We start from the raw sequence: 71,881 nt of genomic DNA, 5'->3' as shown, positions 1-71,881 counted from the left end.
TCCTTTTCCATGCAGAATCCCAGACCTCATGGAGAGCCCTCTGTAGGGTTCCAGCAATGGAGCTGTGGTAATTACTGACAACCCGCTTCTTTGTGAGCTCAGAGACTCTGTGTGTGTGCGTGCGTGCGTGCGTGCGTGCGCGCGCACTGAAGGTCCCCTCCAGGCATGGAGGGAGAGAGAGGGAGAGAGAGAGAGTGTGTGTGTGTGTGTTCATTCCCCTCTATGCATGGAGAAGCAGAGTGTTGTCAGACACTACCGGTGTGTTGCTCTGCTCTGTTCAATGTTGATATCAGGTGGCTGCGTGCATGTGTTCCCTCTGTGCTGCCCCAGCTCTGCAGATCGCTGATGCAGCAAACCCCGAGAGAACCCCCAAAGACCACAGACTCTAATAAGGTACGAAGGCACCCGGGCCAGGTTTATTGTCAAATGAAGCACAGTAATAGTTTCCTATAGACTCTACAGGACATACTACAAATTTGTGCCCCCTAGCAACGGACACAGCTCAGTCAGTGGTGGGACTTTCCACTGCCCCCTAGGCCGGACAAAAACATCCACTTAGGGATGTATGTTTATACACAGGTACAAACAGGCTACACATCATTGAATGTACTAAGGTACAGCCCCTCCATTAGGGGATTTCCTTTCTCTTGACACAGGTTGGTTTGAACAAACTAACCATCCATCATACTGTGTATCCATCATATTGTTCTTTCATATTGTCTATTCATCATATTGTCTCTACCTTATTGTCCTTTCATATTGTCTATACATCATATTGTCTAACCATCATAATGTCCTTTCATACTGTCTTTAGGCTAAGTATACCTGTTCTTTATCTGTGTGGGATGTGTTCATACCCAGCTGTTCTGGTCCCGTCTTGGCCCATGTTCATTTTATTAGTGATTAATATGTACTTTTAGCGTCCCTCTTCTTGCCAACTTCTGTAAGCAGGGACCTGCCTCTGGCTCACAGCCCAGCTTTGCTTAACAACGTCTTGACTATTACTCTAGTTCAGGCCTCAGGCCTCATACAGGGCCTCTGATACAAGATTTTATGTTTCAAGGTCTCATCTTACTACACAGAGAACCCTCCAAACAGCCCTCCTCTCATTCTCTTCCCTTTATGTTCTGCACCCCTTCCCCACATTCTCATTCTGTCTCTTTCAGGGTTATGGTGGATTTTCCATCACTGATAATTTTTAAATCAAGATTCATGTTTTTCTAAAACTAGTTTGACACCTAGTATAACACAGGCCAAAACAATCCTAGAGCAGATCTTTAGGAAAAATATCCGATCTTGATTTAAAAATTGTCAGTGATGGAAAATCCACCATAACGCTGAGTAAATTGTTCCAATGGTTAACGCACATCTTATTTCCATTCTGAATTTGTCTATCTTCAACTTCCAGCCATTGGATTGTGTTATGTCTTTCTCCGCTAGACTGAAGAGACCATGATCAAATATTTGTTCCCCATGTACATACTTATAGCCTGTAATCGAATCACTCCTTAACATTCTCTTTGTTAAGCTAAATACATTGAGGTTTTGAGTCTATCACTATAAGCCTTATTTTCTTATCCTGTGATCATTCTCACAATTCTTCTCTGAACCCTCTCCAATTCATCAACATTCTTACCAAAACTGGACACAGTATTCCAGCAGCAGTCACACCAGTGCCAAATACTTAGATAAACTAACCTCTTTACTCCTATTTGAGATTCCTCTGTTTATGTATTTGATGATCACATTAGCTCTTTTGACCACAGCATCACACTGGGAGCTCCTACTCAACTGATTATTCATCATGACCTCCAAATCTTGTCCCAGTACAGGATAGAGGAATAGGCCCTGGGAAGCAGTGTGAGTATGACCTATGTTATTTGTTCCTAGATGTCTACATTTACCTATATTAAAAACACATACTGTTTGCTTGCACACAGTTTACCAAACGATCCAGATCAGTCTGAATCAGTGACCTGTCCTCTTAATTATTTACCATTCCCCTAATTTTTGTCTTATCTGCAAACTTTTGTCAGTGATGATTTTATTTCTTACAGTCATTGATAAAAATATTACCGAGCATATGACCAAGGATTGATCACTGTGGGACCCCACTGGAAACACCTGCTTGATAATTCCCTGTTTACAGTTACATTGAGACCTGTCAGTTGGCCAGTTTTTAATCCATTTAATGTGTGCCATGTTAATTTTATATCCTTCTAGGTTTTTTTTAAATGAAAATGTTGTATGATACCAAGACAAATGTCTTATAGAAGTCTAAGTATAGTATGTCAATACTACTACCGTTATCAAACAAACTTGCAATCTCATTAAAAAAAGAAGTTAATTTTCCATAAACCCATGTTTATTTGCATTAATTACATTACCATCCTTTAATTCTTTATTAAAGGAGTCCCATATCAGCTGGTCCATTATTTTGCCCAGGATCAATGTCAGACTGACAGGCCTATAATTGCCCAAGTCATCCCACTTGGCCTTTTAAAAACTATACATTAGCTTTCTTTCAGTCTTCTGCAACTTCCCCAGTGCTCCAACACTTACTGAAAAATCAACATTTGTCCAGCAAGCTTCTCAGCCAGTTCTTTTAAAATACTTAGTTGCAAGTGATCTGGACCTACTGATTTTCAAAATGTTTACCTTTAGTAGCTGCTGTTTAACATCCTCCAGAGATACCAGTGGAATGCAAAGAGTGTTATCATCTGATGAGACTATGTCATGGTGAATACTTGTGCCTTTTCTGCATTATTATTGATAATTGTACCATTTCCATCTAGTACTGAACCTATAACATTGTCAGGATTCATTTTTACCCTACTATATTTTAAAATATCCTTGTTGTCCACAACTCTGTGGCCATACATTTCTCCTTGTATGCCTTTGCTTCCTTTATCAATTTTCTACAATTCCTAACTTCTGATGTATATTCATTACTATCCATTTCCCCTTTCTTCTATTTAGTATATATAATTTTTTATAACTACCTCCACTTTCTCTCTAAACCAGGTCCGTTTTTTAAACTGTACACCCTTCTTCCTCAATTGTGGCTTTTTTGGCATCTTGTAAAGTGTTCTTAAATGATTCCCAATTATCATTCACATTTTTCTGATTAAAATCTTCCTTCCAGCTGATCTGGCTCATGTTTCCATCCTTCTCACCCTCCAACCCCAGCCATTGCTCAGCTCACGTCTCCACAGCTAATATACTCTGAAGTACTCTGCTCTTCATGCATTCTTCAAGATCCCCCAACTCTAAAGCAGCAGCAGACAGAGCTTCAGGGATCTGGACTCGCTTTCACTTCATTGTCTACTCATTCACAGAACAGCACATCTGATAAAAGAGCTAATCCAGGGGTTCTCAAACTGGGGGTCGGGACCCCTCAGGGCATCATGAGGTTATTATATAGGGGGTTGTGAGCTGTCAACCTCCATCCCAAATCCTGCATTCCCTCCAGCATTTATAATAGTATTAAATATATAAAAAAGTGTTTTTAACTTATAAGGGAGGGGCGCACTCAGAGGCTTGCTATGTGAAAGAGGTCACCAGTTAAAAAGTTTGAGAGTCACTGAGCTAATCGAAAGGGGGGAAAAATACAGTGTGGCAGCTAACTTTAAATACACAGGAAAAGAAAAGAGCCAGCAAGTGGGATTGCCATGAATATTTACTTTTGCTGCTGAGTTACAGTGAGGAGACAGTGGAAGACACAGTGTGCCTTACTCATTCCTGAAAGGGAATATCTGAAACCGCGCAATAAGTCTTAAGCAACCATACAGTGAACAGCAAATGCCGATTGCTTAAGGAATAGCTTCATACACCACAGTAAACGTGGATACAAGGGTTCACCCAGAAGCACTGAGGAAACAAACACTCTAATTGTCAATGAGTCCTTCTCTACCCTGTCTCAGAAAAAAAGTCTAGACTCTGAACATCCTGGCATATTATACTTTGCTCAGCCACCCTTTGTACAAGCTCAGGAACCTGCCATGATGATGATCCACTAAGACCTGCATCACCAGTGAGTCCTGTTAATATAGTCCCGAATTTCTTGAAGGAACACACAACAAGCACATAGATTCCATCAGTAGCTTCTGCGCAGCTCAAGAATACAAACCTTCCCTGGTCTCTGGCAAATTTTCCCTTTTGATAACATACCTCTGTGCAGCACACTAGGTATTTCCATGCACGTCTCCACCGCAGCAGCTCCCATTGTGGCTTTCCCTACCCTCAACTGATGCCTTATTCATCCATAGCTATCTGAGGCAGGCAGTTTCCACAGGCCAATAACCACTATTTCCCATGCGGATGGGAGCTTTCTTCCTTGTAAGCCTGGTAGTACAATGACAAGGTTCATTCACTTGGAGAAGGACAGAAAAAAAAGTCTCCTTACGTGTACTGAAGTTACGCAGCAGCTACCACTCAGCTGACACCTCCATGACAACTCAGGCCTATCAGCTGATGCTTGTAATTTAGACCCAGAGGCGATGCTCCATCCGGTGAATATAATCCTTGATCAACACACCTTGTTTGGTAGTGAGAGTGAGGAAGAAGGGTACCTGATCGTTGCAGCAATAACTAGGATTTGCTGGCATTGATTGCTGCCAGAACATCCTCCATCACCTTGCTGCAGCCACCTAGATGGCTCACAACTTTTTGAAATCCCCAGCACAAACTTTTATTGCTGACCAAGAACATTCATCCAGGTCTCTCTTTTAAGAAAATGAGTAGGAAACAGCATGACCACCAAGGTGCTCCTGCAAGTTTCCTAGGCTATATGGAGCTTTTGAAATCTCCCATAGGTCACTGTGTTAGGAAGCTGTAACAAGACCTATGGGATAGGTAGTACTGGGCAGCACAACTGCTATAATGTAGCAGAGTTAGGATGGCTGCTTGGAAAACCTGGAACCAAAAGAACATAGCAAGGATAGACAGTGCACCAGTGATGCTCTCCCACTGGTTCAACCCTAGTGCAGACAGCTTGAAAGTCAAAGTTGTAGAGGAAATCTTGGGGACAATTTACAGTAGTCATTTGAGAAAGAGACATGCCTATTGCAGGTAGTTCTTGGGGCATGTTTCACCGTAACCATAAACCACCATCAGTGCAGCTGGGGTTAGACAAGATGGTGGCATAAACACTTAATGCCTGAGTACACTATGTCACATCTGGGTCATGGGCAGCTAGACCTAACAGTCAGAGCCAAAATCCACTGTCACAAGACAGGAGTCAGCTGGGTCAGGATACCAGCATGTCAGAAGCAGGAGACAAATTGGAGGTTAGAACCATGAATCACATGCCAGGAGTCATGCAGGGTCATGAAATCAAGCCAGGAAAGGACAAAATCCAGAACAATGTGGATCCCAATTGTTCAGACAGCTTCCTGTTCCTGCTGCTGGCTTAAGTAGGGCTAACAGGCCAATCAGCTACTCTAGAGCTCTGCCATAGGATTGCAGGGGTGGAGCCTAAAACTGGGGCTAGGCTTGATGGGTCCTAGATAAGCAAGCAGCAGCAGACGGCCAGATGGAGGGTTGAAGCATGGCTGCTCCTACAGACCCAGGTTTGAGACCCACGAGTTATGACACACTATATACTTCCAGCATTTCTATGACTGGTAGAGAATCATGGTTATGCAGTTTGGTAGTGCAGACATGGTCTAGCCTAGGGTTTAAAGGTGTTTTGATCACAGAAATGTAGGACTGGAATAGACCTTAATACATCATCTAGTTCAGTCCCCAGCTCTGAGGCAGGACTAAGTATCATTTAGACCATCCCTGACAGGTGTTTATCTAACTTGTTTTTACAAACCTCCCATGACAGAGATTCCACAACCTCCCTAAGTAATTTATTCCAGTGCTTAACCATCCTTATAGTTAGGAAGTTTTTCCTAATGTCTGACTGAAATCTCCATTGTTGCAATTTAAGCCTATTACTTGTCCCGTCCTCAGGGGTTAAGGAGAACAAATGATCACCCTCTTCTTTATAACAACCTTTTACATACTAGAAGACTGTTATCCTGTCCCCACTCAGTTTGTTTAGTCTCTTCTCCAGACTAAACAAACCCATTTTTTCAATCTTTCCTTGTAGATCATGTTTTCCAGGTCTTTAATAATTTTTATTGCTCTCCTATGGACTTTCTCGTTTGTCAACATCTTTCCTGAAATGTGGTGGCCAGAACTGGACACAATAATCCATTGCTGAGTAGAGTGGAAGAATTATGTTCCAACCTCTCCCTTTTTTTGTTGTGAGAGTATTATATCGTTGGCTTATATTTAGTTTGTGATCCACTATAACCCCTAGATCCTTTTTTTCAGTACTCCTTCCTAGGCAGTAATTTCTCATTTAGTATTTGTGCCACTGAGGCCTGGTCTACACTATGAGTCTATATTGAATTTAGCAGCGTTAAATCGCTTTAACCCTGCACCCATCCACACAACGAAGCCCTTTATATCGATATAAAGGGCTCTTAATACCGATAACTGTACTCCTCCCCGAGAGGGGAGTAGCACTGACATTGGTATTGCCATTTCAGATTAGGGTTAGTGTGGCCGCAATTCGATGGTATTGGCCTCCGGGCGCTATCCCACAGTGTACCATTGTGACCACTCTGGACAGCAGTCTGAACTCGGATGCACTGGCCAGGTAGACAGGAAAAGCCCTGCAAACTTTTGAATTTCATTTCCTGTTTGCCCAGCATGGAGCGCAGGTCAACAGAGGTGACCATGCAGAATCAAAAGAGAGCTCCAGCATGAACCGTATGGGAGATACTGAAGCTGATCTCTGTATGGGGAGATGAATCTGTTCTATCAGAACTCCATTCCAAAAGACGAAATGCCAAAGCACTTGAAAAAATCTCCAGGCTATGATAGAGGCCACAGCAGGGACTCAACACAGTGCTGTGTGACAAGCGTAACGGAAAGCCAAAGAATCAAATGGACACTCACAGAGTGAGGGAGGGGGGACTGAGGACCCTAGCCATCCCACAGTTCCTGCACTCTCCGAAAACCATTTGCATTCTTGGCTGAGCTCCAGATGCCTGAAGGGTCAAGAACATTGTCGTGGGTGGTTCAGGGTATATGTCGTCACTGCACCCCTGGGAAAGAAAAGGGAAAAAAATCATTTCTCACTTTTTTTCAATGTCACCGTATGTCTACTGATGCTGCTCGCAGACGCGGTGCTGCAGCGCTACCCAGCACCATTCCCTTCCTGATGGCAGACGGTACAATATGACTGGTATCCGTCATCATCATCCCGTGAGTGCTCTTGGTCATTCCCTTCTTTAAACGTTGTCTCCTGGATATTCAGTCCTGCCTGGAATATCATAGCAGCTGGAGGCTGCCTCCCCCTGTTTTATCTCTGCTTGCAGAGGCAATGAAGTCAGTGTTGTTTCTTCATGCATTCTTTATTACTTCATCACACAAATGGGGGGATAACTGCCATGGTAGCCCAGGAGGGGTGGGGGGATGGAAGCAATGGGTAGGGTTGTTGCAGGGGCACCCCCTAGAATGGCATTGAGCTCATCATTTCTGCGGGATGTCTGGGGCTTTGACCTGGAGCGGCTGTTTGCCTCTCTGGTTCTTTAGTAGACTTGCTTGATATTCTAGGCAGAACTGACTCTCCCTTTAGACAAAACTTAAAGAAGGGAATGACCTTGGGAGTCATTCCCATTTTTGTCCATGCGCCCCCGGCCAACCTCACCGAGGCCAGTCAGGAGCCTCCATGACAGCAGCAGATGGTACAATATGACTGGTAACCATCTCTGCTAACTTGCAAAGGCAAGGGGATGCTGCTGTGTAACACTGCAGTACCGTGTCTGTCAGCAGCATCCAGTACACATACGGTGGCTGGGGAAAAAGTCTAAATGGGCTCCATGGCTGCCATGCTATGGCATCTGCCAGGGCAATCCAAGGAAAAGGGTGCGAAATGATTGTCTGCTGTTGCTTTCACAGAGGGAGGATTGACTGGTGACACTTACCCAGAATCACCTGCGACACTGTTTTTGCCCCATCATGCATTGGGATCTCAACCCAGAATTCCAATGGGCGGGGGAGACTGCGGGAACTATGGGAGAGCTATGGGATAGCTACCCACAGTGCAACGCTCCGGAAATCAACGCTAGCCTCAGTACATGCACTCACACCACCGAATTAATGTGCTTAGTGTGGCCGCATACACTTGACTTTATACAATCTGTTTCCAAATTCTGTAAAATTGGAATAATCCCGTAGTGTAGACATACCCTGAGTATTCTTCCTTAAGTGTAGTACTTTGCATTTGTCCTTATTGAATTTCATCCTATTTATTTCAGACCATTTTCTCCAGTTTGTCAAGATAATTTTCAATTCTAATCCTGACCTTCAAAATCCTTGGAACCCCTCCCAACTTGGTATTATCCACAGACTTTAAGTGTATTATCTATGACATTATCTGAATCACTTATGAAGATATTAAATAGAACTGGACCCAGGGCAGATCCTTGTGGGACCCCTCTCAATATGGCCTTCCAGCTCGATTATAAACCATTGATAATTACTCCATGAGTACAGCTTTCCAGCCAGTTGTACACTCACCTAACAGTAGGTTTGTCTAGGCTACATTTTTCTCTAGTTTGCTAGCTTGATCTAACATCTTCTAAACTCTAGTCAAGACAAGCTCATTGCCCTTTAGCATGTGCTACGCTAGTTAAAACCAAGGGGAGCCCAAGTTACAACTTGATCAACTTAGCATGTATTAAAATCAACATTGCCTGGTTACACTAGGCTTTTAAAATATATTTAGTTTACGTGATCTAGCAATGCACCTTTAAATCCTGGTCAAGCCAAGACCAAACATGTCTTTTGGAATGTGCATAGCTGACTATCCATTTGGATAGCACAATGCCTGTTGCCAAGGTGGCATGCCATTTTAAAAGCTAGCCAACTGCAGATGGATTCAGATGGGCAATCTTGCTAACACTGCAAGTGCCATCTTCTCTGCAGGTGCTCTGCTCTCCAACAGCAATGCCATCTGAGTTTTTACAATTAGACACATTGACATTTGCGTGTCAAATGACATCCCAACCCCCTCCCCCCGCCACCTGGACAGCAGATGAAAGGAAGAGGAAAGCACTTGTGGCTGCCAAAGAAACAGATTGCACTGTATTGGTCACCTGTGAAGCCTAGGAGCAGCACCTTGGACCTCACATGTGCTAGAAGCACATTCCTGCCAACCCTCTGTTTGAAGACAAGCTCATAGGAGAGCTCAGTTGCAAAGGAGGTGCAGTCATGACATCCACAATGGGCATTCCATCCAAGCAACCAGCCAGCATGTGTTCATTTTGCATATGAAGTTACTTAACTATTTAGGGAACCATCACACTTCAGTGTTTCCAGCTTGACCCTCAATTATTTTCACAGGTTTCCCATAACGTGAATCTAAAAATTCAAAACCATTTCCCAGTGGAACCAGAAGAACAGCGTTACATGCTGATATTGTCAACAAAAGGATACTGAGTCACAGGTGAAGGTAAGGGCTGCCTATGATGCTCACTGGGTATTCATCAGTTAGGATTATTTTTAAACCAGCTGCATGGACGATTCATTTGTTCCCTACGTTCATACTAATGCAGACTAATTCCAATCAGAAGAAATCATGTACAGAAAAAGGAAATAACACAATCCGGCTTCTTTTTTCTGGAACTTGAATAAAACAATTCTTTAAATGCAAACAAGTGACCAGATCAATTTAAATGCTCTCCTTTGTTGAGACAGAAGTACCATTTCTCTCTGATGCATACATAGACCTTTCTGTTGTAGTGTCCCTCCTACCCCCCTTATTTGACTTGCCACATTTGTGTGTATATTGTTGCAGTCTTATAGTTATACTGCAACGTCTCTCCCACTTTCCTCTATTTTCTTTTCTCTTTATCTAGTTCCTGAAAAGTAGATACATTTTTTAGATGCACCTAACACCACTATTGGCTTCAGTGGGAGCAGAGTTAGGCCATTGGTGAATGCTTCCGAAATTCCTAACCTTTTATCTATCTGCCTTTTAAGTTCTGCCCATTATTAAAGAAGGAAGCCTAACGTCATCTTTTGTCACCACAACAAGTGATTAGGAGCAGCTGCTGCAATCCAGGGGCTGCAGGAGACACAAGCAGTATCCCAGGCCTGGTTTGTCAGCACTTTGAGATAATCAGAAATGCAATACATTGGATTTGTGAAACATCCACACAACTTGCTGTTACCATCCCTGGACTACAGTCTTCCAGTACTGGTGCTCCCAGCGCAGCAATAGCAGAATCAGTCTTTTTTTTTTTTTTTTTTTTAAACAAATGGCCTGATATTTCAGAGCCCCTGTAGCTCCTACTGACATCAAAGGGGAGCTTCACATGCACAGCCCCTGTGAAAACCAGCCTGGTGGTGTCTAGTTATCATATTCCATCTCCTCCCAAAAGAAGCCTTGCATGATCCCGAGGAGAAGAATGCTCCTTGAAGATGGCAGATGAGCATTGCTTGCTGCGGGCAATTTTGCTGGCAGGGGAAGAATATTTACTCTAACTTTGTGCTGCCCTGTCTCTTCAAGGCAGTTAAATGGCTTTTTATGATCATATTGTCTACAGCAGAGAAATTAAAAGCTAACTTGCACTTACGTGATAACAGCTAGGCAAGTGATGAGCTGTGATCGCTGTGCCTGACTGGCTAAGAATTGCACAGTGGGGTCCTGCTCTATGACTGACATTACCATTATTATACCAAAATAATAATAACAGCAGTGCCCATGCTGTTACATTTGTTACCCCATATGCCCCAAGCTACCCCGTCACATTTGTTCATCTCATCAACTTGATACTTCCCATCTCCTAGACTGGGAGCTTTTTAGGACAGGACTGTCATTGTACATTTGCATAGCACCCAGCCTAATGGAGACCAAGCTAGTTGTGGCTGTTAGGTGCTACTGCAATACAAAAGTTCAACAATAATAACTGAAGTATCACCTCTGACAATCAGCACACAAAGTGCAGGTGCCGCTAACGCCCACCTGAACTGGTCAGAATTGAGGGGAGGGAAACAAGGAATGAACACACATTTTGTTTTAGACAGAAGACTAAAAATTGATTCAAAATGGACATCAAAGCCTCAGCGTGTGGGACATAAACCAGTCAGATTTACCCAGAATGTGAGGCTGGACACAGGTTTGTGAGGCTGGATATAGCTTTGGCAGCATGGAGTGTTAAAAGAAATTTATAATGAGGGGGATCATAAGGGTGTTTAAATTAGGGATGTTCCTCGCTGCACAGTGAATATCCAGTTACACAGCCCCTTATCAGTGGAAGCGATGCTGAATTCTCTCTACTTCCTTTAGCAAAAAGACACCAGGAAGGGATATGGGGCTGGACCTGGCTTTCCAAGAGTTAATATGGTTGGTATCTGAAACACAAAGGCCTTTTACCATTAGAGCACCTTAAAGGTAGAGAAGGTCATTCTCCTCCACTAGAGTATTTGCTCTTCTTCAATATGGGATCAAATCAATGTTCTGTGAACTCAATGTCAAGACTATGGTTGACTTCAAGGGGCTTTGGATCAGGATATAACAGAGCCAAGCTTGGTTGTCACTCTGTCAGGGCCTTCAGTATTTCCATTTCAAGTCTGCTTGGGGGACTGAAACTTGGCTTTTTCCTTTTTTTGTTCTAACTTAAATGTTAAGTCATTAAAAATGTCTGTATCAAAGAAATAATTTAGATCTTAGAATCCCATTCTTAACTCACCCAGGTATTTCAGCACACGTGGAATGTAAACCTTGTCACTGTTCAGAGACCCAGCACTACCTATGCTCAACAAAGTAGGGTTAAGGACAGGCTTGCAGTATTAACCTGGCATTTCTCTGTTTTTTTCTGGTTTGAGTTAGGTCCTGAGCAGTACTTCAATAGCTCTGTGTGTATACACCCACACACACACACACACACTCTCTCTCTCTCTAACTACATATCTAAACAAATGGTATAGCAACCCACCTACTGCTTCCTCCAAGGCCATTAACATCCATAGGGAATAGAGCTATATCATTTCAGGAGGAAAGCTACATCTGTAGAACTTCTTATATAACAGATTGAATTCAACAGAATTGCTTTCTGCCTTTAATCTGCTCAACAGTTTATCTGTGCTGTCCTGGTTGGTTGAGCTTTCTTTAAACCATTACAGATTAGTGTTCTGCTGTGACTTGTTAAAAGCTTAGCTTTGTTTATTTTTGTCAAGAACAGGGAGAAACCGGGTTCAAATTTTCATACAGCAATTCGCAATATTAAAAAAACGTGCCCAGCATGAATCAATATATTTTGTTTTGCACAAAATACAACATACAGAGAAGCAATGAGCAGAGAGATATTACCAGTGGCTGGGAAGAACATAATAGAGACTTTATTAAAAAAAAGGAAAGAGACATTTAGAGCTTCAGAAATATGTACAATAATTTTAATCCGTAAATACAAAATTTAATCTGATGTTCAAAATAGATCAACCACGCCAACTAGCTTTATATAAGAGACCAAATAATAAGCGGTCTAGTAAATTACTGCTAAAGAAGATTTATAATTTTACTAAGTTTACATCACTGTTACAATTTATTAAGAGAGAAATCCTGCCAATAGTGATTTTTTCCATCATTCAGTTGCAGCAGGATCAAATAACATAACACTTATTAAAAAAAAAAATAGAACTCAGATACATTGCTTACAAAGCAGTGTTTAGGTAACATTAAAACACTTTGTGGTAAATTCTCACAATTGACTTACGAAAAGTGAAACCAACTGATCTATCATAAGATTTTGGTATGAATGAGCCATCATGGCTGAAGCCTCTATAATGATGTTCCCAATATATTCTTATGGACCAGATCCAACAGCTGCCATGCTTGTGTGACTTTAGTATAATCTATCTGATTACTAGATGCCAGTTTGGGATGCGAGAGAGAGACCATGTTCTTGAACATATTGCAAATAATCTTCTGTGCAGCCAAATACTGTTCCAGGGAAACACCCATTCTGTGACCGCTCAATGTGATTGCTGTATGAGCTCACAACTTCAGCATCTAAAATGAGTAAATGAGGATCTTTCCAAAGATCCAAAGAATGACATAAATACTAAATAACTTAAGCAAAACCCAATCAGCCAAACAACCCCCGCCCCAGAGTCTGATGGGGGTGGGGAAATCAAAGAAGGATTCCAAAAAGTAAAAAGAAAATGCTGATAAGTTTTGTTTAAAATCAGCTAAGCGGCTTTATTTTGCAAATTCCAATGAATTGCCATTAGCTATTAATTTATCTTTCCTCTCTGGCAGAAACAGCGTGCTGTTCCAGACCTTCAACTTTCTGACTATGCAGCGCTGGTTAGTGCTCATGTGTTATTTAAACAAAGCATATTCCAAATGGATCTGACTATATATGGAATTCCCTGACGAGTAAAAGTTTGGATGACCTTAAAAAACAAACAAACCCAAAGTATGCTAAAATAGACTTTTAGTAGCAAAGGTCAGATATCCAGTATGACCCACCATTTCCTTGAGTGGCACACCACTTTTAAACTGGGCAGTTCCCTGCTGCAGAATACCAAATAAGCTACCTTGATTTGATTGGTTGCTGCTGTCAAACCCAGTGCTAGAATTATCCTCGGCTGCTTTTCCAAGGTCAGGGATTTGCAAGCTAATTGTCCTAACATTGTATACTCGAAGCAGAATTTCCAAAGTGTTAATCTCAGTAAAACCATGTTCTTCCATAGCCAGGCAGGTTCTTTGAACTTGTTCAATGCAAGGGGAGAAGGAGCAGATGCGTCCACCTACAAAATAAGACAGGCAGTGGGGGAGAGAGGAAAACAACTTAATTAATCTTCGCCAAATTCTCTCAGCACAACTCTTCGTACAGTTCACATACATAATTAAAAGACCTAATATGCCTAAGAAATAAAGATCTCCAAGGAGATAACTATGCGTTTATAGAGTCAACATAAAAATGGTGACGATTTTACAAGCTGTTTCAGCCCACTTTATAAGTACAAATATGAGCACAGATTAATCCATTTTTGGAATACACACTTGTCCATGATTTTACTTCATGGTTCGGCTGTAGAGCTGATCGCATTAGACTGCTGAATTTTTTTTGGAATCAACACATACGACCCCTGGACTGATGCAGTAAACTGAAGTTGACTCATGCACTAAGATGAGTGTTAGTTTTTAACTCTGCTCCACATTGCAGCATTGCCTTTAATAAAAGCGCTCGCGCACACACACACACACACACACACACACACACACACACACACACACACACACACACACAAAAAACTGGCTGTGTTTATTTGAGACAGAGATGGTATGTGTAGACAGAATAAAGTAATCTCTAGTCCATAGATGGAGCGTTATTAAAGCTTCACTCTTTTAGTCAAGCAAGCTCTTCTCACGTCTCCTGAATATTAAATTAAAAAAGGCAAACTTGTGTGGGTTTACTGATTGTTAGATCAGGCAGCTTCATGGCATATGCATCAAAACCTCTGCACCACCAGACAAGACTTTAAATTGTATACTGTTACTTTCCTTCCCACTGAAGCACCCCCCAGCCTTTTGCCTTTAATTACTGAGTATTTTTAGCGCCACCCCCTTCATTAGCCCCAATGTCACCTTTAGAGCTGGGAAAAGAACGATTCAGATTTACTCTAAAAAGCCACAGCCAAATCAGATCAAGGAATTATAGAGACACTGTCTACCATAAATCCAGGTCATGTGGTCTCACTCATGATGTAATGTCCCATGATGCAACTGCCCTTACTGAAAACATATACGGGGGAGGGGAATGATGGAAGAACACAAAAGCTGAAGCTATAATATTTTCAGATGAAAATGTGTATCAATCTGCTTTGCATTCCTTCCCATCGCTCTCTCATGCTCCAGGTCTACTAATCCAGGCAAACCTCCTAAGCACAGTTATGTAAGCAGTTAAAGAACCCATGTATTTGACAGCAAAGCATCCTGCTAAAGATAAAGGCTAAACTGGTCCCACACGAGGACTGGTTTATGTCAATTTTTTTTGGTTTTTAAAGCTACAGATCTAAAAAAGGACGGTGTCAGGTTTGAATCCAAGTGCTGCTGTAATGCCTCAGTTACAGTGCAGCAATGATGTGCTGGATGGTGATTGGGGGAGAATTCTTTCTGTGACCATTAATCCATTCTGCAGTAAATAGGTTTCAGATTGGATTTTATTTTAGTCTTCTAATAGAGTCTTCCGTGCACACATCTTCAAAGCAGCCTTTTGTCAAGCAATTCCCTGAAGTCACAATTAAAAAAACAAATCAAGTAATCACCTGCAAAAGTGACTTTGGGTTACTGCGTATTCCACCAAGCCTGATGATTGCAATTTAGTTGCACATCCATACAGCTAGTACCAATGAAACAAGACGTTATATGGATTAACCTGCATGGCTACCAAAATTACTCTGAAGCTGACAGGATTTTTTTGGGGGGGGTGGGGAGGGAGAAGGAGGGCGACTAGTACATTTTTCTACTACAGTTTTTGTAGACATAACTGCATAGAGGAGAAGCTGGGAGGGGAATTTCTGTTATATAATTAGAAAGCTAGTATGATATATGCATGTTGTAAAGAAAGACATTACATTCTCATTGTGTAGGAAACCAAACAAGTGTCTAACTTAGTTAAATGTCATTTCACAATAAACTCTTTGTCTTCAGAGAAAGAAGTTGCAGAGAAATCAGTGTTCTGCTAGTGCTTCATTCAGTCTTTTCTTTTTTGGTGGTTTAAGCAACAAAGCAAAAGTGCTTTACATTTATAGTAAGTAGATTCTGCTGATTTGTTTGGACTCCGAAGATGGTTTTAGATATACAAATCTGCATTACTTGCCAAAACCATGAAGCCTGCACGCAGCTGTTGTAATATTGGCCATCGGCAGTTCTTATCAAGCCTCGAAACCACAACATCGTGCATTTTTGTTTCATGGGGTGGTTAGCTGACCACAGAGTGTCTATACCAAATTTGGGGATGATTAGCAAAACAAACACTGACCGCCCACATACTAGACTGTTCAGAGAGCCAGGCGGATTACACAAATCGGGTGTTCAAACCACCTGGTGGTAAAGGAAGAGCTTGTTTGAAATAACTACGATAACATGCAGAAGGAAGTGCAGAACAAGGGTCACATTGCTTAATGCACTATGAGAAGGCGCTCAGATGTTACAGTCATGAAGGCGGTATAAGAACCTGTATGTTGTTTTCAGTTTTTCTACTTATTTTGGATTACCTGTTTCCTCTTGTTATTAAATAGAAGGGGTACCCCATAACACACCTAAAAATAAGCCTAGGTGCAGTAACTACCAAGCATCCTGCTTTAAGGCTTCCACTAGTTGGGAGAAGGGTCCCACATACTTTTTCCTGTACAGACCAGCCAGCAGGACAGATTTGATGGTTATGATGTTGGACTTGCTTAGGGGGCGTTCAGCCGATGTTAGTGAAAGGCTGGAAGGGATTCAGGCTACCATTCTGCAAGCAAATAAGAGATTTGAGGGGTGGGGGGAAACAATATGAAAGACTGAGTAGCTCTGACTGACGTGGTATTTCTGGAGTAGGGCAAACACTGGTGCTTGAGACACATAACTGCTCGTCTGAAAACTGGCTCAGCCTCAGAAAGGATGTGAGGCTTGTTGATAGGACAGAGGTCGAAAGGCTTCCCCTGCCACATCAAGCTATGGAAATGCTGGAGATGGATAGTATTGAATTTCCCCGACAGTGGGTTGCATTGTGCGTCATACTCTTTGGATTATCAGCCATGCAACACTGGTTACAGTCGTCACAGAGATGTAAATCTAGTTTCCAGCATTCACAGTTCACTAAATGAGCCCTGTTGTCCTTTAGACAGCAAGAGGCATTTAGAGTTTAAGAGACTGCACGTTGCGTTGCTTTGTTCTGCCACGCTGAGGAGTCCTTCATGAATGGAGTAAAGACACGTGCTCCCCATTCGCTTGCATGCGCACTGCTCTGTTTCTGGACAACCAGGGGTGGACTGGACCCACCAGTAGTAAAAACAGCTCAAAAGCTGAAACTTCTTAACTGAGTTTGGCTCATTTGAGTGCTTTCCTTTGAGAAAATCTACTGCTACTAAATTTGTTTAATGAGATCCGTGTGTCATCATAAAACAATAGAGTAATTATCTGAGATTAATCCTGCTCACATTGAGAAGCTGTGTGAGCTTTTTAATCTGAGGCGCTGTCTAAAAATGTATGTTTATTCATGGATAATGCATCTGACAAGTACTACAGTTGAGGGGAAAAGAATAATGAGTCTGTATGAAAGCGCCTCCCTCCCCCTTCATGTTATAGGCAGCGAATTTGTTGGAAATGTTTAACGCAGAGGTTAAATCTCACCAAGCTGTAGGCTGGGGATGAGCCCATAGAGTGTCTGGCAGCCATTATAAATAAGTAGGGGATTGAGAGTTTCCAACCTGAGCTTTGACTTCTGTAAAGATTAGAGAGAGAGAGAGAAAAATGGGGGTGAGGGTAAGAGATAATACCTGGCACCTGCATAGAGCTTTGTATGTTCAAAGCACTGGACAGACATCTAATTAATAATGAAGGGACACCTGACATCCTTAGTAAGGGCCAGTGTCTGTTCTGGGTCACTTAAGTGAAAACTGAGAATAACTCTGCTTACTTCAAGAGTAATTCCAAATTTACACCGGTGTAGAGCAGAGCAGAATTTGGCTCTTGATTATTTGCCTGAGCAATAATGAACATCTCCTTGCAGTCAAGAGGAATTTTGCTTAGCTAAAAACTGAGCTGGTACTTCTAGATATGACCCCAGTTAAAGAAAAACTGGCAATGCTCTCCCTTTCACAAGAATTCTAATGCACACTTAATGTTCCAAAGGATACATAATATAAACACCAATTATACACTCTTGCTTTTGCAAGTTGTCTCTTCTAGATATAGGTGCTCTGCTAGGTTGATTTGTCACTGGTGTGTTCTGAAAGACTATGAGTACAGAATCTGGAGTTACCAAAGCACCATTAAGTTCCACATGAAGGGGCCCAATTATTCTGAACTTTGAAAGTGATTCTGTGATGTAGGCGATACAATACGTAATTTTATTTTTCTTAGGAAAAAAGAACATAATTCACAGTGTTTTGGGATTTCAGTGCAGCGTCACAATAAGAACGCTAAATTACAAGGATCCCAGGAAAAAACATAGGCACTAATAGTTTGTGGGGGCGAGGCAGCAGTGTCACAGAAAAGCATCACTACGGCATTTACTCTGTGCTAGTAAAACACTAAAAATATTGCATTTCCAATGGAGGACAGGATGTCCTTTAAGCAAGTGTACACGTGGGTGATGCAATGAAATTAGAGGATCCAGTTGTCAGAGAAAATGACAGATCTCTTGATTCAGAAAATATTCACTGAATCATTTGCCAGATTGTTAACAAGAATTGTATGTACAATTTTTTTTGGGGGGTGGGTGCATTCCAAGGCATTGGATAAGAGTCAGCTGTTATTGCACCACTGTGTGCAAGGCTGGCCTCAGGAGTTGTGTGGGGAGTATTTCAGGTTTGTTCCATCCCTGTTTCTTGCTGTGGGAGCAACATAGCTCAACTGCTGGGGCCTTTGGTTCATACATAGTTACTTGTGTCTTATGAAATGTCCACAGCTGTGGGATTGGCACTGCTGTGAGGCTCCTACCTAGTTGGGGGCTGTATGTGGTATCTGCTGAATCTGAGCACTTATGTAGGGCTTCACAATCACTAAGTGTCACAACATCCCTGTGAAGTGTGTAGAATACCTGTTTTACAAATGGGGTAACTAAGGCTGGAAGGCTATAGGACTTGACCAGGGCCAAAGAAGGAGGCTGTGTCACAGCTAGGAGTAGAATGAAGGAGACTCTTGTTCTCCATCCTGTGCTTGACCAATTAAACCACATGGCCTCTCACGCTACAGCCTCCCCTCTGTGGCTTTGTTTATAATGGTTTTTTTTTTTTCAACCTCAAGTGAATAGATTGCTATTTAATTCAAGGCAGCAAACACATATACAAAGGCTAGCTCTGACACTCGACCAAGGTTTATTCCAGGGTGCAAATGTTTGTAGTTGATCCTGGAACAAACTTACATGGCAACAAGAGCGTCATCAAAAGTTTGAGTATTGTGTGTCCTGTGGGAGGACGGTCTTCCACTTAGGGCACCTGCCTGCTAGATTTAATTCCCTGCCTTGCTGTAGGCTACCTGTGTGACCATGGGCAAGTCTTTTAGTCACTCTGTGCCTCAGTTCCCCATCTGTATAATGGGGATAACAGCATTTCCCTACTTCACAGGGGTGCTATGATTACAAACCCATTGAAGACTGCAAGGTGCTCAGATACCACAATGACAAAGTCTTCAGTTTTTATAACAGCCAAGAGTGTCTGTACTAACCTGTAAAAATCTGTTAGCGACCTCTAGGTAACTGGCAAGTGATTAACTTGAGTCATAGAGGATTTGTCTACACTGGTTAACCTCAAGTTCACAATGACTGGTCAGAAGAGGAATCAGCCCAATTGCAGGTGATCAGCTGGGAGGGAGCTTGAAGCAAATCCTACCATTATTAGCATCAGTCCTTATGTCACTGACTTCTTTTCCCCACGACAGTCTGGTCAGGAGTCTTCCCCACCAACCCCCAAACTGGGAAAAACCTGTGGCATGGTTTTCACTTCTCCCTGGGCCAGCCCTGGCTGGCTATAGGCAGGGGACCATAAATAACCTATGAGGCTCAGGAAAGAAAGTCAGTGAAATCTTTTGCATAGTGGAAACTATGTACACTGAAGGTTTTTTAAAACTGAAAGCGGAGGTTAGCCCAGTGCAAATAATTCCTTACCCTCCTCACAGGGCTGGGGCGGGGGGGAAGGGATTATGTAATATTTTTATAGACACTGTCTGAGAAAATAATGAGGCCTAACAGATAATGATTACAACACAACATTCTATATTGTTGTGCTGGGGAAAAATAGGAGCAAAAAGGCCTGTTTTAAACCTATTTTGAACAAAGAAAACCAAGTTCTTGGAAGAAAAAGAAAGAACATTCTGAATAAGTGCAGAGCGACGGAGTTGTACTGTACTGTAGGTAGACGAACAGACACAAGCCCTCAGAGGAAGCTTTTAGAGGAACCTTTCACTGACAAGGCATAACCTCAGTGGACCAATTATCTGCCCTGGCCAAGCACCACAATATGCTAACCTGCCAACAGTGTGTCATCTGCCTCAATCGATATCTTAAGAGTAACTGTGCAAGTTTCTCTCTTTTAATTAATGGGTGTACGACACTTAAGTTGAAATGGGAAGTCTGGATAAAAGGGTTAACGCTGCACACACAAAAACCAAGGGATTGTTTCTATAAGTTCAGTATTCAGACTGTTGATCTAAGCAGCAAAAAAAATTGGTTTATGAGACAAGGGTCTTGAGTAAAACCCACTGAACATACAGCTGTACTTCACCCGCATAGTTACAAGAAAATTTAAAAGCCTGCATGAACACAATTATAGAAGCAAGCTTCTGCCTAGTCTTCCTGAGCCTTGAAAGCACTGGATAACATTTACGATGGAGGGAAAGGAGGTTGGGAAATTAATATTAGAAAGCTTTGGTTCAACACTATTCAGCTATGAGATTTCTGTAAGTACCTATAGTTCCCAGATATTCTGGAACTCTACACAGGTTATTTTTGTTAAATTATGGAGCTATAGCTCCATATTCTAGCTTTGTTTTTTTGATTCAGCCTGAAGGGGTTAATAAGATCTTAGCCAAAAATCAAGGTCAGACACTGTGAAAAGCAGCCATTACTGTGAAAATCATCAATCAGCAGATGCTGCCGAGGAAAGAGCATAGGTCTGGGAATGGAAGCAAGACAGGCAGTGACGCACTGCCGAGTCACTGAGATATTGGAAGGAAAGGTTTTTTGCTGAAAGTATGAAAAGTGAAATCAGCAGAGAGGGATGCAGCTACGGTGCAGAGGAGTCTGAATGGGCACAGAGCACATACTGGTAATTAACAACAAATAAGGGCCTTCGAGCCACAAACCCACTGGCCATTTTAGTCTCCGAGCTCTCCACAATTTAACAATCCTTTAAACAGGAGGCCAGGACAATCTGAGGCAGGAACATGAGTAATAAATGTATCCTTTGAACATGGCTATTAACCTTCAGCCTATGAAAATAATGAACTATAGCTATTTAGAGCTTGGGACTGAGTAGAGGAGGAAAAATAAATACTTATCTTAAGGCTTTGTTGACCATGTGCTCTGAAAGTTAGCTCTTAATATCCTCCTAGGTGATGTTTTTATTACAAATCCTGTTTTTGTTGTGTTTTGTTTTTTAAGGAAGAGACAAGAGAATGGTGTACGTTGAATCTGCTTATTCCAGTCTTAAATTTTAAGCATATGTCCTTAAGACTTTAAGAAATAAAATGACTACTATCCAACAGCAATGTAGTCATTTTTGTATTATGCATGGCGGCCACCTTACTTAGAATAAAATCCCCTGTATGAATAGCTTATATGCGACTGTACACAGAGAGGGATGTGTGGGAACGCATTTTCTCCAATGATAGTTACCACTCAACTCATCACTAAGAGTTTTGGTGAATAAAGACTAAGTGTACTAAGTATTCCCACTGCAAAATAGCTTTTGATTATGTGAAATCAGCCAAACAAAAGGCACATTCAAATATTCTGTTGGGGGTTTTAAGTCACCTTGCTAGCACTTCTCAGTTTTCCAAAATATATAAACAATCAGCATTGTTTCTAGTTATACTATACCCACAAAAGGAATCGATTTTCATCACTGATAATGGAAAAGCTACTTCGTATTGCAGCATAAATCAGTCTTCAGCACAAGAAGTTAGCACAAAACCCAAATAAGGAGTCAGGGCATGTCCACACTGCACGCTAAGCCTGGGCTCTGACTCAGGTTTGAGTCCAAGCCCCCATTCCATCTGACTCATGTTAGCAAGCACTCAGGACCTGGCTCCTGGCTTGGGGATGGGGAGGGAGGTGTCAGAGAAAGGGTGTCAGAGCCTAAATACTGCTGTGTGCCTCAAATCCTTGCCCTGCTAGAGTGGACATAGCACAAGCTACAGATCCACGTCAGAATGTCTGCATAGTGCAGTATGCAAACATTAGCATGGCTGTGAATCCCACATCCAATAAGTTTACAATGCTGTCTGGACACTCAAGTGCTGGCTTAGAAATACCAAGTCCACAAGCCCAGATGCCACTGATCCAGGCTTAGTGTGCCATATAGACATACCTTTAGAGCACTGTCAGTTCTCAGGTACTGTGGTTTGTTTACAATGATCCTAACTACAAAAGGTGATTGACAATTTTGCCTTTCTACTGCTATGTAATACAGGGCAACCTATAAGCAACCATGTGACATTTGTTCTACTTTGCACTGGGTAAGTGGACGCTACATTACAGCACACAGTTAAGGTATAGCTCCAGATCTACGTAAATAAATCAGCTTTCCAGGATCTCAACCACTGGAATGTTCCAAGGATTCTAAGCCTAGAGAGGCTCAAGCATGGCTACTTAGCAGTCTCAACATATACTGGCTAAATAATTCAAGTTGTACTGTGCAATGCAGCTCCTTCATCTGAACAGATCAGTCAGCTGAGCATTACGCTCACTGGATTAGATAATTTGAGCATGGGAAGGGCACTACACAGCGCAGTATGAATTAGTTTCTCTCTCAGCAGACACTGGAAGCAGCTATGATTGCAGCTGTAACCCTTGCAAGCACAGACCATTTATTGTGGGATTGTTTGTTTGTCATTTTAAAGTATATGTTGCTTCTGGCAAAGTGTTAAGAAATTTTTCAGTGGCAGCCGAGGGAACTCCACACATAGGCCCTGATTCAGCCAAGTTCTTAACATGTGCTGAACTTTAAGTATATGCTAAAGTCCCTTGTCTTAAATGTGACCTAAGAATGTACTTAAAATTAGGCACAATCTTCCATGCCTTAATGAACAGAAATGGACTTCAGCATGTGATCAACTAAGTCCCTTGCTGAATCAGGGCTCTAGCAAGGGGTGCTCTGCATCGTGCAGGAACAGCCTCTTGATTAAGAGAATTCTCTTTATGGCTAAACTAGAGTATTTGGTAAGGATGTCACAACTCATCCAAGGCCTTGTTTACACAGGAACACAGGGCTGCCCAGAGGATTTAGGGGGCCTGGGGTAAGGCAATTTCAGATGCTCCTTCCATAAAAAAAAGTTGCAATACTATAGACTACTATATTCTTGTGGGGGCCCCTGTGGGGCCCGGGGCAAACTGCCCCTCCCCCTTTCTGGGCAGCCCTGCAGGAACATTTTTTTTTTTGTTAGAAGCTAAGGTGTGACTGTAAACCAGTGGTTCTCAACCTATTTGCCATTGTGGGCTGCACATGCAGCTCTCTATCTGTTATGTGGGCCACAACCACACAATATATATATACACACACTACGTGTATGGCCCTGAGGATGTCACATGGGCTGCAGCTGTCCGCAGATTGGGCCACAAGCGGCTCACAGGTTGAGAACTGCTGCTGTAAACCAACAAAGACTGGTATAACACACTTATTCCAGTATAACAGTGGCTTTATTCAGCTTAAGTTATGTTGCTTATAACAGAAGAAGAGTGTTCATGCAAGGGCTTACATCAGTGTAACTGTACCAGGTAACAGGTAAAACTTTCCCATGAAGAAAAGTCTTAGAGTCCCACTCTCATTCAAGTTAATGACAACATTCCCACCAACTTTAAAGGGCTAGGATAGAGAAAGAAAGAGAGTGTGCTTAAGTAAAATCACTTCTCTCCAGGGATTATATACGTGGTGTTTATCGAATCTCTCCTGCCCAAAACCTGCAATGATTAACAGGAAGTGTTGTTTAAGATCTATTACAGACACTTTTCCAGTGAAACGTCAGAGATTTGCTTTCGTCAGTTATGTTACTAGTTCTTCCCACACACTCTTGGAGCTGTTAAAAATATGCTTGACAGGGGTTCAAAAGCTTTTTATATGTGGCATATGACAACTGCAGCAGCTGTCACAGAAACCTGTGGGAGAAAGTTGTTTTTCTTCTTCTAAGTCTTTCTCTGTAAACGTGAAGACTTTTTTGTAGTCTGAGAAAAAAAGACACCAGAATGGAGATCACACAACAGAATGGGGATACCCCTAACGTATAGGCTCAAAGACAGAAACCATGCACCCACACCCAAGCAAATACAGATCGATGTACAGAAGAGAAGATACCTTCAATTTTTAATGCTGATTTTGCATGTCCTATAGCTTCCCACGGTGACGGAATGTCTAGGAACACTGCATCTGCAACATTCGAGACCCCAAACCCGTTTTTACAGACATCCTGATTCTTCACTGTAACCAGGTGTTCTACTTTATGCTCCTGGAACTCCTCCTTCGCTTTCTCTGCCCTCTGTTGGTGGAACTCCACTGTGTACAGATGCCCTGTTGGAGCCACTGTCCTGATGATAGCATGAGAAAGGGAACCACTTCCGGTACCTGAACAAAAAAAACCAACAGTTTTGAAACACTTCTTGACATGAAGCTCTAAGTGACTGTGGAACTCTCTTCCGAGGGAATCAGCATAAATAGGACCCTACCAAAATCACAGCTGTGAAAAACACGTCATGGACCATGAAATCTGGTCTTCTGTGTGCTTTTACCCTACACTATACAGATTTCGGGGCGGGGGGGGAGGGGGAAAGTTTCCCAGATTGGGGGTCCTGACCCAAAAAGGAGTTGCAAAGGGTTCACAAGGCTATTTTAGGGGTGTTGTGGTATTGCCACCCTTACTTCTCTGCTGCTTTCAGAGCTGGATGGCTAGAGAGCCGCAGTTGTTGGCTGGACACCCAGCTCTGAAGGAAGAGCCACTGGCAACAGCAGCACCGAAGTAAGGACGGCATGGTATGGCATTACCACCTTGACTTCTGCGCTGCTACCTTCAGAGAGTGGCAGCTGCTGACTGAGGATCTGGCTCTGCAGGCAGCAGTGCAGAAGGAAGGGTGGCAATACCATACCATGCTGTCCTTAGTTCTGCGCTGCTGCAGGTGGTGGCTCTGCCTTCACAGCTGGGCTCCCGGCTAGCAGCTGCTGTTCTCCAGCTGCTCTCCAGCTGCCCAGCTCTGAAGGCTGCACTGCCGCAGTAAGGGTACTGCAACCTCCCTACAATAACCTTGCGACACTCCGCTCCCCCCAACTCCTTTTGGGGTCAGGACCCCATCACTTACAACACCATGAACTTTCAGATTTATATAGCTGAAATAATAAAATGTATGATTTTTTTAATCCTATAACCATGAAATTGACCAAAGTGGATCATGAATTTGGCAGGCCCTATGCATAAGCCCAAATTCTTGGAATATTTTAAAAACCAGAATGAATAAATCAGTTAGTAAAATTTATAACAGCACACAGCCTTACGTCAGCGGGAAGATGGATTAGATGTTTAGATTCTATGAACACTGATCAAAACTCACGTGGGATTTGAATATTTCCCTTTAACCTTTTTTCTTTTTAATGAATTTCCCCCCATCTTTCTGGTTCATTGTTTACAGAAGGCAACTTCCCCAGGGGACCCCAAATCACTTGTTGAGCCAACAAGTAAGTTCAGAAAGAAAACTAGATTGTATGGAAAGCACCAATCTATAACTGTGATGGAAGATATTGAAATAAATGGGTAAATAAAACAAATACTACGGGCACATGAATCACAGGTTCTCCAACCATTATCCAACATTTCTTTTTTAGAGAAAATTAAAAAAAAAAATCAAGAACAAATTTTTAAATCTCACTTAAGACTTGATTAAAACAAAAGGTGAAATTTTGCTGACAAGTATCAATATTTGAAAGCCCTATTTATGTCCATACATGCAAAGCCCTTTGGGACAAAACCGCTATCACTTACTGTCATTCCTCCTTAGTATTCAGTGGTATGTATTCTCAATGTGCTATAGGCCAAATCCCTGTGAGGTGCTGTGCGCCCTCATTTCCCACTGAAATCAATGAGAGTTAAGGGTCCTCGGCACCTTGCAGTATGGTGACTTACAAGACCCTGATTGAGCTAGGTACACAAGTACATGCCTGACTTTAAGCATGTGAATAATCTCAGTGAAGTGAAATAAGACTACCCACACGCTTGGAGTCAGGTACTGGCTTGAGTACTATGCTGAACTGGGGTCTATATCAATAAACCAAAGGATTTTGTGCCTTACTGATTTAGGGAAGGTTTTAAAAAATGACTCTCTGCCCTCTTAAATAAACAGATGAATGACTAATCAGCAATGCTTTAATAAACCCAAAACTACTAAACCTCTTCACACTACAGACTACCCACCTACATTTTAATTTAAAAAACAAAACAAAAAACCTACCACCTCACACTTGTTTTTTCATTTTAATTTGATAAGAGTACAGTACTCCAAGTTGTACTTTGATTTGTAGTCCTGTAATCAGAAAACATTTATCCCGCAGAAATTAAAGAAAATTCATACCCAGCCCAGCCACCTAATGGGAATAAGTTTTTGACTGCCATGCAGCAAACCAGAGTTGAACGGTTGGTCCAGGGCTCTTGCTCCCTGGCCAGAGAGGGGTGGGAATGTTGTGGTGGTATTACACTCTCTTGACAGGTGCAGAAAGTGAGACATTAGGACTTTAAATGTAGAGCCCAGGGGCCAAATTCATCACTAGAGTAAGCAACTCCATTGCAGGTTCAAAGCTGCATCCCTGTTTATGCCAGCAAGGAATCTAGCCCCAGGTTTCTGCACTGTGACATAGAGCTCTATCAACAGGCTTAAGGAGCATCACTGTGCAACCCCTGTCTCAATCCTGGTGGTTGTGATAAGGGGGTGAGGCAAGGAGAGAAGGAATGGGTGATCCCTGGCATTCTGATACAGACCCAGGCCACTGCCAAGGGAATAATAATACTTAGTTCTTATACAGCACTTTTTGTTAGTAGATCTCAAAGCACTTTACAAAAAGGTGGTGTCATTATACCGATTTTACAGATGGCAAAACTGAGGCAAAGAGGAAGTGATTTGCCTGAGGTCACCCTGCAGGTCAGCAGCAGAGCCAGAAATAGAATCTAGGTCTCCTGAGTCCCAATTCAGTACTCTATCCATTAAGTCACACTGCACCCCAAGGAAAGTGTTTGGTGTCTGATGTTCTTCCCTGCAGACATTTATTCAAAGGAAAAATCAGCACATCCATGTCAACATTAAAAACACACCAGGCAAGAGCCAATTAACATGTGCACCCAAGAAACAGTACACAGGTATTTTATCTATGAGTTGTAGATGCACACACAAGCATTCCCACCTCTTAAAATGGATTCTCATATGGTAAGCAGGATACTGTTAGAACCGCCTAACATATGTGCACAGTAGTGTAATACTATCTTCTGACTGATTTTGACGACAATAGCAGTGAGCTATTGATCATGAGATGCTAAAGTGACTGAAATCCTGTCCTAATGTCTCCAGCCAGAAGGCTAGATTGTGTGACAGAACTTTTGCAGCCCCTGGGAATGTAATTATTTTACCTTCCAACTGGCTAATGTTGCACCTTCTCTGGGTCTATCCCCAATTTATCTAAAGAAGCAAACAGAAGGACTGTCAGCACAGCTGTGACATAAGCAGAAAGGGAGACAGCTTGTGTGTATCTCGTTTCCTTCTTCATATTCTTTTACATTTTTAATGATCTTCCTTTTAAATCTGCTCTTAAACCACCACAGAAGATGTTGTTTTTCTCCTTTCTCGAATCCCCCACAAATGATCCAAGCCAAGACCAGAAAAAAACCAGGATGTCGGATGTTGAATTTAAAGGGAGGCATTCTGAGCAGGGCAATTCCTTAAGTGAAGTTACTAGGAATCACTCTGTCATCACTTGAGTACTATGAGCATAAGAAGAAGAATATATGTAACCACAATTCTATTATACTCATGTCATCAATGCTCTCATCTCTAAAGATGCTCACAGGCAGCCCTTTCTGCCAACATTCTCGGTTTCCCATTGTTATGGGAACAAAGTGTTTATGAGTCACAAAACCTTGTAGAAATTAGCTTTCCTAAAGGGAGTGAACATTATGGACCCAATCCTGTGAAGAGCTGAGCGCCCGCCCCGCTCTGACTTCAGTCGGAGTTCAGGGCACTCAACACCACACAGAATAGGGCCCTTCACAGATTAGCATTTCCTTCCCCCCCTCTGCATTCACAGCAGTTCACTGCATTCAGCATCTGTCCACAGGGCAATCAAACCCAGCCACCGCTACCCAATCTGCAGTTTCTTCAGAATGCAGGGCATTAATTGTACGTTTCTCTGGTGTAGTGCAGGGGGAAGAAGAGGTTTTACTTCAAAAGGTTATTTCCTCCTCGGCTACTGATCTGTAACAGTTACATTCCTTGATAGTTTCCTCCTCTCGTTTCCTCAATTTGTTCTTCAATTTCTTCCTGCATCTCTCTAATCAGCAACTGAAGAGTAGAACTCAGCAAAATGCTGCCTACAATGGTTTCAAACAGCAGCACTCCAAAATGGGGCTTTTGCTAGGAGCAGGAAACTGGATCTAATCAGCTCAGGCTGCTGTCCCTGGGATACAGGACCATTTAAGCAAGCAGCAAAATGCAGGGGAGCACTGAATTGCTGCAATCTATTGCACAAATTGTGCTATGATACTATCACATTGCAAGAATGTCTCCAAAATAATATCTGCTCCCCTCCCAAAAAAGAAAAACAAACAAACCCCTCAACACCAGGAATATTTAAAATCAGAAGAGCACTTGACTTCAATAGGATTTCATTCCCAAACAGTAGCAGCTAATTTGTCCCAGAAGTGTGTACGCTGGATATGTGCTGAAAGCAGAACAATTTCTGGGACAAATACAGTTTGTAAGTTTTACACCAAATTGTTTGAGTTTTTGATAGGTTGTATTATAAATAGTCTTAAAAATTAAGTTAGCTCTCTAGCAGAGAACAATGCCCATTTGGCTAGAGCACATTACCATGTATGTATCAAGAGTACAAAGACAGCAAAATCTAGGTTACTTTACCCTCATTAAAAAGCTGTTCTAATTGTAGCTACTGCTTTAGAAATCAGGTATGCATACAAAATATCATCTGTGAATCCCACTCAAGCTGCTGCAGGTCCAGACTAAGCCTATGGTCATTATTAATGAGCTTTGCAAACCTGATGTTTCTCTCTATTGACTAAATATTTTATGATTTAAAAGTTCAGCCACAGAGTTACATTACTGCAGTGTGTGCACATAATGGCATCAGGCAGATTCCTATTACAGATCTCTCTCACTGTGGGTGAAATTCAAAACCGCAGATGCAGATATTTTATGAGGGGGATCAACCTAAGGCTCAAGGAACCAGAGGCAGGGATTAAGCTCCTGTGCCCAAACCTCACGGGCTTTCTGGCTAGTGACTCTGCAGACCAATGGGCCATGCTCCACCAGCTCACTCATAATCCCTTCTTCTCCCCGATGAGCCTCAAGCTCTGGGGAGCTACGTTTGTGCTACTCCCAGCCTCCTCTGCTGCAGGGCACTGCAATGGTTCAGCCTTCCATGGCTAGAAGGATTTGTGCCAAAATACACCATGCAGTATTTCTGCATCTTTCAACTGCTGCCCTCTCTGTGTAGGAAACACAGCAAATTACTTATTAAATCACCACACAGACCTTATTTGCTGTTCAGGCATAACTGTTCTTTTCACTCTCTCCTTATTGCAATAATAAGATTTTCAGAGCAAAACCTCTGCACAGACCCCAGCCCTATAGGGGCAGGTCTACATTAGGCCAGGGATCTATGCTGAGATTGATCCACTAGCGGTTGATTTAGTGGGTCTAGTAAAGATCTGCCAAATTGACTGCAGATTGCTCTCCAGTTGACCCCTGTCCTTTACCCCCGACGAGAAGAGTAAGGTAAGTCAACGGGAGATTTTCAGCCCCACGGTGTAGACCCTGCGATAACTCGATCTAAGGTACCAGCTACGTTATTCATGTAGCTGGAGTTGCATAGCGTAGGTTGATTTACCGCGGTAGTGTAGATGTAGCCTTGGTTTGCATGTTTATTTTGTTCCCCACCTGTGGCAGAAGGGTACATTTGGTCCCTTACAAAAATAGTTTATGATATTTCAAAACTACGTAGACACACATCACACCGCTGTCCGAAGACACGCTCACTTGACTGCACCATCACCAGACACTCCAACATTATGTTACCTGACAACTCACTGAAAACAAGTGATTGCTAACCATTTATAAATCATGTTAGCTTGGTTTTCACCTTGCAAGAGACATTTAAATGGGACAACCTGGAAACCCACCAACTCTTGTATGTAGGAAGCCAGATTTCCAGTTGCATTAGCTTTCATTGCCACAGACCATGTGCACAGGCAGGGATGCTGGAACAATTTCTATAGTGGGAGTGCTGAGAGCCATTGAACCAAATTGTAAACTCTGCATATAATGGAATCCACTTCAAGCCGGGGGTGCGGCAGCAACTCCTGCAATTCTAGTTCCAGCAGCTCCTATGTGCACAGGATCTTCCCCAGAGTCTCTAATCACCGGATTCTGCTTTTTTTTTTTTTTAAATAAACAAAACATTTAATTTAAAAAAATATAGATGTGTGGGGCTGTGCAGATGTGAGTATATTTGACTGATAGTCTACACTGTCATCCCAGTAATTCAGGGGTTACGGTTAGAGAAGCTCAGAAACCCACAGGCACTCTCGGATTGCCCCAAGGTAAGAAAAGTTAAAAATAGAAAAAGCATTATCAAATACCATATCAGTATAATATCAAACAAGCCATCAGTAGAACTGTGGTGCTGACTGCAAGATTTGGCCACGTGTATCATACTTTTGGGCACAGTAAATACAATAAAATAACAAAGTGCAGTCACATTTGTCTGTCTCCTAGCTACAACTCTCAAAGCTACCAAATAATAATAAGGTAGTGGCAGGCCATCAGTCAGCAGTGGGAACTAATGGAGCCTCAAAGGGCAGGAAAGAAACAGTCTCTAGGCAGTACTAATGCCTCTACAGATTAATGTTTGCCAAGAGGCAGGAAAACAAGAATAAGCACAATAAATGCAGGGAACAGGAGAATTATTATTCATTATTTTCAACACCCAAAGGCATGCTATGGACTTCACAGAAATAATTCAAGCCACAGTTCCTGTCCTAAAAAGCTTACTGTCCAAAGTTAGGCACATGCAGTGGGGATAATACAAAACAAAAAGAGGGGGAAGAGAGAGGTTACAATAATACTGTCTCAGGGTTACTTCAGTAAGGTAAACATGCATCTCAGAGGGTTCCTTTAGAGAAGAATAGCTCTCTCCCACACTCTCTCTTCTCTCATGGAGGACACAACTGATGTGAGTTTTTAGAAAGGGAGATGAATGAGGAGAGGGTTATTGCTTGGTGAACAGGTTTAGAAAGTGCAATCCCATGCATAAGGTCATACGTAGGGCCCTACCAAATTCACAGTCCATTTTGGTCAGTTTCACAGTCATAGGATTTTTTAAAATTGTAAATTTCATGATTTCAGTTATTTAAATCTGAAATTTCACAGTGTTGTAATTGTAGGGGTCCTGCCCCCAAAAAAGAGGGGTTTTTTTGGGGGGGGTCACAAGGTTATGGAGGAGGGGGGTGCAGTACTGCTGCCCTAACTTCTGCGCTGCTGCTGGCAGTGGCAGAGCTGGGCAGCTGGAGAGCAGCGGCTGCTGGCCGGGAGCCCAGCTCTGAAGGCAGAGCCACCGCCGGCAGCAGCAAAGAGGTAAGGATGGCATGGTGTGGTATTGCCACCCTTACCTCTGCTCTGCTGCCTTCAGAGCTGAACCCTTGGTCAGCGGCCACCACTCTCTGGCCACCCAGCTCTGAAGGCAGCGCAGAAGTAAGGGCCACCCCCCTGCAACTCCCATTTGGGTCAGAACCCCCAATTTGAGAAATGCTCGTCTCCCCTGTGAAATCTGTACAGTATAGGGTAAAAGCACAAAAAACCCTCAGATTTCATGGTGGGAGACCAGATTTCATGTCTCGTGACCCATTTTTCACAGCTGTAAATTTGGTAGGGCCCTAGTCATACGGGAAGGAAGTGGGAGAAGGTGAAGAAGGTATCAAGGCTGGCGTCATGAGCAGACAGGATGGGGAACATGAAGACTGAGGTTTCCTTTTTAGAGAAGAGAAAGTCAGATTCCCACTGGAAGTCACCTTCTGCCAAAATGGAGATGTTCACACAGTTCTTAAGCTATACAGTAATATCCCTCTTGGGCTACAGTACTGTCAGCAGGGGTAGCTTCATTAACTACAGTTGCCAAACACTCTGGAGATCAAGGGCCTTTCCACTACTGTCAATGCAAAGACTCCCTTGACTTCCATGGACTTTGGTTAGTCCTACTTGTACATCAGCAGAGTGCCACATTCTCTCATGTATTGACAGATGAGGCCAGGCTTATACTGCAGATGTTTTTAAACAGAGATCAGCTTCTCACTTTCTTTTGCTCATGCAGTCGCCAAAGGATATACATGGCAGAAGTTATAAGCTTAGGCTTAGTGTTAATATGTTCCCAAGTTGAACGAATCATTACAGAGCTTTGGGTCACGCCTTATATTAGAAGCACATTTATAAAGTTTATATATGATTAACAGATGTTATAATCATGTTACAGACATGCTAGTATGTGTGAAAAGCATTTATAAGCAAATTAGTAGAAGGTGTTATTGAAAGTTTAAGCAGCCAGTTGACTTGCTGGACTCTGAAACCACAAATTAATCTTGTATTAACCCTTTATTAAACTACATATAGATGTATCCTTTATATAAAGGGTGACCAGAATGAATTTAAACATTTGGATAACTGATTTACAGCACCTCTAGAAGAGGCTCAGGAATACCTTGGTGGTATTCTGAGGATCTCCACAGTCAGTTCCGGCCAGCTCTACCAATGATAATGTCACAGTCAGCAGTCCTAGGACAAACTCAAACCTACTTGAGCCAAACACTCACTGGAATATCTATGTTTCTCTCTGGCTAAATCCTGCATTCAGAATTGCTAAATCTTCCTTTGGTGCCACATGAAAATAGATTTTGGATCTTCAAAAGCTGCTGCAAAACCGAATTGTTCTTGGGGCAACTCTGGTCACTGAACAGAAAATAGCCATGTCTGGGATGCTGATGTCAAGAGTAGTTTTGGAGAGAGTAGTGACATGAAAGAAGATTCAGTTGTATCCCTTAATCTAGACAGAGCCTACAACATGCAATTGCCAAGTGTAGAGATTGACTGAGATTAAAGCTACCTGACAGATGGAAGTCTGAGAGCAACAGACCGCTTTCAACAGACAGGTATTTTAACCCTCTCAGGGTTATCTTGAGTCTTTCTTCTCTGCAAAGCTCAGGCTGTGTATCCTGTATCTGCCTTTTTGCAGGTTCTCTCATTGTGAAGTTGCCCAGTTCTGGGAGCAGTACTCTAAAAAAGTACAGTACAACCTCAGAATTACAAACAGACCAGTCAAACACACATCACATTTGGAACCGGAAGTATGCAATCAGGCAGCAGCAGACAAAAACAAGAAAAAGAAAAGTAAATACACTACAGTACTGTGTTAAATATAAACTACTACAAATAAAGGGAAAGCAGCATTTTTCTTCTGCATAGTGAAGTTTCAAAGCTGTATTAAGTCAATGTTCACTTGTGAACTTTTGAAAGAACAACCACAATGTTTTGTTCAGAATTACAAAGATTTCAGGAGGTAGGGACAACCTCTATTCCTGAGGTGTCTGTAACTCTGAGGTTCTACTGTAACCTTAATTCTAAAAGACAGCGCTGGCTATAGTTAAAACAACATAATTTTTTAAAATTTAGATAGCAGCAGGAAATGGGGAAGAGAAAAGGTTCACCCACTAAGTATCACAGATGAGACATTAGCCAGATTCCTAGATTCTTCAAAACCTGAAAAGAGTGCATTTGTATCATTTTAATAGTCGGGCATATATCTGAAGACACTGGCAGCAAGCCATTCTTTAAAAATAAAGTAGGTAGAAAAATAAGCTGTAGTAATACTTTTATATCATGACTACTTTTTTAAATATCTAAACCCATTTCCAAAACTCAGTGGTACAAAATAAAAGATTCTAGTCATCTTATTTTTTTCCCTAAAAGGAAAAAAAAAAAAACCTTTTACTTAAATTGCTAGAGATATAGTATTATGCAGAATTTACTCCATTTCATTTCAGACCAAAAACATTTTATTTTTCTCTCCTTACTTCAGTCTTATGGGTATGACACAAGAAATGAGGAAATTCAACACCAGCTGTTAATATAAACATTAAGCTAAATTCTACTCTGTTTCACTGATGTAAATGCAGAGCAATTTGCTGCAGTCTGTGAAGTTACTCTTGATTTACAGCAATGTAAAAGAGCAAAATTTGACCCATTCATTGCTATCACGCCAGCAGTATACAAGGAAGTAAAATCAAAGTCCAATGCTAGTTAATGCTCTGGATGCATATAATACCAGCACCAATAGGAAGCTGACTCAGAATGTCATTCATCGCTAGACTAGATTTCCTGGCTTGTTTCAGTTAAGCACTGCAGGCGTGTTCCCTGTTAGGCCACACAAGGTTAATCTAGAACTAATTATTTAGGATTGCTGGAATATAGTCTGATTTAGGATCGCACCAAAGCATGTTACATCATACCAGCCTCGGCCTTAATTGTCAACGCTTGTAACATTTTTATTCAAATTGTCATTTCTGGTCACTTGCATTGTGCTTCTAAATAAATTCACTTATTTCAAGGAGTAACCAGATTAATCCAGAGCAATGCCTTTTCTTTTATTAAAAGTCAACACTTTTAATAAAAGCATTACAGGCCACAGGTACAGTAGTTAGTTGTTATTAGAAAGGTCAAAATGTAATACTTTGTCTATAATAATATAGCCACTAAAACAGATCAGTGGAGAACTTGCCACAAACTATCCTTGAGTGAAACATTTCTGGTGTACCAGAGCTAAGTGTATTCATTTATTAGATGTACATAAATACTTAAAAGTGCCCATCTCTTTTCTTTCTAGGCAGCTTTGACATTACTTAAAATTCTGAGTGATAGGCAGGGCCGGCTCCAGCTCAGCAAGCAGGTGCTTGGAGTGGTCAAGGGGAAGGGGCAGCATGTTGGCCTCTTAGGTGGCAATTTGGCGGCAGGTCCCTCGGTCCCTCTCAGAGGGAAGGACCTGCCACCGAAGAATAAAGCAGTGCGGTGGAGCTGCCGCCGATTGCAGCTTTTTTTTTTTCCCCACCCGCTGCTTGGGGTGGCAAAAACCCTGGAGCCTGGCCTGGTGATAGGCAAGTGTAGGATCCACGGATCTTGAAAGGTGTGTTGTGGGAGGTATTGATCATCATAGCAGTAGATAGATCTCTGTGGGTTTTGCATCTGTTGTTTTGGCAAGGTTTGGTGCTACTTTGAGTTAGTGGGTCAGGAGCTTGCTTCTGATGACGATCTTGGTCAGGTTGGCGGGAGGGAAGGGATTGTCTGAAGGCCAGAAAAGGGGGTTTGGAAAGGATTTATTTCAGGCTGTAGTCCTCATCGGGTATAAGTATGGGTATATGAGTATGGGTTGTAATTGTTTAATAATACCCTGTATGGGTTCTGGTGTGGTGGTGATAAATAGGGATCTACAGTCGGAGATTCTTCCCCTCTGTATTGAAGCAAGTTCTCTCAGGATATATGGGTGGCCTATTCCATGATACGATCTACTTCTTTGGTGGAGTGTCTTTGTTAGATGAAGGCGGTTTTAAGTGTGTTAAAGTGTGTATCCCAAACTTTCTCCTCTGAGAATATTCTGTGGTATGTGAGTGCCTGGCTGTAGAGAACAGATTTCTTGGTGTGTTTGGGATGGTTACTGGATCTGTGAAGATAGGTGCGGTGATCCGTGGATTTCTTGCACAGTTGTCTGTAGCACTGTTGAAGCTGACTGTGGTGTTCAGGAAGGTGATGCTGGTGTGGGAATATTCTAGAGAAAGTTTGATGGATGGGTGGGGTTGTTGAAGCTGTAGTAGAAACCAATGAGAAATGTAGGTCATCTGTCCAGAAGATGAAAATATCGTCGGTGTACTTCAGGTATATAATTGATTTCATAGTGCATTTGTCCAGAAATTCTTCCTCAAGGGGGCCCAGGAATAGGTTGGCATATTGGGAAGCCATCTTAGTACTCATAGCTGTTCCCATGGTTTGGATAAAGTGTAAAAAACTGTTATAGCTGAGGATGAAACAGATGCAGTTATTGTGAGGGATGTTGGTGTATAGGGAGGTGACATCCATGGTGGCAAGGATGGTGTTCTGAAGGAGGTTTGTTAATGTTGAGGACTTTGTGGAGGAAGTTGGTTGTGTCCTGGAGGACGCTGGCCCCTTGTGTGATGAGTGGCATGAGGATGGTTCCTGTGAGTCCTGATATTCATTCAGTAAGAGTGCCATGGCCAGGCATGATGCGTCCCTTGTTTGTGCATCTGAGAAAGCATGTAGAAGGTTCTTGGTGTGGGACTATGCGTGATGACGTTGTAGAGTTTCTCCTGGAGTTGTCCGGGGAAAAGATTTGATGATATCCTTAAATTCCTGGGTGAACTGTGGTGTGGAATCTTCGAATTCTTCATAATAGGTGGAGTGAGAGCTGTTGGTTGGCTTCACTGATGTAGTCATCATGGTTGAGAACTACAATGACCCTCTTTGTCTGTTGATTTGAGCTGTGACCCACTAACTCAAGTTTTTTTGTTAATGGCCCACATCATCCTGAATAGTCTTTTAGAATGTGTGTTAACTACTTACTAAACAATCTGTTCCACCTTGTATTTAGCTGTGACATAGATCAGGGAAAGGTACTCTCAGAGGAAGAGCTCAGAGACAAACTTTCCAACGATACATTCACCAACAGAATGGTCCAGTAAGAGAGAGAAAAATTTTATTAAAGCTAATGTTAAAAAAGTTATATAATACATAGTTTGGGAAAAGAGTGTCTGTACATCTGGGTATAGTGCTTAGATTATCCACAAAGTTAGTTTTTAAAAGTCATATGATACATAGAGCGCATAATCAGCAATAACCCAAATTTAGGTGAATAGATTTAACAATACCGTTTAGGTATTAGAATCAGAATACTCAGATACATCACTCATGAAAAATTGTACAGAGATTTGGTTGTGGAATGCAAAATATATCAATGAGTGGAGATTGTCCCTCAGTAATTGAGAATACGGTTGGTTGTCCATTTAGAAAATACAATCCATGAGGAAAGTATGTTACTTTTCTGACTGTGCATCTCATTGGCACTCTAGCTCATCCCTACTGGTACTGTCGACGTCCAGTGATGTCCCTCGATCACCTGATGGCGTCAGACGTCATGAGTTGCCGCATCAGCTGAGTGTAGTGTTGACCGATTATGCATTCTCTCAGCACTTGCTTGTTACTGGGGTTCCATGCGCCTAAGGCTCTGACGATCAGCGCATGTGTCTGGACCTAGTAACCCTTAGCTCTGAAGGTTTCGGCCAGAGGGGCGTACTTCTCTAACTTTTGAGCTCGGGCATTGTGGAAGGCCAGGGTTCTGTTCTCGAAGAGCACTGTGATATCCACCATGATGATTTTCTTCTGGTCCCTGTTGGTGATGATGATGCCCGGTTGCAGTTGGCTATCAGTTCCGGGGATAGTGGAGTTTACGGCAACTGAGATGTTGGTACGCTTGCCCCTCCTTGAAGAAGATCATAGGTTCACCCTGGATCTGAAAAGATGTCATCTGGACCAAATCCCTTCTACTGCCATCGATATGCAGGGATGCATACTTCCCGGCATTGAAGTGGAGTCCCATCCAGTTGGCAGCCTCGCTGGTCATGTCAAGCATTTGTTGGAGACTCTCGGGGTTGTTTGCAATCAGGACTGTCTGTGTAAGCCAGGATATTCACTCTGTTGTCATATAGATAGAAACCGCCTAGACTGCTGGAGATCACTCGAATGAGCGGCTCCGTGGCTAAGTTGAAAACGATGGGGCTCAGGGGGCAGCCTTGCTTCACACCGCTATGGATAGGAATTTTGGGTGTCTCTCCTTCCGTGCAGCGGATGGTGGTGGTGCAAACTTCATACAGTTCCTGGACCTGCTGGAGAAAGTTTTCAGGCATCCTGAGCTCTCGCAGCATGGCAAAAGTGTGCTGATGGGTCATTGTGCTGATGGGTCATCGATCCAAAAGCATTAGCCAGGTCGAGGCATGCTATGGCACATTGCCTCTGTGCCCTCCTGGCCATGTGGATGCCTCACCCCACCTTGTCTCTCTAATATCCTGGGACCAACACAGCTACAACAATTCTGCAGTTCCAGCCCTAAGACTATCATTGTACAAACTAGAATCTGGACTTGTGGGGTTCAGAGTTTCTGCAGTATCAAGGGCTTGTGCAATAGTGCCTTATGCATCTGGAAATACCAGTTTCCTGCGTTCAGGGGTTAAATATACACACACATCACATTCCCTGGCCCACAAATTTGAAACAGAATGACAGATCAAATTTTAGCTGCATGTGAAAAATAGTCATGCCTAAAAGGCTGCCAAATATCATGCAAGACTGGGAATGGGAAATGTTAACCAAAAATATGGCACAACAACATTGTGCACTCCTTTTATGCATCTGCTCTTGAGAGTCAAGGGACAAGCAGGTTTACAAAATGATTCAATGGAGGCAGACAGAATAAATGCCTCAAAAAGAAAGGCAGCTATATACACTAATAAAAATTATATATTTCCCCTACAGTACAGGAAAGTAATCAAATTGCAGGAAATTGTTAATAATGCTGCCTGCGGTAATAAAAATATTAAAGATTATAAAATATATTTAACCAGTATGATAATGAACATTCAGTATAAAATATAACAACTCCCCTTTTGCATCGCAAGCAACAGCCTAGCATTTATAATGTTTAAAGCACACTTTATAAGCAAAACAAAAACACACCAATAACCCATTCTGAGGGTTAAAAATCAGCTGCATGAAAAGCAGTGGAACATAGGGCACAGATCACCATTGGCATCAAACCACCCATTGTACATTCCATTGCAGCTGACCTTCGTGTGCTGTTTCAGTACTGCACATAGTTGACCCTTCTTGCGCTATGTATGTGCTATGTGGATTACGTAGCCTGGTGAATGCTCCCATTTTATCCCACATATTACCAGTTTAACCCATACCAGTTTGTTTTCTTTTTCAACCTGTGTAAGTTCTACCAATGCTCAAGTTATTTTAGAAGAATGTAGGGTTTATATTTGAGGTTTGTCAGACAAGCTGTTCCATAGACATCTTCGAGTTTCAACTCCCCCCACACCTAATCCTACTGTATTTAAAAAAAACTGAAGTATTTTATCTGAAACTGGCACATTCCCAAAGACCAACTCATAATTTTAAGAGGAACCCTCCCCTCCCCCCAAAATCCACCTTGTTGTATACATTTCTGCACATGGTGCCCGTCGTACTGAGCCAATGTCACATAAGTGTCTTTTCAGTAGCAGCAACAGAACTATATATTTTTTTAAAGATTAAAAATAGAGTCTGTTGCTAGTTAAAGTGTTGTTGAGAACTGCTGTGTTAACTAAGGGGTCCAAGGCCCCTTGGGGGGCTGCAAGCAAGTTTCAGGGGGTCCACCAAACAGGGCCGGCATTAGATTCACTGGGTCTCAGGGCAAAAAGCCAAAGTCCAGCCACCCCGAGCCATCCGGGCCTGAAGGTTAAGCCTGAGTAGCTTAGCTTTGTGGGGCATCCTGTGGCTTGGGGCCCCAGGAAATTGCCCTGCTTGCTATCCCCTACTGCCAGCCCTGCTTTTTATATGCAGAAAAACAGCTGTTGTGGCACAGGTGGGCTGTGGAGTTTTTAATAGCATGTTGGTGGGGGGGGGCTCAGAAAGAAAAAGGTTGACAACCCCTGAGTTAATATACTAAAATCCCTTATTAAAAACTATTACCTGATTCACACACTATGGATCCTGGCTTCAATTCCAGCATCATGGTGATTAAAGAGATGTCAGTTGAATAAAGAATTTGTGTTCTGTGAGGAAGATTCATTGTCCACAACTCTGGGGTTGGATGAAGAATAAACACCCAGCCTCCTTTACTGCAGGTCACCTTTGAGCCGTACCTTTTGCCTATGAGATCAGTGGAATGTCTAATGACCCCATACTTAGTCTGAGTTTTACTGCCATGTTGGACTTTCACAGGAAACATTGATTCATGGCCCAAGAATACGATAGCTGTGTCTCCATCTTTTATTGTATCTCCGTATTGAACAAAACTCATTGTGATAATCTTTTAGTTGGCGGGATATTTTCACCTAAAGGAGAAGAAACATACAAGAGAGTTTTATACCTTTAGACCATGATGGAGTTTTATATGGCATTATGAATGATAAAAGTAAGAATGTGTCATATTCTATATCTAAAGCTTGAAGAAACTATACACAAGATGGCTACTAAACTTAATGTAGTTCAAGAAACATTTAGAAGTCTAACAAAAGACACTGAACCAAATCCTTGTCCCACAAAAAGCTCTCATTGGACTTCAGTGTGACCAACATTTGTCCCTTTGTACACTGAGCTGCACTTATAATTTAAAACAAGTTCAAGCAAACAAATTCTTTCTTCAGCTTGTTCCACATTGTTACAGAGACAGCTACCAGGAGATATGAACTGTAGCTGTCTATTAAACCCCACTGCACAAGTTCTTAAGCATGCCTGTTAAGTCATAAATCGCCAGAGAGAGAGAGAGAGAACCTAAGACAATAAACATTCTATCCAGAGCAAGAGTCACCCCTAGAACTGGGCAAGCTTAACTGCTATCCAATTGGTTTAAAGAAAAGAAAAGAAAAAAGAGAGACTAAATGGAGTGAGGGATTCCCCTGGCATGAAGATTTCAGGTCAGGTCATCCAAGAGCTTTAATGTGATCCCTTTAAACAATTAAACATTTACAAATATTTATCTTTAAACAATTTTCCATTAACTTAAAAGCCAGAGCAGAAGAGTAAAGCTTTGTGGGGCTGTTAACTGTCAGCTACCAAATATCAATTAGTTGTGGGATTTTAGCTGATGTGGTAACTTGGATATACTTTTTATCCAAAATATCGGGTTATTTACTGTTGGGTTTTGAAGTAGTCAATTCTCAAGTTGCTGTGCATGTACTGTAGATGCAGTTTTTCTCCCATTGTCTTTGTTGAGTGACTAACTACTTAACTTAATAAAGCTAGAATAACCTGAGCTATGAAATGGAAAAAAATATTTTATATTCCTGTAAATCAAAAATCATTCCTGCCTTCGAGAAGTTCTTTCCCACACAGACTTTGCATCTCCAGCTGCAGACTGGGGAGAAGCAGTTGTTTACACATTACTGTAGGGTTAAATTGTTCAATACAAATTAGAGACTCCCCTTTATAAAGGCCAAAATCTGATGCATTAATCGGAACAAAGAGAAGTAAGACATAACATTTATGGTGCATAGTCCTTCATGTGGGTTTGAAACACAGCATTCTTTTAAAAACACTCCTATAAAATATACAGGCCACTAGATCCAGTATTTGGCTATCAACTATACCATTGATTATAATAATCCTCCTTGGCCTGTATGCAGAGGAAATCTTTGACTCCTGAACAGAGCCCTAGAGGAAGAACTGCTCTATTTACTTACTTTTTATAAATACAATAACTCAGCTACTAGGATCTAGAGGCAAATTAGCCAAGTGCAGAAAATCTAATGGTTACTTTGAGGCTGCTTTAGAGTTAATTAACTTGATTCTCTATTTATTAGGCTTAAAATGAGAAGCACAATAAAAGAGGCAAGGAGGGAAGGCAGGAAGATGCTCTAGGGTTCAGAAAGCAGCAGCATTAACCGGTGAAGGGTCCAGCTAGTGACGACAGCCCAGTGACATGCTTCGAGGCAGCTAGGGCCAAGCTAACATTGGCCACTCAAGGGGGAGGGGGCGGGGGAAACACGTGGGTGGGGTGAGCAAGGGGACAGATGACCCAGAGCCGGGTTCAGAGTCTTCCAATCCTTCCCCCCATCTCCCGGCTCCCCCATGGCCCAGGCTCCTTGCCTCCCGCAGGGTGTTCGCCCCTCCAGGTGCCAGTCTCCCAGCCCAAGCCAGTGGGTGCGTGTGGGTAACACCCACCTCCCCCAGCAGCAGCCACAGCCGGTGCCTTTACCTGCCTGGGTTTCCCCCTCCGGGTGGGGACATTAAGGGAGCCACAGAACCCGGCTCTGCTCACACACGTGGTGCTCAAACCACCGCTTCCTCCTTCCGCCCTGGTCGCAGGCTGCTGACGCTCCGTTTCCCTCCCCCTTAACCCCCTGCGCCGGAGCGAACTGGCACCTGCCAGCCCAGCAACCCCGCCCGGAGCAGAGTCAGTGCGGGGAGCCTGGCTCCCAGCTACCTCCTCGGGCAACGCTGCAATTCCTGCCCTTCTCCCAGCCCGGGGGAGGCACGTGGGGACCCGGCTACCGGGGCTAGCCCAGCTGCAGGGAGCACCGAGTCCCCGCCAGCTGCTGACTGGAAAGGGAGAAACTCCCATTCTGGAGCTCCTGCAAGGCTCATTTTTAAAGCTTTTATCAGCAGGAGGGTTTCTGCTGCGGGCTTGTCTCGGGGAGGAGCAGTCCTCAGCAGTGCTTAAATTGCGGGCGGGAGGGCTGAGCCCCGCGCCTGTAGACTTAGCAGTTCATAGCTCCTGCACCGCTGGGTTTGCCATGTAAGTTATGAAAGTAAAAAAATTGCTTGAGCCCTGGCACCTCTTTCATTACAAATTAAGCCCTGGTCCCAGGAGTCTCACTCACATCAGAGCCTGAGCTGTCAATGCAGGGGGTCTCTCCTTTCTGTAGCCCCCCCCAGCCAAGAGCCACAGGGATGTGGCCCAAGAACTCACCGAGTTGGCTGTGTGTTCGGCTCTCATCTAACCACTCTTGCTCAGCTGGAGGAAGAGGGAACGGGCTCATTCTGGATTCATTCAAAGGGCGTATTTAATAGTATCTCCCTGTGCTGATGAAGGACGTTGCATTGTGTTTCAATGAGACTTTAGAGGACATTGAAGTAGTCTGGGTCCAAAATGTAGTGGGTGTGTTAAAACAACAGGTTTTACTAAACTTGCTAATAATAGAATTTTTTCATTAAATTAAAAAACACAGGTTTTTGCAGCATTTTGCTAGTGCATGAAAGTGAATTTGCCTGGTCTGTTTTCATTCTGCTTGGACCATGAAATGCAACAGGACCCTGATCCTGCACTGAGCTTTGTGTAGGAAGCTTCCTGCACCCATACAGAGCCTCAGTGACTTATTCTTTCCATATTAATAACAATACTTACCAACTTTGCTGTTGACTTCAATGGGGTCAAGATTTCACACTAAGTATCAAGGAAAATAGGCTGAATTCAGAAATAAGTTCTCTAGCATACATTGCTATTATACAAAGGATCTAATTCTGGAAAAGCTGAAGACAATTAGCCATTACATACAGCTTTTGTAGGCTATAGGGAAAAAGACATTAATTCAAGATAAATAGAATCAGTGTTCTAAAGACACAGAGTGATAAACTCTAACCATCACTTAAGTTCCGTGTTAAAGGTTTAAGTAGTGTGTAGACCAATGATCTCCAAACTGTGGGGTGTGTGCCCCTAGGGGGGCATGGAGGAATATTCAGGGAGGGAACAGCGGAATCTAGGCCAGCCCCCAGAGGGGCAGGGAGGGAGTGCCACCCAGCCCCACTTTGTCCCCTGTTCCGCTCCTGCCCTACCTCCAGCGTCAGCTCTAGCCCCAGCCTTAGCTCCCGGCCCCAATCACAGCACACAGGCCCCAGCCTTGGCCCCACTCCTGGCCCTGGCTCCTGTCCCCAGCCCCACTCCAGGCCTCACCCATGGCTCTGGCCCTGCTCCCAGACATGGCTCCTGACTGTGGTTCCTCTGGGGGCACGGACAGGTTCCATTATGGATAAAGGAGGGCATGACGAAAAAAGTTTGGGGACCACTGGTGTAGACCTATACATGGGACTGTGGCATTGGGGACTTCCTCTGTAGAGAGGAAAGTAAGAATGCTTCATTTTTTGTTTGCAAAGGAGCCCCAGAGACCTTGAATGGAAACATAAAACCAAAGGTCCATCAAGCCCAGTATCCTGTCCTCTGACAGTAGTCAATGGCAGGTGGAAGGGCACACAAATAGAAAGCACTTGAATCATTTTGGATTTGTAGATTCTTGTCTATGCTGACAAGGCAGATAATCCTATACATTTTTCTTTATTAACTGATAAAGTATAATACACGGTAGTTAAGGAAAAATCTTTTAGGTGTCTTCTGCAATAAAATTTTGAGGCAATGAGCAGAGAATTGGACATTAAGTAAAAGGATCAAGGACTGCAGGTGGACCTGAAAACCAAAAAAATCATGATCTGCGCAAACTTGGATGGAAGTTCTATCTATTGGAAAGAATTGATGAGTCTCCATCCTGCTCCCTTTGAAATCAATGGGAGCTTTACCATTGCCTTCAGAAGGAGCGGGAGCAGTTGTCTGGTTTACCTCTTGAGCCAACTATGCCTGTTCACCCTACAAATACAACTGTGTTTTTAACCAGTTTGTTACACTCTCCTCTGACCTGGACATAAATGCAGTTTCTTAGATTTCTTAGATTGTGTTACCCCAGATATCCTGCAGCCTTTCTGCCTTACAACCATATGTCTGTGTGTCTGCACCTAACACATTGCCTAATCATTTTGGAGTAATGGCATTCTGGGAAAAGATGGTTGTTCAAAGAATTGATCCAGCAAGAGAACTGACAGCCTTCGGCTACCTTTAATTTCAGTGAGAGCTGTTTGTGCTAGGCAACTCACAAGAGGTGCTCAGCCTTTTGCATCAATGGGCCCAAGATGAGAAGACATTGAAACAAATTGCCAATAAAGATGCCCAATGTGATATTCAGACAGGTATATTTAATGGTTAAGATAAATTCATCCTCCATTTGTGTGGGAAGAGAAGTTAAGTTAAACAAATGCAGCAACAGCCAAATCCTTCCAGTATATTGATCCACATACATTCTGGCTTGTTTTCAAAGTACTGTTTTATGGCAATTTATAACCCAGCTTGCCAGCTCACGAATTGGATACAAAACTGTTGGGGGTGGTTGTTCACCATCTATTGCTGTCTCCTCTTTTGTGGACATTCTTCTGAATTCTCAAGGAAATGTTTACCCTATAATTCTCCGGGCTCATCTTAGGTACACCTGGGTCATTTCAGAGGATGTGTCCACTAAGTAACACACATCTCCTTTTGCACTCAGATACAGACAAAGCTCAACGTGGAAATCTCTGGGATCATTACTCCATATCTCCATCTTGGGCTGCATCACTGCAACCTACTGTATAAATCAGCAAGCATCAGGACATTAATTACTCCATGATATAAGGCAATATAATGCTGCCATTATTGCAGCTGGACAAGCAAATAAGGGCTTACCTGAAGAAAATACCGTTTTTCAGCAGATGAACTAGATATAATGGTCAGTCACTGTCTGTTGGCATATTAACTTTAGTCTACTGCACAACACTCACAATTAAGCCACCTGGGAAGTCTGGGGATTGATGTAACAGAAAGACTATGGATCCAATTTAGATAAAACTCTCAGCAAATTTCAAAATTCCAGGTGAGCCAACGATAGCTAAGTCAGGCAAAACCATTTCTGCCATATTGGCTACAAGAAATTTGCCAAATAACGATGGACAGAATGAGGGGCTATTGAGTACAGTTCATATGTATTTATTACCCATGTGAATTGCACATAGTTTGTTCGACTCCTACTCCCTCACCTTTTGCATGTTGCTTGTTTTCTTCAGATGAAAACTTTGTAGGGCAGGGATTGTCTCTTTCCCTGTGTGTGTTAACAATGCCTGGCAGATTGAGGGCTCTGATGGAGTATAAAGCAATAATAATAGTGATCTTCCTGCTTCTGGGAAAGATTGTGTCTAGTGATTAGAGCGGGGGACTTGGAATCTGGGTTTCTGGCTCTGCACTGAGTAGCTACATGACATTGGGCAAGTGAACCTCTCTTTGCCACAATTTACTTATCTAAAAATGGGTATAATAAAGGATGCTTTCTTGCCTAAGTGTTCATTTGATGGAAAGACATCAACATATACAGAGCCCAGAAATGGGACCTGTATATGTTGATGTTTTTTCCATTATTGGTGTGGAAACAGGGAATGAAGCCAGGCAATAGGAGATTGAATGAAAGAGTTATAAAATTCTTGCTGAAAATGAAAAATAGGATTAGTTATGATGCAATGAAGATCATGTGATCTTATCCGGGAATAACCTAAAAGTGACCTTTGTAATATAATGGATGCCCAGTGGGATGCGTAAGGCTGGAATTAAAGAGAATTATCACAGCTGGAGCTGTTACCAGAGGAGAAGAGTGCATAACAATTCTGGGAAGAAATCAGAGACCACGTAAATACAATATTAAATTACTGGTGTATTATTATTTACAATTATTATTATTAATATAGCGCCAAACATGTTCTTGGCATTTTGCACCAAATAATCCAGAATCCGAATTGTACATGACATTGGGACATCATAACTTTGACAAAATTACAGAAGTTGTTACTGAGAGCATCCATAGCTAAATGTATTATTTCAAGGACTATGGGTCTGATTTTGCACTCACATTCATTTTACTGTAGTGTAACTTACTGTCATCACTGCTGATTTATGCTAGTATAATAGAGATCAGAATTGTGCACTAGAAGTCTGTGCAAACTGTGAACATACCTGACTGGTACATACAGATGGGGGCTTTAGAATGTTTGGAGGAGATTTAATATGATTTGAAAGATAGAAAGGATATTGAGAGGCTTTGTTCTTTGTTCCTGGAGACAAGGTGCCTGCTTGAGGACTGGCTGTCCCCAGTGACTTCAGCAGGAGTTCTGTGTGCTCAGCAGCTCTGAATATCAGGTAGACCTTGATTAATTCAGATATTGTCCATGCCAAACATAATGCAATTTTGTTTGTAGTGGTCTGAATTTTTATTTTACAGTCATGGTCTATGTTCATTCCTTATCCAAAATACTTTTTATTTGCAACACTTATGACTCCTCCTTTATCTGAATTTGGATGATGATGGTGGGGGTAGGAATTGGGAGAGGAACTTGGATTTATATCCCGTGACAGTCATAATTTACATTAAAATAACTCTTTTATTTGAGCCTATATAAATGTATAGTCCCCTGTCCCATTCAGACAAATGTAAGGCCTACTGTAATAACTATGTTTCAGAAAGAAATATAAAGTGTAACATTATAAGGTTAAAAGTAAAGTCATTAACTTTGCTTTTTCCTTAGCCTTAGTAGCATCTAACTTTAGGCCCAATCCTGCTTGTTGTACTCACCTGAGTAATCCCATTAAAGTCAATAGCACTACTTTCCAGGGCCACCAAGATGGGGGCGGGGGCAAGTGGGACAATTTGCCCCAGGCCCTGGGCCCCACAGGCCCCCCACAAGAATATAGTATTCTATAATATTGCAAATTTTTTTTATGGAAGGGGCCCCCGAAATTGCTTTGCCCCAGGCCCCCTAAATCATCTGGGCAGCCCTGCTACTTTCATGAATAAGATGAGCAAGCTTTAGTCTTTTAATTTCTGTTCTCAAGAGGGAATTAAGATCATGCCTTTGTACCATTTCAGCTACTCTCCAATGCAACCTCCCCCCTATTTATCTCCCCCCCCTTTTTCTGCACACAATAAAATAAGAGGCTTCGTGTACTTTATTAATTAAGCATGCATCCCTTCAAATTAAACTGTGAGATAAACTCACTATTGTAATATTTCAAGGAGGCTGAGAATAGGTACTAGATTTTCAGCCATTATTCTTATCATAGGTTCTAACCAGTGAACTCAGAGGCAGTTAATCACTCACATGACTCTTAGATCAGGCTGGTCCTAACATCACAAAGACCTTACTTTTATTACACCAGATTATTAGAGTCATTGTTAAATATTTACTAAAGGCAGCATCTGAATGGCAAAAATGCTGTGTGGGGAAACACTGTAATAATGGGAAGTGGTTGTGCATTAAAACAGTATTTGCATTTTACCAGAGCAAATAATCCCATATGATTGAGCCAAAACTCCTCACATTTTCAAATAGCCTGGAAGGAAAGCTGTAGCTCAGGCTATCATAGAGGAACCGGAGACAGCCAGCATCTCCCTGCGACTAGAGGCCTGGCGAAATGGAAGTAACAATAGGTTATAATAGACAAGGGGACTTCGGCCACTCCCTTTTACAATCTTCCAGTGGAATGAATGGAATATAAATACCAGCCAATGGCAGGCCAGCTCCTGCTGTATATAAAACTGGTGAGGCTGTGGGGGTGAGACTCTACTTCATATAGGTCGTGCTCTGACAGCTTTGAGTGTAAGAGCAGGAACAGGAGCGGTTTCTGTGGTGCCCGGTAAGTGCTGGGGGACCTGACTGGCAATACTAAAATTGGAGGATGATCCATTTGGCCTGTTTTAGACAGTTTGATTTAAAACTACTATTTCGAGGCAAAAAAAAAAAAAAAAGCACCCAAAATTGTAATCCGAAGGGTCTATATTGTATTGCAGCTAAATGTATTGTGTTAGTGCTGGCTACCAAAGGGTCCGGAGTGTGTCCCGAAAAAAGGAGGGGAGGTATTGCGGGGGGGAGGGGGGGCGGTTATAGATAAAGGGAGCGATGGAAACAGATTATAATATGGACGCCAAGAATGCAACCTAGGAAAAACCAATTAAATCCCAACTCCATGCAGGCACTAGAGGGTTTGTTAAACTGGATCGGCTCTAAGTTTAAAGCCAGGTTAAGTCGCTATTTAGCAGGGTATTTACATAGATATTTCCCCCCCCCCCCCCCCCCCACTCAGAGGCGTTTGTTACATAATGGCTCGGTGTAGGGGATTGTTTAACCCCGTCCCCAAAGTGGGTGGGCAGTGCACTGGGATGGGCGAGCTGTCCCCAGCGGAGCTCCCGCAGGGATGGGAGGGGGTCGGGCTCTCCAGCGTTTGTGCTAGGTGTTTGGGATCTTTGCCCCCGAGGCTGGGGGAAGCCGGAGGAATTTCTCTTCCCCAGTCCTCACCTTCTCCCCTCCGGAGCTGGCTGATCTGCTGCAGCCGGACGCTCCCTACGGGATTTGGTTGCGGTTGCAGCTGGGTCCCGGCTCCCCGCGGTGGTTCCGAGCTGCGCCCAGCGAGGCTGCGTTCCTGCAGGTGGGGCGAGGTTGCATCGTCCTTCTGGCCCCGGCGGCTGAGCCTGGGGGGGAGGCGCTGCATTGCCCTCCCTCTCCTGGCGAGGGGGGCGCTTGCATTGCATTGCACGCTCCCTGCGGGTGCTGGCTCCTGGGGAACGCTTGCCGTGCTCGACCCACTGCCTCTCAGGCGCGGGCAGGTGCCGCATCACCCTCCCCCGGCTTGCCTGGGGCCGGAGGGAGATAACCTGGCCGGGTCGGGAGCGCCGCAGGTCTCCTGGCTGGCAAACCAGGCGCCTGTGCTGCAGCCCCCTGCCGAGGGCGTGGGTGGCCCGGCGCCCCCTGCAGAGCCCGCAACCTCTGCTGGCGGGGGGGGCAGGTGTGGGAGCAGCTGGGCCGCGCGGCTCTGCAGCTACCGCGGGTTCTCCCTCCCTTGAAGTGGCCCTGCTCTGGCAGGACTGGGAAAGAGCTCTCAGCAGGGGGGCTGGCCACTGCCTAAAGCCCTGGGTTGGGGGGGACATGGCACTTTTCCCACCGACTTGCTGTGTGACCTGGGGAAAGTTCCCCACCCCAGCTCTGCACCCTCCCCCTGTGTAGAAGGGGGTAGCCCTACCCACAAGGTGCCCTTGTTAGCAGTTTGTGGAAGGTGCCTTAGAGATCAGGCGGTTAACTGGGCCGCAGGCAGGTGGAGTATGTGCCAAGGTGACCTTGCTGCATGCCATGGCGTCCTTCCAGAGCCTGCCTGGAAGGGCGTGCCAAGCACTGAAGGTGAGGCTTCCCCTTTCTTCTCCCATAGCACCTTGCAGTCAGGCATCAGTCATGCCCTTCTCAAACAGCCACAACCTCCTGAAGAAGAAGTACTCTGCTGTGGATGAGTTCCCAGACCTGAGTGTTCACAACAATTACATGGCCAAGGCGCTGACCCTGGACCTGTACAAGAAGTTGAGGGACAAACAGACTCCCAGTGGATTTACCCTGGATGATGTCATCCAAACTGGGGTTGACAACCCAGGTAAAGGAGAGCCCCTTGATCCACAACCATCTGTTCTCCCTCATTAAAGGAAGTGCATCTTGATAGCAGCACCAAAGTTCCTAGAGCTGTCAGTCTCCCAAGCAGTGAGTCCTGGTCCAAAAGCCCTGCCTGCTAAGTGTTCAAGGTGGCCTTATCCCATTGAGCAATGCAGAGAACACTATAAATGCATGCTGTGTTCTGATAGACCAAACATTCAAATTATGTAACTGCTCTGCTAAATGCTTTAATCTGAAACAAAATCTGACTAAGTGTAACTTATCTACAAACACCATGACTAAAAATTTGACATTCAGGGCTTACCTGGCTGCTTTGATCTCTCCTATTCCAAACTGGCTATGTGAAGTTCTGTGGCACTTCTTTGAAAAAAAGGGGGAGCAGATTTATTAATGTGTTAACATTCCAGTATTTATTTTTACTCTAGCAATATCAAAATGGCCCAACTAAATAATCAGAGACTGCCTCCTGATGAGGAGTACCCGGACCTGAGCGCCCACAACAACCACATGGCCAAGGTGCTAACCCTGGACTTGTACAAGAAACTGAGAGACAGAGTTACACCCAGTGGCTTCACCCTGGATGATGTCATTCAGACTGGGGTTGATAATCCTGGTAAAATGCATTGAGAATATTCTATGTGAACCAGCTGAAATAAGTGATGCATATGGTGACTAAGTTTGTGGAGGTGACTCTTGTGAGCAAACTACAACAATGCAACTCCATCAGTAGCAGGCTGAACCAAAAATCAAGTTGTCCATGATGTCCAAGCCCAGTGTATTATAATGGCTGCAATATCTGAGCTGTCTGAGCATAAAATATCTGATTAAACTATGAACAAAAACCTTGCCCTGAACTAGATTCACTTGTCCAAACATGGATTGTTGGCAACAGTTATGGGTTTTCAGTAACTTTACATTTCATTAGCTGGATGAAATGTAAAGTGTCTAAGATTGGTCTTCAACTGGTTCTTGTCTTGTGTTTGTAGGAATGTATTCCCAAGTGACTAGACCTACCATTATAAGGACAAACTTATCTGGTTAATGCTGTTCTGGGATACAGTCAAACATCACCCAAATCTGGCTCTTGCAATTCTATTACCACTTTAGGCCATCCCTTCATTATGACAGTAGGATGCGTAGCTGGTGATGAAGAATCCTATGAAGTGTTTAAGGCACTCTTTGACCCAATTATCCAGGACCGACATGGAGGCTACAAACCAACTGACCAACACAAGACTGACTTGAATCCTGATCACCTACAGGTATAGAGTCTTTTGTCAGATGTCTGACTACTGCTGAAAGTATAAATTTTGCCCAGGCTTTTCAAGTGCAGTTGCTTGTCCCTGTCAGTCAGAATCTGTTCCTGTGATTTGAGTGACCACCTGCTAGAATCGGTTAGACTCCAGAGAGCAATAGCTAGGAATACTTCTCTCAGTAAGGACTCTTCTCCATGGGCTGGGTGGAACCACTTTTAAAGGACAGAAGTACTGTAGTCATAACTGACCTGAGATACTGCTGTGACTTGGGGCTTGCCTGCACTACTGCGTGGGGTCAATCTAAGATACGCAACTTCAGCTACGTGAATAGTGTAGCTGAAGTTGACATACAGTAGACCCTTGCTAGAATGCGTGTCTTTTAGTGTGAATTCAGTTATGGCACGGGACTGTGCATGGATCCCAAATTTAATTACCTTCATTGGAATCCATGGTAACACAGGATCATGCATAGATCCAAAACCCCATGTTCTAGTGGGGATCTGGTGTACTTAAACTTACTTACCACAGTGTCTTCATGGCAGTAAATGGACAGCTGATGCTCTCCAGTTGACTCTGCTCGTGCTTCTGTCAACTCCAGTACTCCTCTAGAACGAGAAGAGCTCTCAGCAGTCAATTTATCACATCTATACAAGACATGATAAATTGATATCACCCTCCCTCCCTCTCCCTGCTGAATTGATTGCTGCCTGCCAATCTGGTGGGTAGGGTAGACAACCCTTAGCCCACTCTGCTCTAGTGGAACAATTACTCTTGTCTCAGCTGTGTGGGCTTCAACATCTACATTTGTATTCTACTTCTGGGGCAGCCCTGTCTCACCCTGGAGGATCCTTAAGGATTATTGTCTAGCCTAGGTCCTTGTACACAAGTGAATCTTACAAACCACTTGAGCTGTTGAAGTCACTACTATGTCATATCCATTCCCAAGTTTAAGTTCAGGATCTCTCCCTGCTTTTCCAATTCTTTATTCTAGAAATATTAAACTACTGGGAATCCCTAACGTGTGAACTATTTATAGCTGAAGTAGATTTTTAAAGTTGAATGGGAGGACTCTTAACTGTAACAACCTGAGTTCATAACTGTTTGCCGTCTACAAGAGTTGACAAGCATCTAAACACAAGGAGCTGCATTATTTAGAGCCCACTTCTGCAGGGGAAATAAAACCCCAAACTTGCACGTAGGTAAACACAGATCTAAAATTCTGTTAATGAGTTGATCTCTTCCAACTCTTAGTAGAGGAAAGCAGCTCTAATGTATTGAAGGCACTGACATGAGGATTGTATGCACACAGTACACTAGCTTATCCACTTAAAAATATGAGATAGTAACATAGTGGCTTGTGTTTGAGTTAATGCTAAAGCCTATTCAAATACTGAAGGCTTTGGGGTCAAATTGTGCTCTGGAACTAATAGGGGCTGTACATAATTCAGGGCAGAACTTGGTGGCATGGTTGCACTTCTCAATCTCTTAAAGGGTGGTGATGACCTGGACCCAAACTACGTGCTAAGCTCCCGAGTCAGAACTGGTAGGAGCATCCGTGGATTCTGTCTTCCCCCTCATTGTAGCAGAGGAGAGAGACGGGCTATTGAGAAGCTTTCTGTTGAAGGTAAAATGAAAGTTCTGATATTATGGACTGACTTTTAATGTTTATCAAACTGAGGCTGACAACTGAGGAGGCAGAATATCTTTGCCTACCTCTTAAACTGCAAAAATCTCTCCAATATTACTTCTGCTTTTGGTGCCCTAGGAATCTGTCAAATTACCACACGTAGCTGGAAGGCTAACCTAATAACTAGTTTATTTCTCAACTGGAAGTGAATTGGAAGCAAGTAGAGGGCAACTGGATTGTATTAAGTAATGAGATTGTGATCTTGAAGGCCTTACTGTCTGTGTGGGATAGCAAGTGAGCATGCACTCCACTATAGCGGGTGTTAGACCTTTCAAATCCAGTGATGTATTGTAACACTCATGCTCTTAACTGCAACTCTTGCCACCTAGCTTTCCACTAAGAGGACACTGGGAGTGGGCTGTGGGTTTCAGCAGGATGTGTTTTAGCTGACTGTTGTACAGTAGTAATGCTGTCCTCTGTACAGAGACCACTCTGCTCAGGACTCCTCAAAACAGAAAATGTTACACTAACCTCTAAATGACTAAAGTGGCCTTGCTTATTCATGTACTATTAAAATAGCTTATTCCACTTCTGGCTAGCAATATAGGTCCTCAGAAAACAAATGGTCTTTAAAGAAATAAAGGCTACAGTAACTCCCAACAATATGCAGCAGCCTGATCAATCCTTCAAAGCTGAAAGAACCAAACACTGCACTGCCCTTACAGTAAGGGGAGGAAGGAAACACAACCGATCAGTTTCAGAAATCCCACTATGCTTGTGCGTCTAGCCTCTCAATTGCTGCAAACATATCAAAATACCACCTAGCATCCTGTTTGTGTACTAAACACGAATCTTGCTTTCAGCCCTGGCTAGCCTGGAAGGTGATCTTAATGGAAAGTACTATGCTTTGAAAAACATGACTGATGCAGAGCAGCAGCAGCTGATCGATGATCACTTCCTATTTGATAAACCAGTTTCTCCTCTCCTGTTGGCTTCTGGAATGGCACGAGACTGGCCTGATGGCAGAGGTATTTGGTGAGTATATGCAATGGAAACCAGAATCCTTTAAACATGTCTGCAGTGGGTACAACACAGAAATCTGTGGTCCTGAATAAACTAGCTGAATGAAACATTAGCTTCTGTATACTAGTGTTCACTTGGCAGCAACTTGCATATTGTCTTTGCTTTCTAAAAGTGGCATTTGAATCTGTTCTCACTTAAATTCGAGCTTTAATATCTGCTTCAGTGGGCCACAAGATCAAGCCCATAAAGTTTAAGAAGCCCTCAAACTTGAAGTTCAGCTCTCTGCCTCTTTACTAGCAATTTAAGAATTGCACCACTGCAGTAATAATTCATTTAAGGGAGGCAGCTTAAAATCAGGTAATGGTGAACTAGTGGCATTGTCACTATGATTAACTCAACTGAGCCTTTGGGGTTTTAAAAAAAAAAAAAACTGCAGTAAAAATGCACTGAAGACACATTGCAGGAAGAGCAATGCCTTCTGCAGCAATATCAGCAAAGCAAACCTAAAAGGGTACTAGTGCCTGTGTCTTTCTGCTTATGGTAAGGAGAAGACCTGGCCTCTTATGTGGCATTTTTTTTTTTTTTGCACTGGAAACATCAGGCCTTCGCTTTTCTGTCTAGAAAGTTAGCGGTATGTCTTGACACAGGAACAAGTAAAGGGAAGGAGTTAATTTGTCAGACCTCTAACACCCAACTAGTGGAAGAAAAAATGTTCTTGTTCTCCTCTGCGCTGAAGGTTGAACTCCTGTGACTGTTCCCATCCCAGGTGAACAAGAGTCACTAAAAGCTTCTTGCTACACTCAATAGAATCCTTTCAGTCTCTCATGCAACAGTGGGATCTTGAACATGTTTGGTTTTGTAGGTCACCTTTCCAAGATAACTTATCACCTGCCTGCAAGAGATACCAACACTAGATAGCTTTGTCGACTGAGCCATGACCCTAAAACCTTAGTCTCTGATTAAATGGAAGCTTTTAACATTCTATGTAACCTTCATCTTGACAGCTAACTAATTCAGTACCCAACTTGATTGCTGTCAGGACTAGCTTATCAGTATTGCGCTAAGAATTTTTAATCTGGCAGCAGCAACTAAAATCTAAAGGCAAGGGCAGATGGACCAATGGGTCACCAGGCTTGCAGCATTCTTCCTTCTAAACTGCACTTAAAACAAATATCCAACATTTTGTTTCTTGAATCTACTCATATGCTGAGTCATTGCTGCATGTAAGGTAACTTAATTGACCTTGACAAGACAGTTAGGTTGCACATCATGTTTCCTTGCATACCGTAGATGGTGTGAGATAGTCAAGATTCAGACTTCTGCCATCTTGGGAATATTTGCTAATGTATTTCACCTCATACACTGCCCCAAAGTGACCCTTCATGAAACAAAGGGACTGAATCTTTCTGTCCCTGGGGTACTTGCAAATTTAATTTAAGACCTGACGTGGCATCAAGGTTGAGCAGTAAGATCACAGGAAAGGGTGCACAGGATGTAGCCAAGGCTATAGTCTAAGACTTAAGTCATGTCTAAGCAGGGTAGAAGAGGAGTCCAATAACAATTATTCAGATTTTAAGGGCAGAAAAAGCTGAATTGCTTCAGTGTTTTGGGAAGGTCTCACTATGGAGTTGACCCTTTAACCTACAAGAGCAGATTCAGAGTTGAAACTAAATCTACTGTAACTGTCATGCAAGAGTAAATGACACTAAAGTCTGTGTATCTTCAGTACAACATGAGGTCTTCAAATAAGAGATGGACTGATTTAGACTTTAACCCATTGTAGATTTACTCCCTTGGATTGCCACCTGGAAAACTCCACTCCAAAGGGAGAAATAAGTTGTTTGGCTTCTGTCTTCTAGGCACAATGACAACAAGACCTTCCTTGTCTGGATCAATGAGGAAGATCACCTTAGGGTTATCTCCATGCAGAAAGGTGGCAACATGAGGGAAGTGTTCACCCGCTTCTGTACTGGGCTAACAAAGGTGAAGTTAACATTTGTAACAAGAAGACTAAAGAGAATTGCTCTTGCCTTAAATGGTGCAGGACTTGATGCAGTGCTCCCAGTGCTGACTTAAAACAGGCTCTAAAAATGTACTGCTACTGTGTGGCATGGAATCTCAGTGCAAGAACAAGTCCTGTATTGTGCTTGTGTAAACATCTGACAATGTAGCTTAGGCATCTGGTAGCATCTTAGTGTATCTTTCCACAAGTAAATTCCAGGGGTGTATGGGCTCAAACACTTACTCTGACAAAGTAGGTTATTGTTATGAAGTCTAGAGGAAGGTCCTCTAATGTCCTGATTTGGCTTCCTCCTCTTAAGTGGGGTTTAATTAAAACATAATATGAACTACCACTGCCTACAGACAAATAGAACATGTCTTGAGACTCAGTAAATTTGTAGTGATGCTACACTACACAAAGTACCTTAGCTAGAACACTAGTGTGTGAAGGAAGTAAAACCAGCACTTCCTCCCCACATCCATCCATGCAAAGAGGAACAAACTCCACTAAATCAAGCTTGGCAACACATCACTAAATATCCACTCTTCCCACAAGCCTGTATCGACAGAGGAGCTTAGATGGTACCCTGAAAGCCACTAAATATAGACTAGTTCAGACACTGGGGAACAAAGTAAGTTCTAAACATCTGTTTGGGGGAGGGGGAATGCCCTGCTGGTTGTCCCCACTTCTAAATCCAGGGGGCTTTAGCTTCAGAGGCTCCACTGATAGCAGCTGTTCAGCTCAGGTCATGCTACTATCTGGGGAGGGGTGGTGAATCAGGGAGCTAGATACATGAATGAGACTGTAAATAGTCATCCAGTCTCAAATTCTCAAACCTTTAGAGGAGGAACAGACCAGGCAGTCTCTCTAAAAGGCTTTTTTCTCCCTAGATTGAAACTCTCTTTAAGACCAAAAACTATGAGTTCATGTGGAATCCACACCTTGGCTACATCCTGACGTGCCCATCCAACCTTGGGACAGGTCTCCGTGGTGGTGTACACATCAAACTACCTAACCTTAGCAAGCATGAGAAGTTTGGAGAAATCCTCAAGAGGCTGAGGCTGCAGAAGCGAGGCACAGGTGAGAAATGGAATGCAGCTCTGCATACTTCACTTCTTTAAATACTCTGCTATTGGCAAGAGTAGTTTTGGGGCCTGGGTTACCCAGAGGCAGTGTCTAGAAGATTAATTCCCAGCTCATACAGTCAGGGCCATCCCTAGAGGGGGTGCAGGTCTTGGGACAAATCAGCCTCCTTGCTAGTTTCCTTGCCATCTGCCCTGCCTTGCCACTGCTCACCACCTCCTCACCACATCACCACCCCCTGCCTGCCCACCAGTCTCCTGTCCATCTGGTACACTTCTTCTCTGCCTCCCCATCTACCTGACCACCACTCTCCTCCTTGCTGCCTGCCTCCTCACCCCTTTCCTGTCTGCTCACCTCGTTCACCTCCTCACCCTACTCACTTGCCTGCCAGCCTCCCTCCTCACCTGAATATCTGGACAAATGGCACCCCAATCATACATAGGTTGGGATGCAGGACAAAGGGCTAAATATTAGGACAGTCCTGACTTTTTATCAAAGCACAGGGCCCCACAAAGCATGGGGGCCCAGGGCAGTTGTCCCAATTCACCCTACCCAAGGGATGGCTCTGCATACAGTAGGACAGTACTCCAGGGTGACCTTGAAAAAATGGTATACTACGTGGAGGCAAATGGGATAGAGGTCAACAGAACTGCACTACAGCATTCTGTTAGTAGCACCATGTCCATGTCCAAATCATCCCCTTCCATCTATGGAATAGACAGCTTGCTCACTGGGTGCCCACAGCTACAGTCATGGCTAAGGAAAGTTTGTGTCAGTATATCACAACACTCTAAAAGCTTCAAGTTACCTGGTGTCTGTCCAGTAGAATACTATACCAATGATGCAGATATTCCTAGGCACAGAGGCTGAGTTACTTGCCAAGGGTCACTCAAACTGATAAAGCCAGGAGTGGGAGAGTCCTGTCTGCTAGAACTTGTACTGTACTATTAACTCAGCAGCAAACTGGAAGTATCCTTCTGTTCAAGCCATGCCATTCTGTCTCCCTGCCCATAACCAGGTATGAATGCAGAAAGGGAAACGATTTTGCTCCAAGTGAACTCTTGCTATGTTGTCTCTCCAGCAATACACATAAGATGTGAAGGTCTTCATAACTCTAAACTGCATCTCCTCTTTCTTCAGGGGGTGTGGATACTGCTGCTGTTGGAGGAGTGTTTGATGTCTCCAATGCTGACCGGCTTGGCTTCTCTGAGGTAGAGCTGGTGCAGATGGTGGTTGATGGTGTGAAGCTACTGATTGAAATGGAAAAACGCCTTGAAAAAGGCCAGTCCATTGATGACCTCATACCAGCTCAAAAATGAAAGCACTTTAATTCCATGCTTCCTAACTTATTGGATGAATAATAAAGATCACTCCAATCAAAAACCCACTAGTAACACTGTAGAAAAGTCTTCCATCCATCTGTGTTAGAGTTTATTTTTTTGATGGCTGAGATGTTGCTGAAAAACTGAAATAAACTATTGTTTTGGCCTGACAAATGTGTTTTAGTATTCAGACAGGTTTGTTTAATTAATCTAGCACGGCAGCACAAGGCAGAGGCCATTTGGCTGTTTCTTCCAGCTGTTTGGGCAGGCAGGACTTAGTGTTGTAGTAACATCCTAGCTGTGCTGCTTAAATCTAAAAAATGAATTCTGAAATTGATACACCCAGTTGCAATTCTAGGGGAACAGTCTTTCCACCACTTGTGATGTTGTTTGTTGCTGTAACTCTTTTTATCTTGTTGTGTGAACATTAGTTCTTTATGCCACTTTTCAGTTAAAATCTCCTGTGAAAGTGCCACATCTTTAAGACTTGAGCATGTGCAGTCAGCTCTTGAATTCACTTGCTGTATTGCTGGTAAATTCTTTCAGTATCTTGACAGTGGTAAACTGACCTGTGGCTTGTCATACCAGGGCCACCTGACTGTTAAAGGGACTCATTGCAGTCAGAAAGACGTGCAGCCAATATGTTGCTTCTCATGGCTTAAAGCTTGCTGTAATAGATCTACTGATGTCTAGGTCAGTAGGAATTGAAACTAAGGAATTAATGTTCTCCAAGACTACAGATAGTAGGAGAGCTAGTGTAATGAAGGGCTCCAAATTTAGTCCCCTGTGTTACCACCTTCTCCCTCCACCCCCCTGTTCTTCATTTGAAGGGTTAATCCATCTCATAATGAAGGAATCATAGAATATCAGGGCTGGAAGGGACCTCAGGAGGTCATCTAGTCTCACCCCCTGGTCAAAGCAGGACCAATCCCCAGACAGATTTTACCCCAGTTCCCTAAATGGCCCACTCAAGGCTTGAGCTCATTATCCTGGGTTTAGCAGGCCGATGTGCAAACCACTGAGCTATCCCTCCCCATGCTAAAGGAGTAACCAAAACCTGCCTTAACTACATTACTTAGGTACTTTTCCAAAAACATGTTTAAACTCTGAGAAATTATTTATGCATCTGACTTCTCCTACCCAAACAGTTGAGAGACATGGCAAACAGAAGAGAGATGCTGACTCAAGTGTCAGAGGCTCGTTCATACTGCCTGCTCTGGAGTCTTTCCCTATTCTTACACAGAGCTCTCAGCTAAGAACTAACAAGGAGCTTGGGCTTCAGTCAGCTTCCTGGGCCTGAAACAAATCAATAGGCCAGACTAAAACCATCTAGTCTAGCTGGAGCCTGACACAGCTTGTTGGTTCCACAACCATTCTCAAGCTGTAGGTGAAAGCATATTGTATGTGGTAGCAACTGAGTCTCTCCTGCTATAGAATTACTATAATCAACCTGCATTTATAATTACTCATACAAGCAATTGTCCCAGAGATGATGGTGGTAGGGTTGATACTGGCCCTGCAAACAATTGCTTCCCAGAGCTCTTATACAACCACCAGAATATGAGCTCATAGCTGTACTCCCTTCTAAACCAACCATTGTACAGAGGAGGCAGGCTGATAGCTTGGGCATGCAAAATTGTGCTTCACAAAGTGCAGTATACATGGTTTTAGATCACTCGTGTTGCTGATTTAATCTTTACCTTGCTCTATCTTTAAATGTCATAAACAGAACTTCAGTCTCACACTAGAATAAGCTAAGATGCTAGTCAGTGTAAATCTCAGTAGAGGAAGGCTGAGCGGCTTTCTTATTAGACCATCTCTACATTACAAAATTGTTGACCTAACTTATGGCAGCACACAGCCATTGCAGTTATTCAATCATTTGTGTGTGGGCGCGTACACTTGGCTTCTTGTGTCAGCAATACACATCCTCACTAGGAGCACTTGTATCAGTTCTGTTGTCAGCAGAGTGGGGCATTGTGGGATGCCCTCTGAAAGCCAATAACAGTCAAAAGTTGTGCCACATCTGGACTGCCAGATGCTTTTGACTAGACCAAATCTTTTTAATTTTTGCTGGAGTCTGGACCTTGACTATACCTTGGCCAAGAAATTTGGACCTTGACAGAAAATCAACTATTCCTGGTCTACGCTGACACTGCATCAACCTAATTACATCAAATGTGACTTTCCACTGCTTGGGGAGGTGATATTACTAAATAGACATAGAGAGGCACTTAAGCTATTGGGAGGCGGATTTGAGTGAAGCTATTTCCACAGCTAGGCTGATGCAAGGTGGCTCACATCAACCTAACACTGTAGTGTGGACCAGGCTTTAGATGTGGTATTTCTTTATTGTTTCAACATGGTTAAAATGCAGTGCTGTAGATGTGAGGGAGCTTCTTCACAAGAGGCTTGCTGCTATGTACAAAGTGTAACATTTACATGTTGGAAGCATTCAGAAAAAGAATGTTTTCTTTACAAGACTCTAGAAGAGGAGGAGGAGATACGGTAAAACCCACCTGCTATTTCTGTATGTACTTGGGATACGTCTGACTTCTGTCCACTTCATGATTCCACACATACTTGGTAGGTGGTTGGAATCTCATCTAACAGGCATGGAGTTTTAATTTAATAGCGCCTGTCAGCACTCCACACAACAGCATTGCTGCAATCATTGCTAATGTAAATCTTGTTATAGCACCTTCATTGTAGCGGCCAAGCTTTATTTTTCTTCTGTCTCCAAGAAGCTAGACCGAATCAGTAGGTGAAGCAAATAAATCTTAGTCAAAATTGCAGGACAGTCCTTATGTCTTATATTTAGTTAAGGAAAATAATTCTCTTTAGTCTTCTTTTCCACTGCTAGACCATTAGCTGAATTCTCATCTGTCTGCCATGGGGAATAATAAGAGCATGGTTTTGGTTTGAGCTTGTATAAAGCAACTGAGAACATCCTAGAGAGTAATCCTGTTGTGGCAGAAGGCTCGGCAGAATGACCTAACAGAACTGGTACCAGCCTAATGCTTATGAGTCAGAAAAGGAAGAAAACCTACTATCAAATTATCTTAAAAGTTGTAATGTAGTTTTATTCTTAGCATTACTCTGACTAAGCACTGTTCTACCTAGTTTTATTTTCATGGGTAAATTGTAGGAGACCTAATAATTGGTTAGGTCTGCAAATATTTTACTCTTATGCTGTGGGTTAGCTAATGAAGGTGATTGAATCACAGATATAAACACACTCTCCCTTCCCTCCCTAGGCAACAGTGGCTTCTCAGGTGAGTTGTTGGGACCTTGCACTATTCAAGGGGCAGATCATAAACTGCTAGAGGTTTTATAATGTAGCAATGCAAAAAGTGTTTCTAATGGATTCATTAGTATCACTCAGTTTCCTTAGATTAATGGTAATCAAAGTCTCAGTATAGTTGGAGGGGACCTCCAATAGGTTGTTCATTTAATTCCCTGCATCATGACAACAGTGACAATTATTCTTAGAGACCAAGTGGGTAATGTCTTTTATTGGACCAACTTCTGTTGATGAGAGCAAAAAGCTTTTGAGTTGTTACTTCAGTTCTGAGTAGAAGTTGGTCCAATAAAAGATATTACCTCACCCTCTTATCACTCTACTCTCCTGGGACCAACACAGCTACAACAATACTGCAAATGTTAATTAGTCTTAGTTGTTCCTAATGCCTAGGTGCCATTTCTAGCCACAAGTATCTCCAGCTGGTGAGGTCACAAGCTTCCTTGGTTGCTGGATGCATTGCCTGTCATGTCCCCTAATATTTAAAGTAAGTATTCTTTTCTACAGATTAACAGTGATGCTTATAGTGCAGTGGTGGTCTCTCTGCTAGGAAGAATAATTGATTCCCTGTTCTCTTTATGGCAGGCCCTTCTGTATCTATAGACTGTTATCCTGTTGTCTCTCAGTCATCTGTTCTCCAGACTGAATGTGCACACTTCTCAGAATCTTTCCTGAAAGGTTTTGGTTTGTTTGTTTGTTAAATTCTTTGTTCTCTTCTGAAGTTTCTCTGGTTTTTCTTTTTTGAATTCCTGCAGCCCCAGTCAGCGTAAGACTCCTCTTCAGGGCTAACACATGCAAAATAAAGTGGAACGATTACATACCACTTCTGTTAACTACAACCCACTCCAATATGATATTTGCCCTTTGTGCAAGTTGCGTTGAGGATTCATATTCAATGCAGCATCCACTGTAATCCCAGGAGCCTTATCTGACAATGCATTTAGCCCCACTTTGTATTTATTAGATCCAGAACGCACATCCAGTGAGCTCCCAATGCAATTTGTCTTCCTGCCATGTGACTGACGATTGCTCATGATTTTTAACCAGTTGTGTATCCTTTTTATAGCAGTGCCAGTTAATTCACGTTTCACTTTTAGCCCTGTGAGCCTGTCATGGGGCAATATGTATAAAATGCCCTACAAAACTGAAGATTTGTCTGCATTGCCGTTATCCATTAAGATTATACCTGGTTTAAGAAATAATTATATTAAATTGGGTTGCCATGATTTATGGCTTATTAATTGTTCTAATCCTTTACTTAGTATCACAGCTAAATGCCCTGGTCTGTAATGCTCTGGCTCCTCTTTCCAGTCAAAAGAGTTTTGCTTGTTTGCCTTTTCCCATTTCTCTGGCATTTCTTCTGTCCTACCCCCCTCAAGATCAGAAACAATTGGCAAAGGGCCTGGTAGTATTTTGCGTCTCATGACTACAGAGGTGTGCTAACTACTTGTACTAAACTATATGTTTGAGCTTGTATTTAGCTGGGACGTGCTTAGTACCTTTCCCAGCCCTGAAGAAAAGTTCTTGTGTAGCTTGGAAAGCTTGTTTTTCTCATCCACAGAAGTTGAGCCAATAAAAGCTATCACCTCACCCAGCTTGACTCACAAAGATTAATTGGCATTGGTCGTTCAGCATCTTGTTTGCTCTTGCCCTGTTAAATAGGTCTGCAGTCTCCTGTGGTGTGCTCTTATGTATTACCTTCATGGGCAGCGTGTGAACCGCAGGCTGGGGGAGGCTAGCCCCCACTCCCACCCCCATCCCTACCCCTTCCATCCAAAGCCATGCTCCTTCTGCATCCTCTGCCTGATCTTAGAGCCACCCTCACTGCAGCCACCGCCACAGCTTGCTCCCCCACCAGCTCCAGAGCACCCCCAGCCTTGGAACGGTCGGTGTGGCCGCAGCCCCCCCAGCTCCAGAACACTGGGAGGGGGGCCACCCCACAGGGAGACTGGAGCGGCTGCGTGGAGTGGAAGCAGGAGTGGAGTGTTCAGAGGCAGAGTGTGGGTGGGGCCACGCATGGCAGTTTGGGGTGGCACAGCCTCCCCCAGCCTATACTACCCACGCTCCATGATTACCTTTGTCTTCTACTCATCCTCTACAGCTTGGATTCAGTGCTATTAGAGGCAGAAAAGACTTATGTAATCATCTAAGCTATTCTCTTGCCAATATAGGATTGCTCCTTACCGTACATTTTCTAGTACTTTGTCCAGTCTCGTTTTAAATGTTTCAAGAGACAGGGCTTCCACCATTTTCCTTTGGATTCCATTTCACTGCCAGGATGATTTTTCTGATACTGTTACTTTTAGTTACTGTGTATCTACCATTAATACCACTCCCTCACCTTCAACTATTTAACAGCGAGGTAGTGTGGTCCTGGTCCAGCAGGCAGAGCACAGGTCTGGGATTCAGGAGATGTAGGCACTGTCCTTCATTCTGCTACTGACCTGTTTTGTGAGCTTGGACAAATCAGTTCACCTTTGTTTCCTCTCCCACTTGTTGTTTGTCTTGCCTATTTAGATCAGAAACTCTGAGTTGGGGACTGTTTCTTACCATGTGTTTGTTCAGTGCTGAAGGGGCCTTGATCTTTGTTGGGGACTCCACGTACTACTGTAATGCAAAAATAACAACAACAAGTATTTATCTTACAGTTGTTTGTACAGTGCCTAGCACAAAGGGACTGGTGCCTGTAGGTGCTACAACAGAATTAACGTGACATAATTCTGCTTTTTCTGGGTTTTTTCCCAGATCCCAATTACCTTTTAAATCTTCAATTGAAGACCTCCCCCACAGTTATTTGACTTTAAACTGATCAGTAATCTTTCATTTTTCAGCAATTGCAGGCCACTTAGAAGCATGGCATGCTGCTGTTGTGGTGTCTAACTGTCCCTACTTCTTGGGTTACAATAGCACACTTGGAGAAATGGTTCCCTTCACAGTTGACAACAAAACTGTCAGGTGGTGTAAGTGTTCTTTCCAGGGGTGATCAATGCCTTTCTTTTTGCTTTAATTCCTGCATGAATTAAATAAGGTTCCCCTGCTATGATGCACTGGCCCAAGATGTAAGAGACATGTAAGAAGAGGTATTTTCTTTCTACAGTGTGATGTCAATGGTTAAATTGGTCCCCTGGCCCCAACCCCTCTCCCCAGCAGGTGCACCGGGCAGGTTGAGCAGGGCAGGTCCCCGCATCCCAACCCTGCACCCTCCTGGCAGGAGTGCTGGGCAGGTAGGGGTAGTGCCCTGACCCCACTCCTGAGCAGGAGCACCAGGGGGAGGTTGCGGGGAGACTGCAGGTGGAAGAGGTGGGGAGGGACCCCTACTTGCTCTGGTCCAGGGCCCTACAAAACTGTAATCCGCCTCTGGCCTCAGAGAATTCTAATAGATTGGTAAAGTATGATTTCTCTTTGCAAAAGCCATATTGACTCTTCCCCAATAAATTGTGTTCAGCTATGTGTCTAATAAATTCTGTTCTTTACTACAGTTTCAAACAATTTGCCTGGTACTGAAGTTACAATTACTGGCCTATAGTTGCCAGGATCACCTTTGGAGCCTTTTTTAAAAATTGGCATCATATTATCTATCTGCCAGTCATCTGGTACAGAAGCTGATTTAAATGATAAGTTACATACCATAGTTAGTAGTTCTGCAATTTCATACCTGAGTTCCTTCAGAACTCTTGGGTGAATACCATCCAGCCCTGGGGACGTATTGCTGTTCGATCAATCAATTTGTTCCAAAACCTCCTCTATATACTGCAACAGTTTCCTCCGTTACTCAATGAGTGAGATTCTCTATTGCAAGAGTGTCTCACATAAAAAGTGACAAAGCGTCCTATGTCACCTTATAGACTAAACAGAAATATTGGAGCATAAGCTTTCGTGGGTGAATACCCACTTTGTCAGATGCATGATCCAGACTAACACGGCTACCTCTCTGAAACTTGTCACTCACATAAGGCTGCTTTTTACAAGGAATCTTAATTTTAATTCCTCACAATTTACCGAGCATATATATATATATATGGTGTTTTCTATCATCTACAAATATCATGATGATACCAGAAAGCTGAGCCTTGCCCTCCAAAACATTTGAGTCTATATGCCACTTCTTTGGTGGAAGGGGACATTGACAGGGCCTGAAATTTAAGATTTTGCAAGAGAGGAAAAAGCTTATGCAAAAATCTAACATTGCAAGAAATGGTCTCATAGAAAATAAAAGAAGGGGAGAGATGGAAATTTTGTTTGAATTTAAGCAGCCCTCTGTGTGCAACACAGACATTACAGATGTGTGCAAAGTGCATGAGAACAGAAAACAAAGCTGAGTTGTGGGTAAAAAATTGTGACCCCCCCCCCCCCACTGAAGTCAATGGGAGTTTTGCCATCAATTTCAGCAGGGCCATATCATCACTGTTTTCATTTTCCCAACTGTGTGAAATACGAAAGTAAAGGCAGCATCCTTTACTGTGAAAAGTAAACTAGATTGTTTCCCAAAGCTCTTTGTAATTTAATAATCTAGGGCAAGAAAATTGGCCTTTTAGACAAATGGGCCAGACTGTGCCCTGGGGGGTCCACGGACTGCAACAGGCATTATCAAGTCATGCTTAACAGCCATTCTGAAATCACATGAATCCCTAATAATCTCTGTCTGAGCTGACTGCATTTTTCAGTCTGTTTCCCAGCACTGTTTAGAGACTGGCAGAAAATTTGCAGGAATTTCTTGCACAGGAGACTGAACTCCTGAGATACATTTTAAAGATGGGTAATTGAACATTTCCAAAACACTCCAGTTCACATGTATCACGATGAGGCTAATTCTGAGGAAAGGCTTTGCAGTATTTTCCAAAGAGCTTAGGGTTCAATGTGCCTGCATTACTGCAGGATCAGAGTTTTTGGCAGAGGGTAAGAGCACCAGCACATGATAATATCCAGGTGCAGGATTATAGCAATCTCTGGGCAACATCCATATTTAAGCCTGTACTGAGGTAGTCGATTACAAATGGTCTAATTGGAATAAGCATGAACAAGGTGTTCCATATGGACTCAAAGTCTCTTTGTTACCTCTGGGCTTAGAACAGGCTTCTTCCAATGGAAGAAAACAGTTTTACATTCGTCTTTGGTAGAGATCTCTCTAAAGCGGTTTTAAGAAGGGAAATCACCACGCAATGTCATGAGATGCTTTTCTAGTGAAGCTGTGAGAAGTCTGGTGTTTGCCTGCCTCCACTCTGCAGCCTGCCTCTAGTAACCAGCCAGCGGCACAGGATGGAGCTCCTCACAGAACCTGTCAATACCACTTCCTAATTGGCTGAGGATGTTGCTGTTCTATGTGACAGCAGGGTAGTGCCTCTGCTGAACTGCTCTACTGACTCAGGAAGTGAGGGACCTGAAATCACAAATCAATAGCTTTGCAGTTTTACAGTAATACTGAAACTGATCTGCAGAAAGCCTAAGAAATCCTTCAGGGGAGACTTGAATATTTCCTAAGGCTGTTGATTTAAAGGCCCCACCTCTTCCAGCTGAGGCCCCGCCTTGCCCCCTCCCCCGTCCCTCTCCCCTCCCTCCCCCCCGCTCAGGACTCTGATGTGCCAGTAAGTCTTTAAGTTACTTTCACGCCTGGAGAGAAGTGAAAGTCAGGCTTGGTGTGTAGATTAATACTGTGGAATGCTGCTGAACAACTAGACTGGGCTTAGCTTCAGGGCCTACCTTGTTACTGAACTCTCTGCGCAAGGTCCTAGTTTCTTTTGTGGCTCCCGGAGTTTTGCTCTTCTCTGAAGACTTCGTCACTGTTGAAGCAGCGGGGTCACTCCAGGATTTCATGGAGTTCCAGGCTGTGGCCCCATTTTGTGCTAGGACTCACACAAAATACTTAATGCTCCACCCTGACTAGTCGTGAAAAATTACATATGGCAGGAGAGGGGATCTCAAACATTTCCCTAGAATGGGTCATAGCTTAACAGCGGGATTTCCTCTTGGCCCATTTTCGATTGTGCAGCCCATCTCTCAGCGCATTTGTGGTCACATAACATCACCTGGGCAGTTACAGCCTTAGCTTACATAGGAAAGTAATAGTAGGAAAGTGTTACATTTTCAGCTTCTTTCAATGCAATTTAACATTTGGAAACAAGGAGGAGCGCTAGCACCAGGTGACCAATCAGCACTCTGCGCACAACCACTGTGTGAAAAACACATTTATAGTGCACTTACTGTACATTGTGCCTTGCATCTGAGAATGTCAAATCCCTTTGCAAACAGTGGAGCCAATCAGTTCTCACTTTACTAAAAGAAGGTCTCCAAAATATGATAGCAGGAATTAGAAGGCTGCCTATATGCAAATAATCTGGGATAAGAGGAAGGGAATTAGAGAGTACTTTCTGTATATTGAGCTGATAATATAGACTTTCAAAGTCTCTTTGTAGAGTGATAGCAGCAGAACAAGGAGTCAAACCAGGGAAAGTGTTAAACCAAATGAGAAGAAACCCCATGAAACTGTAGCTGACTGTTTGAAAAGCCCAGGCAAGTCAAGAAAAATTACTGAGGACTGCTAAGAAGCTAAAGCAAAAATGATACCTAAAAAGGTACCATGACAAGGAAAGGAACTCATGATTGCCTAGTTGGTCAGTCATGCAGAAACTATTTTATGGCGCGAAACGGTACATAGATTACTAACCAGACTGATTTCCAACAGAAGACCCAGAACAGTCGTACCATACCTTAAGGACAAAAGATGGAATACTCCAAAAACAAAGGGATTAACAAAATACTAGCAGAATATTTCCAAGAGCTATATACTAGCAAATGTGTTAACACGGAAGAATTAGGAGCTAGCATTTTTTCAAGATCTGAAAACGGCTGACACAGAATGAAAGGGTAGTACAGTAAAAGCTTTTTGTCTGGCATGTTGGGGGAATGGCGGGGGAGAGGGTGTGTACCGGTAAGTTAAAAATTCCAGTTAACTAAGAGGGGATGCAGGGCTGGGAGTTGGGGCACAGGAGGGGTTTCAGGATGCCGGATCCAGAGAGTGCTCACCTCAGGCAGCTCCCCACAATCCGCAACCTGTCCCTGCTGCTCCTAGGGGCAGGTGCAGCTAGTCTGCTCTGCCCACTGCCCCTCCCCGGCCCCGAGCACTGGCTGCACAGCTCTCATGTTTAAAATATGGTAACTCCATTGTGAACTAAGATATTTTAGTCTTCTTTGGCAACAGAGTGCTCGCTAAATACTTTCCATCAGGCAGATGTAGTTTTGATAACTAAACTAAATAAGGATTTATCAGATCCAGTGTCTTATAGGCCCATTTGTTTAACAAATACAGATAGTAAAAGTTTAACAAAAATACTAGCATCCAGATTAGACACAAAAATGCCTAAATTAGTGCATCAAAACCAGACTGGTTTTATAAAAAGGAAGAAACCACTTAAATAACACAAGAAAACTCCTGCATGTGATAAAGCGTTCCAAGAGCACTAATGAAGACATCTGCATTCTAACTATGGGTGCAGAAAAGGTTTGGTAGAATGACCATATTTGTTTAGAAAGTGGAGAAATACAGTTTTTGGGAACACTTTCAGAAGTGGATTAAAATAACCTGTAAAAATCCTTGGGTGAAAAACTTTCTGGAGTGGTTCAGGAGTACCAACCTCAGGGAAGACTGTTGAGTAGCAGGGCACACACCTCAAATTGGTTGTGAGTTCTATGCTTTGATTTCACCAACCAAGGATCAAGTGTGAACTCCTCAAGCACTTATAGCAGCCTTGACATGGAGTCACAGACAGTCCCCTTGGGCACTCTGGTCTATCTTGCAAGCCAGGTTAGCCTGCCTTTGTGACAGATGGTCCCTTACACCCTCTCTCTCTCTCTCTCTCTCTCTCTCTCTCACACACCCCTCCCAAATTAAATCCCACTCCCATTCCCCAAGGACCGGTCACTTACCCCAGCTCAATTGCACTTTAGATCTGACACCAACTATAATCCTATAATAAATTAATTAAAGATTTATAAACTAAGAAAAAGAAATTACAAGGTTAATGCAGATAAACATACAGACAAATGAGTTACAGTCTTAGGTTTCAAAAGGTAATAGCAACTTCTATAATAATCAAGATCCATTTGTTCTTCAGGGGTAATCCAGGCCAAGCACTTGGGACTTTTTGCTTATGCTTAGTAATCCTTGCCCCTCAGAGTCCAAGCAGCATAAACATGCAATTTCTTCCTGTCTGGGATTTTTATTCCCTTCCACCAGAGTTCAAGCTGTTGGGATGAGTCCCCATGCACATCTCCTGTTCATGGATGTGGGGGAGAGCAACCAACTAAACCTTTGTCTTCTGATGTTCCACAATGGCTTGTCTGGTGCCTCTGGGCCTTCTTTTGTTGGGCAGGAGATAACATCTCTTGTGATAAACTAGTGTTTCACACTTGGCAATGCTTCTTTCCTGACAAGTGGTTTTACACTTACAGAGCACACACTAAATGCTACCTTATAACGTGGGATGTAGATATGATATGTGAGATTAATGCATGCAGCAGTTCACAAGCATTTCATAAAGTTGAAACACCTTTTCATAAATCGAATACCTATTTTAACACACAGGTGAGCCAGACCACTTTCCAGCGGGTGCATTAGTCAGTGTTCAGTTGAGGCCTAGGGGCCGTGGCATGAACTGGCACCTGTCCCTCCAGGACAGGGGTGAAAGTAACTTACAGGACTTACCGGTACTGCTGGAATCCTGAGGGGGCGTGGCCTCGACCAGAAGAGACATGGTATCTCAAAATTTAAAGGCCCTGGGGTACCGGCCGTGGCTGGGAGCCCCAGGGCCTTTAAATCAACCTGGGGCTCCCAGCTGCAGAGGTGGCTGGGAGCCCCCGGGGACTCAGGGGAAAATTAAAGAGCCTGAGGCTCCAGCTGCCGTGGAGCTCCAGACCCTTTAAATCCTCACCACAACTCCAGCTGCCAGAGCCACCGGTGGGATTTAAAGGGTGCTGGACTGACCGCAGCCCAGCGCCCTTTAAATCTGGCCCCAGCGCAGCCGTGGGCAGGATTCAAAGAGATCTGGGCTCCTGCAGCCGCAGCAGCCCAGAGCCCTTTAAATCTGGCCCCAGCCCGGCCGCCGGAGCTGTGGCAGTGCGGGGTGGGCGTGATTTAAAGGGGTCTGGGCTGACCGCAGCCGTGGCAACCCAGAACCCTTTAAATCCAGCCCCAGTCCAGCTGCCCGAGCCGCGGGCGGGATTCAAAGGGCTCTGGGCTCCCCACTGCAGCGGGGAGCCCAGAGCCCTTTAAATCCCTGCTGCGGAAGCCAGTGCTGTCTGGCACCGTGTATTGGCTCTTGCCGGTACGCTGTACCAGCGGGGACTGGCTTACTTTCACCTCTGTGCCAGGGTCACATTAGGTATTTGGGGAAATGATGTCACAAAGACTGAGCCAATACGATTATACAGAGGAACAAGCCAAGGATGTCCCTTATCGTCCTTATTATTTGATTGAATTATGGAACTATTAGAACAAAAGATTGGGGGTGACACTGAAGAAATTCAGGGAATAAGAATATCGGGAATAGAAAAGGTTTCATTATACGATGATAGCCTTATGCTTTTTATACAAGATATAAATAAAATATTGCCAATATTACATGAAATAATTGAAGGCTTTGGTCAGGAATCAGGATACAGACTAAATCACTTTACTCAGAGATACTACACTGGAACTACAGAAAGAAGACTGGGACACTTACACTAAACTCATTGACCAGTATACATTCTGCATCCTGCATAAAATCTCAATAGTTTAAGCATGTCCAAGGTTTACCAAAGCAATCTTTAAGATCATCTCCAAGTTCATCCAACGTGGCTGCCAAAAACCTGTATACCATGTCTGGGCAAAGAACGTGAAAACTTCCTTTAGCTGTTCAAAATATTCATTAACACAGAAATAGCCAGTCATCTCCTAGAG

At 43.2% G+C, this 71,881-nt stretch overlaps 2 protein-coding genes across 5 annotated transcripts; one reads left to right on the top strand and one right to left on the bottom strand.

Moving 5' to 3' along the window:
- Window positions 1-12,435: 12,435 nt before the first annotated feature.
- TRMT61A (tRNA methyltransferase 61A) lies at window positions 12,436-43,035 on the bottom strand. Of its 3 annotated transcripts, none has more exons than XM_050954233.1 (4): window positions 42,976-43,035; window positions 40,035-40,399; window positions 24,289-24,555; window positions 12,436-13,818 (listed from the first exon to the last, which is right to left on the bottom strand). In XM_050954233.1, exons 2-4 carry the CDS (start codon window positions 40,363-40,365, stop codon window positions 13,490-13,492), a joined length of 927 nt encoding a protein of 308 aa, XP_050810190.1. In that variant the 5' UTR covers window positions 40,366-40,399; window positions 42,976-43,035; the 3' UTR covers window positions 12,436-13,489. The 3 variants fall into 3 exon arrangements, with proteins under 3 accessions (XP_050810190.1, XP_050810189.1, XP_050810188.1); XM_050954232.1 differs by lacking the exon at window positions 42,976-43,035 and adding an exon at window positions 42,262-42,359; XM_050954231.1 differs by lacking the exon at window positions 42,976-43,035 and adding an exon at window positions 42,266-42,351.
- Window positions 43,036-48,425: 5,390 nt separating this feature from the next.
- On the top strand, window positions 48,426-58,824 carry CKB (creatine kinase B). 2 transcript variants are annotated; one of them, XM_050954223.1, is made up of 8 exons: window positions 48,426-48,537; window positions 50,101-50,316; window positions 51,441-51,595; window positions 53,081-53,213; window positions 54,080-54,251; window positions 56,099-56,222; window positions 57,132-57,321; window positions 58,465-58,824. In XM_050954223.1, exons 2-8 carry the CDS (start codon window positions 50,124-50,126, stop codon window positions 58,641-58,643), a joined length of 1,146 nt encoding a protein of 381 aa, XP_050810180.1. In that variant the 5' UTR covers window positions 48,426-48,537; window positions 50,101-50,123; the 3' UTR covers window positions 58,644-58,824. The 2 variants fall into 2 exon arrangements, with proteins under 2 accessions (XP_050810180.1, XP_050810181.1); XM_050954224.1 differs by lacking the exon at window positions 50,101-50,316 and adding an exon at window positions 50,759-50,946 and having other exon boundaries at window positions 48,443-48,537.
- Window positions 58,825-71,881: the final 13,057 nt, after the last annotated feature.

Source organism: Gopherus flavomarginatus, chromosome 5 (assembly GCF_025201925.1).
Source record: "Gopherus flavomarginatus isolate rGopFla2 chromosome 5, rGopFla2.mat.asm, whole genome shotgun sequence".
NCBI lineage: Eukaryota > Metazoa > Chordata > Testudines > Testudinidae > Gopherus > Gopherus flavomarginatus.
Note: the sequence above shows the minus strand (reverse complement) of the source record. Positions and strands in the feature narration are given on the sequence as shown.

Coding starts and splice junctions, on each gene's coding strand:
- TRMT61A (XM_050954233.1), bottom strand. CDS start 40,365: ATGAGTTTTGTTCAATACGGAGATACAATAAAAGATGGAGACACAGCT. Junction 24,556..40,034: donor ATCCATAGTGTGTGAATCAG/GTAATAGTTTTT, acceptor TTTTTTGTTCAG/GTACCGGAAGTGGTTCCCTT. Junction 13,819..24,288: donor ATCAGCATTAAAAATTGAAG/GTATCTTCTCTT, acceptor CTTATTTTGTAG/GTGGACGCATCTGCTCCTTC.
- CKB (XM_050954223.1), top strand. CDS start 50,124: ATGCCCTTCTCAAACAGCCACAACCTCCTGAAGAAGAAGTACTCTGCT. Junction 53,214..54,079: donor TGAGAAGCTTTCTGTTGAAG/GTAAAATGAAAG, acceptor TCTTGCTTTCAG/CCCTGGCTAGCCTGGAAGGT. Junction 56,223..57,131: donor TCTGTACTGGGCTAACAAAG/GTGAAGTTAACA, acceptor TTTTCTCCCTAG/ATTGAAACTCTCTTTAAGAC.